Source organism: Dreissena polymorpha, chromosome 6, assembly GCF_020536995.1.
Source record: "Dreissena polymorpha isolate Duluth1 chromosome 6, UMN_Dpol_1.0, whole genome shotgun sequence".
Lineage (NCBI taxonomy): Eukaryota > Metazoa > Mollusca > Bivalvia > Myida > Dreissenidae > Dreissena > Dreissena polymorpha.
The window spans coordinates 85,409,975-85,466,839 of record NC_068360.1 but is presented as its reverse complement, the minus strand read 5'-3'; the positions used below and the strand labels follow the sequence as shown (position 1 = coordinate 85,466,839).

At 36.0% G+C, this 56,865-nt stretch overlaps 2 protein-coding genes and 1 long non-coding RNA gene across 3 annotated transcripts; all 3 read left to right on the top strand.

Annotated features, from left to right (window-relative positions):
• Positions 1-3,321: 3,321 nt before the first annotated feature.
• LOC127833302 (uncharacterized) lies at positions 3,322-16,985 on the top strand. Its single transcript, XM_052358482.1, has 4 exons — positions 3,322-4,104; positions 6,404-6,519; positions 13,979-14,189; positions 15,009-16,985. Exons 1-4 carry the CDS (start codon positions 4,029-4,031, stop codon positions 15,710-15,712), a joined length of 1,107 nt encoding a protein of 368 aa, XP_052214442.1. The 5' UTR covers positions 3,322-4,028; the 3' UTR covers positions 15,713-16,985.
• A 7,316-nt stretch (positions 16,986-24,301) lies between these two features.
• Positions 24,302-30,725, top strand: LOC127833312 (uncharacterized). The gene is made up of 3 exons (XR_008027337.1): positions 24,302-24,417; positions 27,495-27,882; positions 30,365-30,725. It is a non-coding gene; the product is annotated as an uncharacterized LOC127833312 (long non-coding RNA).
• Positions 30,726-36,871: 6,146 nt separating this feature from the next.
• On the top strand, positions 36,872-49,359 carry LOC127833295 (uncharacterized). Its single transcript, XM_052358473.1, has 13 exons — positions 36,872-37,038; positions 37,849-37,986; positions 38,766-38,930; positions 39,155-39,208; positions 39,977-40,184; positions 40,590-40,663; positions 41,072-41,220; positions 41,494-41,575; positions 42,564-42,617; positions 44,345-44,458; positions 45,667-45,752; positions 45,907-46,521; positions 46,726-49,359. Exons 3-13 carry the CDS (start codon positions 38,806-38,808, stop codon positions 46,752-46,754), a joined length of 1,590 nt encoding a protein of 529 aa, XP_052214433.1. The 5' UTR covers positions 36,872-37,038; positions 37,849-37,986; positions 38,766-38,805; the 3' UTR covers positions 46,755-49,359.
• Positions 49,360-56,865: the final 7,506 nt, after the last annotated feature.

Sequence of the window (56,865 nt, the reverse complement as noted above, 5' to 3'; positions counted from 1 at the left end):
TCACGTCGTATATCGAATCATTTCTGTCGTCAGTTGTCAAAACGAAATTACGGTTGATATTCAAATGCATCATTTTTCTCTTTCCGGGATATTGTTTAAGTATGTTGATGCCGCATTAACAAATATAAGTGTATATGAAGTGAAAACACCAAAAATAAACAACGGTTGCGATAGACACATAAACTGTAAGATGCCCATAATATCACTTTAATATTGTTTGTGGAGAAAATCTTTAAACTTCTTATTGGATTATAAGACAAAATGTAGAGCGTTATGAGCATACCGTTGGCTGTTTTGTAACATTGAAATCTCAAAAAAAGTATTATAATAGCGTTGTATATTTAAAAAATGTCGCTACAGGTATTGGTCAAGAAATAGGCGTGTTAGGTAAACATACAGCGTCTCTGTTTTAAAAAGAAAGTAGTTTTACTATTGTAACAAACACACACACACAAACACGACAAACAACGCATACTTTGCAGCAAACTCTAACTATTTACTGTAATAAATACATTATGTGTTCATACATGCAGTAATAATTTCTCAAAATTATTACTTCGTGTTTATTTTACCTGTTTTCGGAATTGTTGTACCTTCGAATAAACATTTCACACGTTGCGATAAATTGTTTTTAAAGAAATAAGCATGCGTGAAATTAGCCCTATTTTCTTCGCATAAAGTACTACGTTATTTGGGGTAAACCTGCCAATAAACAATGAAAAAAAAATAGTACCGAAACTGGAAAAAAAGTTTGCATTAGATTAATTTTATACTGCAAGCCATGTTGGAAGCGTGTTTATTTAATGATTTCAGTTTCGTTGTTTACTGGACAATAAACATCATGATCGGTTCGCTATTCACGTGGCGTGATTATTTGAACGTTGCGATAAATTGTTTTGAAAGGAACGTCCATGCGTAAAATGACCAAATTTTTCGCAGCATAAAGAATTAAATTATTTGGGGGAAACTTTCAAATAAACAATGCAAAAAAAGCTACGAAACATCGAATGCCTTGTTGGCACCGCATTTTTTGTGCTGTGTCGTTGTAAACCTGCCAATAAACACCCGTTCGTCGTTCTCATGGCTTGGTTATTGGACTAAAAACCCGTGAAATATTGTTTACGCATATAATATATGCTTGGTAAAACGATTGTTTAACATTCATTGTTTTAAATGAGTTAACTTTATATATATATATATATATATATATATATATATTCAGGCATTTCCCCAGGATTTTGGTCAAGCACAGCGGCAAGACATGGCGGAATGAGGGGTTGATTCAAAAGGGTGCCCAATAAGCTTTCTTTTTTTCAACATTTTCTTAATCACAATACACAATACTTAACTTAGGAGCTATTTAACCACCACCTTTTTCTGCATTTTCCTATATAAAATACACTCTAATTTGGAGCTATGAAAACATTAAAAAAAGTTTATTGTTTATTTATTTTTGAAATACAAACAAAATGTATAATTATTCTGAAATTAGAATGTTAAATCTCATTGACTTAACACTAAGAGATTCTTAAGCAAAAACTCATTTTTCGTTTGTTATTACGTATATTATTGACAGTCTAGTCAAGTACCCAAGGAGCAGTACCGATTTTTTTTCTGAACGCACTGATCTGCACATGTGAATAATACACTTAGAGCACAATAAACCTACAAAAGGGTGGATTATTTTTCAAACAACTGTTTTATTTTAAAGTCCAGTATATGTTTATAAAGTTACGTTAAGATATGCTTTTATATTAAAATGTTATCATCGGTAGTGTCTAATATTTGATTCAACACAATATCTGTCTGTTTTTAATAATTATTCACCGCGTGCGATTTCATTTTGCGTTGATTTCACTACATACTTACAAAAAGTTAAGATAAGTAAAGATATTCTTACCTCCTTCAACTTCTGTTTCCCATGGACAACATTGGACAATATTGCTGCCACTGACTCGCTGTTTGAGACTTTTGGTTCGTGGGTTGGAGGTCTCAGGATCACTAAAACGTCCTTGACACTTTCACTTATTTCACTCTCTGACAGCGATGATAATTAGTAGTACTGACAAAGAAATGTGCAATTGCAGATTTTCCAGACACAGGGACTAGTCGTATATTCGATCGTATCATTATTTCGTGCATTAAAACTAAAGAAAACTTTGTTGCAGATTTAGCGTTTTCCGTAAATATCTAATAAGCTATTTGATGTGAATTGCATGTTAAGTTGGTGATGTTAATTTAGTCGCGTTTGAGAAAATAGTGTGAAAACATTGTAAGTTTGCGGGAGAAATCAAGTTAGACTTTTGACTTTAATTAATTGTAAATATAACTTAAATAACGCTGAAATGTATACCGTGTTTTACTAAAATTATATGATTAACATGACATGAATCTTCTTAATCACGCTGTGTTTTGTTATACTGCAAGTAATAATAAAACACGTGTTATGTTCTGTTATTCAAGTACGCACTACCGCAACAAACAACGTTGACTGTTTATTTTGTAAATAGTCGTGTGCAATTAAAATGAAACAACAACAAAATCGAGCTACCTTCAATTGCTCGTACGTCACGTGTACCGGTAATAATCGATCATTATAGACCATTATTAGGGGATACACACCATAAGTGACCCCTATAAACGACCCATAAATCGTGCTCACGTCTTATAAAATCTATTATTATGAACATTAATCTTATAAGGATTGGTCGATGCCAGAATGCAGACAACATTCGGATCAGAGCTTGGAATCGCTTGTAAACATTTCAAGCATCGCGACGTCATTATCTGAAAATCAAGCGCCGCGGCGCAATGGATTTTGAAGTCCAGGCACCGCGGGCCCGCTGTGCTTAAACCGTCTGGGGAAATGCCTGAATATATATATATATATATATATATATATATATATATATATTATAACTTCAATAACTTTAGCAATCATAAACCGTAATAAATCCCTAGCCATTTACATGAATAAGTTATACGTCGATTGAAACAATTATAAATTGAAAAGTATTTAATTTCAATATTCAAGCAACACAACAATGTGCGACCGTCAGCATTAATTAACACATTAACATACCCTCATAACTTCAGCTAACAAACGTAACGAATCGTGTTGATGACGCACACAGTGCATTTACCTTGATAGCCCGTGACGCTTAAGATAAACATCTACTTCTCGGACGTTATATCAAAGCTTAAGTCTGACACACCGACAAAAATTGAAACTTCAGAGCTGGTTAAAACCGATTGAAACAATATTCAAAATTGAAACATCAGAACTGGTTAAAACCGATTGAAACAATATTTAAACGAAAATGTAGTACAGACTTTAGCCGATATGTTAAAACGTATCATATATTACATGAAGTAGTTTCTTACCGATAAACGAAGTACGTCATCAGGAAATAACAAAAGCGTGTTGAATATATACATAACGCATTCAACCACCGTGAAATTATTCATGTTTTGACAGTCAATATAAAATGGACATTATATATAGGCTTACGAGTAAAGCGGCGAGCATAATAAGTATTGTGCTACTGTGACGTGCTGATTTAACAATACGTATACAATAGATGTGCTAACTGTGACATAATGAATGAATGTACCTGTGAAATGTTCGCGATTATTGTGAGATAATAAGAGAGATTTCTACAATATCTTAAGTTATTCGGTTTAATTTAGTGTGTTTTTTTTTCAATGCACGAAGTAGAAGGAAGGACTGTTTAGCGAGCCTGACTCATACTGTTACTACAATTTAAACTGCGCGTTTCAAACCAATGAACCGTACATCATACCGCACATTTAATCAAGGTAACAGTGAGGCACGGTTGTATTTTGTGCATTGATATCAACGGGAGTGTCAACTATATAAATAATTAACATTTATTGAAATTCATGTCGCTGAGTTGTGGCTAAATCCAAAATCGGGAACACAGTTCGACGATTATTTATCAATAAACCGATACATATAATAATTAAATAATTAATAACAGAAGAAATCAAGTGGGCAAACAGCAGAAATGCATGGAACTTATCAACCTCAACGACGTGCATGCCTCTATTCGTTTGCGCTGGCGGCCTTCCTCGTCCAATATGGTATGGTAAAATCTGATTCTTCTGTACATGTTTTTTACAGTGATATTGTCGTTCATTACTGTGCACGATAATAAGCGTTTAAAGTTTCTTAAGAGATGGCTCTTAGTTTTGTCTGAACGTGTTTTTAATTCGTGTTTGTATAGTGTTCAACTGTATAAGCGCCTAGCGACCAGGAGGTCATGGACTCGATCCCCACCGTGGAAGCGTTCTTTAGATCTCTTATCTCTCTCAAAGACTCCGTGAACTGGAAATAGTCCCAGGAAACGGACTCAATAGTATTTCAAATAAGCCTTAGGCGTTCGATGCAGTCGAGCTGAAATACATAGGTTTAAACTAAATCTTAACTAAGGGTTACGTCCGGTGACCAAAGAGCTTAACGTTTCGTATTTATTTCTGCTAAGAATTATGCTGGTGATTGCAATATTAAACTATTCGTAGTTGAAGTTGCTTAGCGTAACGTCCGGTGATAAAGGTACAAAAAATGTCGTTTAAGAGTTTTGTGTTAGGTCCGATGAAAAACGTGCTAAAGTTATCGCATATGCTAGTGCAAATCGTAACATCCGGTAATTAAATTGTTATGCTTATAGTAGTAGCTACATTCGCTAACCGTATTGTGTTTGTATTGTCGCTCTTGTCGGTTTCTTAACAGGCTTAATACTTCTGTTTGTATTTTATGATATGCGTATTTGATAAGCGTTCGTCAGGTGTATGCTATTTTTTAACTTGTTTAGAGTCTCATTACCTATAATGTGTCCGATATGTTATATAAAAAGTGGAGGTTTTCGTGAAATAAACTAGGACAATGATTTAAGGTTTGAAAAGCTGCTGTGTTTAATTGCTTGTTGATATTCTGATAACCTTCAGGAAATCAGATAGACGTTTTCCTCTTTTTTGAAGAGAGTGGACAAGGAAGATCTGTTATCGCCACTGCATATAACCTGGTTTTTGTTGACCGTTCGATGGTTTTGACGATACAGATAACGTGAACTCACCATTTATTATGTAGTGCACTACGCATGTGACAAACACGTAATGTCCTAAAGGAAGTGAAACTATTACAAGAAAACTAATAGCAGCAAAAGAAACATTTATCGCAGAAGTGGTAGTTAAAGTGATATTATGCGCATCTAACAGTATATGCTATGTTTATAGGTGTCTATCGCAACCGTTGTTTATTTTTTGGTGTTTTAACTTCATATACACGTATATTTGTTAATGCAGTATCCACATACTAAAACAATATCTCGGAAAGAGAAAAATAATGCATTTGAATATCAACCATACTTTCGTTTTGACAACTGACAACAGAAATGTTTCGATATACAATGTGGGTCTAAATTTAGTTTTAGTGCAGATTCGATTATACGACACACGAACACTAACTCCGATCCTAATAAAGTACAATTCCGCTCGGCTTAGAGGACTGTACAGTCATGTAAAATATCGAATATAATATATATATATATATATTTAATGAATAACTAGTAGCAAGATGAGCTGCAGGTAATTGGTCATATACCACATTTTGACTAGCTCTTTTGATCTGTTAATTCTTTTAAGCTCAATCAACAGTGAAAAATGCGCATAATATCACTTTAAAGGGACCGTCAACCGCAATTGACGAAAAAACAAAAGTTCTAAAATACCGTTTTTTACAATTATTAGTTTATATTGATTAAAATATCACGACTAGTAAATTACATTACTTGGAAAAAATTGTTAAGTTTTCATATTTTCAGTATATTCGGTAATAAATTTTACTGGGTACAGGTACCAGGTAACTTCCAATTAAATTTAAATAACGCTTGTGGATTGATCATTATCGTCACATGGTAAACCCAGGAATGCAAATTGTGCATGAGTTGTGAAGTGTATATATTATATATATAAAATGATCAATCTGCTTGCGTTATTTATAGTTTATAATTTTATTACCGAATATACTGATAATATTAACTTTTTTCAAATAATGTAATATACCAGTCGTTCTATTTTAATCAATATAAACTAATAATTGTAAAAAAAATCGGTATTTTAGAACTTTTCTTTTTTCGTCAATCGCGGTTGACGGTCCCTTTAATGTTAACGTGGTGGTAATGGTGCTGGCGATAGGGATGAGGATGGTTGTGGTATTAGTTGAAGTCTTTTAAAGCAACATAATATATACATAATGCAGTAGTTATAGAAGCAACAGCACAATTAACAATATTTGCTTCACCAGCTGAACAGCGATATTCATAGTATCAGCAGCAACATTTATTGAGTATTTTGTTGAGATTTTTGTTGTCCTTGTTTACAGTTAATGCAGCGGAAGAAGCGACGCGCATTCGCACGTGGACGTGGACAGCCTGGTACAACACGGACAAGCCCACTTCCGGCGAGCAGGACGACGAGAGAGTCAACTCCATTCGCAGGGTAGGTAGAGGGAAAATATGGTGTTAATGTTAGATATTGGCATGGTTATCTATCGTGGTGTCAGTGCATGGACTTGGTATTTAAAGGGGGGGGGGGGTTGTTGGGCGTACCATCTTTGTGCACCATCTTAATATCACAATGTAGGTGACGTTAAATAGCAGAGATCGATGCAAAAGTGCAATGGTCAGTAAAGAATTGCACGAATCTTCGATTATAATGATCTGCCAATTCTAACGTTGCAAATGTTTGAGAAATAGCAACATTAAAACAAATCGTGCTCATTCTTATACTAAACGTAGCTGAATTATTCAACACTCAAAACTAACATCTTTCCTTCACTTACACCTCTTTGAACCGCTCTGTGTTTGGCCTTTTTGCACCGATACTCTTACTTGAACCTTTTTTCACATCAACGTCCTAGCCTCAAACTGTATTTTTTCAACCGCTACCACTGTTTATCGAAACTACCCGGTACACTCTTGTCGGTTTTCTTAATATAACTCCCACTCCGGGGCTCTTTGGCTCGGGCTCGTATTCATCAACTCATTCTTCGACTTGACTACAAATAATTGTACGTTAACCCTTTGCATGCTGGGTAATTTGTCATCTGCTAAAATGTCGTCTGCTGAATTTCTAAAATTAGCATTTTCTTCGATTTTTTTCAAAGAATACTATCAGAATAGCAAACAGTTTGGATCCAGATGAGACGCCACGTTCTGTGGCGTCTCATCTGTAGTGCGTTCAGTTACAGCGAACGTTCGCCAATGATCGTTCGTTTCCGATTCGGTCTTATTGAACGATAAGTTCGGCGCGAACGTTTCAAGATGGCGGCTCCCAGAAATTTGTAGCGATTTTGATGGCGGAAATCGCTAATAACACAGAAAGTACTTAACTAACAGATATTTCCACACAAAAAAACCCTATAATAATTTGATTATAATTATAAGTGGTGTGGATGCGATAGTGTTATTTTTCATTAGCGATCGAAATTTAGTGTAAGAGGTGCATTGAATCAGTTATAAAACAAAGCCCTAAATAGCGCAATACATTATAATCTTTAAATGTAGTTGTAATTTTCTTTTACATTGAATGAATTTTCGTTTCGTTTACATTTAATGAAAATATTAATAAATTTTAGCATTCTCGTGGAAAAAAACAACACCTGCATATTTTGCGAATTAAACTGTCTTTGAATGCACATGTATATTGAAAACTCTAATGTAGTGATTATGAGCGATACAAATCTGGCATTTTATTATACCATAAATCTATACATTTATTTCACCCAAGTTTTTTATATCGATATTATGATCAAACGCGATTGCTTGTTTTCACGATGCTGTTTCGAACACTGCAAAAACGCACGATCTTTACACGTTATTATATCGGTTTACATTTGCAGGTACCCGTTAAATACGATAATTGTGTAGCAGTAACTTTCTACACTATTTTAAATGTATTGTCATTATAAAACACTTAAGTGTTATGTTTAAACTGGCTTATATACTTAATAGTTCCTGTTAATCCATTTCGAACAAATGTACGTCTATTTTTTAAATATGTTCAAATGTTTTATTTAAGCAACTGTTAAGTTTTTGGCTTAATATGCCCAGAGATGACACGGAGGTATCATAAATTGTGTTTAATGACCAGACACATGTGGTTAATGACCCCATACTGAGTCATACAAATATGGGTCCCTGGGTTTATGACACCCTGTTTTCTTAGTTATTGTCTGGACAGTATCCGATCATATCGAGATAATCGGTTTGTGATGAGCAAATGGGGCAATTAAACAATGGGTGGTTAAAAATGCTGAAATAAGGAGTGTCAAAATTGGTGTGAACAATTAAATACAAACATTTACATGTATCAAGAGGATTTAGTTAATCTGTAACAAGGTAAGTCTTTACGGACATATAGGTTGAAATAGTTTCTTGATGTTGATAACATAAAATCAACCAATTTGTTGTTTGTTTTCGTCCTTATTTGTGTTCATTCATTGGATTCTATTTAATATGGAAGAATTTCAATTTATGAATAATTTGTTGTTCTTAAAATGGGTCGCGAATATGATTGAAATCTTATCACGATGCGGATCATCAAACGCAAACGCAGAATGGCCGCAGTGTTGGCGGCCAAAATTTGAGAATGCGCAAACGTGACGTTATTATCGGAATCCCCAAAACCTCCTATACACTTTGTTTATTGTTCAATTCACTTTATGTACTACAAAAAAAAGGAAAAAATATCGAAGTAACACTAAACAAATACAACATATTTATTTGTCCGCCATCTTGGTTTCGCTAGCGAACTACCTCCCGAGAGGGTTCGCTTCGGTTCGCGAACGTTCGCGGCGAACCGAGCGTTCAATAGCGAACGTTCGCGACCGTTCGCGAACTATAGCGAACGTTCGCTGTAACTGAACGCACTACTGGATCCAAACTGTTTGCAAAAGCCTTCAAAATTCGGTTCCAGCACTGTAAGGGTTAACAAACTTTCCAGGCGCAAATCGTTCTTCAATAATCTGTCAAGAATATTCATTCTTAACAAATATTGTTAAAGTTAGAGTTGGCGTATAAGCGCACCAAGTCAAATTAATTTACATTCGTTTCATTCTTATGAAAATCAGTGGTCAGTGATCTTTCATGTATACCGTATTGTTTGTTGATAAATCTTTAGGGTATCATAAATAATCTCATAATTGGTTGATAATATTGGAACAGGTGCGTTGCAGTTCGATGCAGTATATCGCTTAGTTGTTAGATTGAAGGCTTTGTTTCCTCGCCCTATCGGTCATTTACCCACATCCGGGTGTGTGTAAGAAACATGCTTACAGAGGTCATTTACCACATGTTTAGTTCTGTTAGCTCACGAGTAACAATACAGCTAAGTCTTTAAGCTCTGTTAAATAGACGTTTCCCAAAATGAGTTAAAATGTGTTAGAAACCACTAGTTAGCTGTTACAAGCACATGTGGTCTATTTATAATCCTTCTATAATCGCATACAATGTCAATCGTTATTATTTGCATCAAATTGCAATTGGTTATACAAGTTGGCAAATGTTGTTTATACCGAGGATAAGTTGTTTTTCGATCTACTAGCACAATAAAAATTACGTATCGGTGTTGAAATGGTTGATATATAAATGTTTTTGTTAATCTTTTGTTGAGAACAAATTTTGGATTATCGTTCTTCTTCGTTGAATAACCAAATTTTTTAAGGGAGTTGTTCACAGATTTGGGCATGTTTTGAAGTGTGTCATTAAATTCTTTAAATTGTTTTTTTATCCATTTAATTTTGTAATGACTATTTTTATATATAAAAAAATCATTAATTATAAAATAATTAATATAAAAACTGATTTAAAATGTAAACATCGAAACTAAAAAGCTATAATACAAGAATAAAATATGGAAAGCAAAATGTCATCTACAACCGGGCTCGAACCACTGCCCAAAGTGTAGCGCTTAAACCACTCGGCCATCCGTGATAATATGATATTCAATTTATCGTATACTTTATGTAAACAATCCTCGTAATTTCACAAAATATATCAACATAATATCAACAGAAGTGTTGAAATTATTCAATCGTTTCGCGTTTGTTACGCTTTATAATTGAAAGGTCTTTAAATCGTTATAAGATGCATATTACTGACATTTGAGAGCACGGTAAATTTTCAGTATTACTGTTTAATCGCATATATAATTATTACAACGAAAATTTGCAAATCTGAAACCATTTGTTTTTCAATTTTGTCAGTTCACAAAAACGGGAATAGGTCCCTTTAATGGGGATAAAATATACCACGCGATCTTTAACCCAAGTTGTTAATTACACACGCATAAAATCACTCTGGATCAGCAGACGATTTATTCTATAAATCAATCCGAAGGAATCCGGAGATAGCCGATGTATCACGATTGGCATAAAAAAAAGGTTTCAATCGATCAGGAAGGATAATGTCAATATTTCGATTTTAATATACGATGATCAATAATTGTGCAGGATTAAAAAACATCAGGGGTTTTTTTAAGAAAAAGGGGAAGACGCTGGACGCTGGGTAAAAGGGGAAAATCGAGCGCGAAAGAGACATATTTGGGGAAAAAATAAAAACTGTTCATTTCAATGTCTATAACTGACCTACAGACTTCAGGTTTTTTTTTAGAAAAAGAGTCATGTCTCTGACCTTTTTGTTCTTAAACACATGAACAAGTATGATATTAAAGTCAAAGTCCTAATTAAAGTTGCAGGGGTAGATCTAATAATCATGGGAAATGTTTTCAACTTGGGCCGGGGAACGATGTCAATATTGTGATTTCAATTTCATGATGAATGGGTTGACGATCTAGATCTGCTACAGTATTGGAAGGGAAAGGTGCGGCAGCTGCCGATTGTCTACTTTCACTTTCACAATAATCCGACAGTATTGATCGATGTTGATTACATGTACCTCCGAATCCTGCTGGGTTTCAACGGTTTTTGATGATTCATTCTTAAAAAATACGTCAACGCAATTAATATTTTCCGAGTCCGAACGTTTTATTTTGTTTGTGTATGAACGCCAATTGTGAGACTTTTTCTGTTTTAACGTTTATATCTTGGCTTTCACATAACCCGGATGAAAATTCGACTGGTTTCCGGTAATTAATTGACGAAACACCCTTCTCGCGCAAGACCGGAATCCAGTAAAATAGTCACATGATTAATACGATTAGTTGCCCGGTTTCCATGACGTTATTTAAGAGCTATATATAGAATCACTGGGATTCCCAGATTTGAGTGTTCGTCGGGAGAGAGAGAGAGAGATCGTTGTACATGGTACAAATTGGATAAGCGTCAACTTCCCAAAAGAAAAAAAAAAATTCTTTGAGGGTAAAATATTATATTTTGGTGAAAAATTATATTTTTGGAGGGGAAATGGTATTTTTAGGGGAAAAATTCTGGTGGGGGAAGACGCCGAATATCGGCGTCACTTTCTTAGTAAAAAAAAACCCTGAACATATTTAACAATTCCGTTCTCCACTTTCACTAAAAAAAGGCTATGCTTCTTTATTTACCCTGGGCGATTAAACTATCAAAATTTCGTAGTCATTAATATATATTTCGCTTCTCGTAGGTTTCCGTGTACTATACTGTAACGAAATCAAACGACGCGTTTAAAAAAGTTACAATGCAGGCTGTATTCGACTTGTCATATGAACCGTAAAGCGTTGATGTTGTCACCTTTTATGATTAATTTTACGATGCTGGTCATTCTTTGTTTTAATGAAGATCGCGCAGGTTTGGTTAGAAAACCTATTTTCTTTTGTTCGAACCAAATATAAATGCATTAATAAAGATTTATGAAACGGCCATACTGCGTGTTCTTTTTCTTGTCTAACGTTTTATTGATTTAGGTGGATTTTAATTCTGAAAGCCTACACAATAACTACATTCTACCATCTCAGACCATTGATCAAGGAAAAATATTAATATGTTGGTTACTATCTGACGCTACTTTAATTAACAGTACATACCCAGATAATCAACACCGGATATTTGTTTATACGATATAATACTGATCGTATATTTTGTGTTTAATACGATTGATACAGAATTTCGGACCGGTATAACGCTTAATTTAAGACACTTAGCTTCAACCTACGGTATAGGCTGTATAGGGTTGTTAGTCTAATTTTCATAATTTTGTCGTTGCTTTGCCTTAACACGAAAAATATTATTAAACATCTGTTTTGTTCACGTATGTTGGTCGAGATCTAGTTCAATGTCAATACATCAGTCGACATATTCACTGTCAAGTCTAAATTCAAATACTTGTAATATGACTGATTCAGTTGCAATTTGACGTACATGCTAGGCCAAACAGTGCGCCTTACGACAGTATTTCTTTCGAAGGATGTCCTCACCATGTACCTCACCGAAGTTAAACGTACATTTATTAACATGCCCCGACATTGTGTCCTCGGATCAATCATACCTGTTTACGAGATTGCTTGAGACATTAATACACATATGCAATAAGTGTTCGGTTTGATGGACAGCTGAACGAAACCAGTATCAGTTTGAACATGCGTGGATGATATATCGCTTCAAGTGTTATGTCACTAAAAACATATGTGGTGTTTCAATTATTGTACTTTTTGCATACGGGGAACACGAAATCGTGAAACATTATAATGGAGCCACGTCGTCCGAACATAAATCTCGTGCCGCATATTGCCGAAATTCGTTTTCGCAAAACGCGGTTATTTTATCAAAACGCTGAAATATACAAAAAACAAAGTTATATCGAAGTAAGATTATATTGTAATTGCGATTATAAAATACAGTATGTTATTTATTATCACATTCTTACATCGTTTTCATGCCAACCTATAAACGACGTAGATGTCACACGTGTTTTAAAACACGTGTGTCAAAACACGTGTGTCACGAAAATGAACAGAACAACCTCATCCATATGCATATCAATAACAGGCTTATTGTTTCACCTCGAGATTGAATAAAAATGCAAATGTGAAGCGGTTATAATGAAGCGTGTTGTTTCAAGACAATTAATATTGAAGAGAAGGCAGATTTTGCCTGTTTTTATAATGTCATTCACTAATTAGCAAGATTGATATGCGAATTAAAACAAGCGGCTTTGTTTACGTTAATCGTTTATTGGAGACACGAAATGTGATAAATATAACTCGAGATTTCATAAGATTTATGTTTGTAGGAAAAACAGATTTGTTTAATATAGCTTGAGTAATTGGTATTGTGATTTATATGCAAGTCATGTACATATCGTGTTTTAACCCTACAACTGTTACTAGTAATTTTGTAATTGTTTATACGTACCACGTTTATAAAGCGAATGGGCATAATAATGTGTTATCCCCGATTTCAAATTGACACGGCGTGTAATAATGTCAAAACACTGCACTCCCCGGGCCATTTCTTGTGTCTCCTAAAATCAGTAACAAAAAATAAAAAATAATGGAAATTTTCTTCAACCGATGTCATATAATTATTCATTTTGAACAGGGATCAAACACGTCTTGTGTAGCAACATATCTATAAAGTTAACATTTCAATCGTATGTTATAATACCTCATTACTAAATCTAGTATAGTAATATCTACTGTCATCGTTTTTATGATAAATTCAAGGTATAGGACCGTGTCATGTTCTAAAATATATGTGTTTCTATTAATTCCCGCGACACCAACTCCGTTCACGAGCTTGAAGCTGAGCTAAGTAGGGCATGGACAATCATAAAAGACGAGCAAATGGCTACGTAAAATTATGAAACTTCGCTAGTCCCATCCCCTTTGTTTCCCCTTACCATGTAACCTTGTATAAAAATCTCCCGCACGTGTACATAATTCAATCAATTATTAAGTAACAGTTCAATGACAATAATAATTTCCGTATAACATGTATAAAGTTTTGTTTTCGCTATTTTAGCGCGGCTGGCAAATCTGCGGCGGGTACTCTCCAATCAACGCCGAATGTCGTGACGTCGACAATCACACGTTGACGTTTGACGCTCTCTCAAGTGACTTAGTAGCCGACATCCTAGATGAGCCATGTACCACTGCCGGTATCTTATGTAGGGACTCCGACCAGAGGAAACCCCGCAAGTGTGCTAACTATGCAATCCGGTTCGAATGCCTTTGTAAGTTACACCTTAATTAATGTATTAATAATATAGCGAACGACCGGTGCTGAATGTTTAGTAAACTAAGAAAGAAGGGAGTTTCGAGATGGAGGTTAGGACGACGGGACGGAGTGAAGGACGACGGGATGGAGGGAGGAAAGGACGACTGGACGGAGGGACGGATGGAGGAAATAAGGAAGGAAGGAAGGAAGGAAGGAAGGAAGGAAGGAAGGAAGGAAGGAAGGAAGGAAGGAAGGAAGGAAGGAAGGAAGGAAGGAAGGAAGGAAGGAAGGAAGGACTAGTTAATTATTTGTGTTGATTGTGGACAGCGATTCTACCCTAAAAAAATCAAGTATATGTGTGTTTGAAAACTCACAATAGTTATCAGTAACCATGAGTTTACTTTTTGAACGATTGCACACAGAACGACAACGAGTTGACTGGCGGATAAATCACGATAATAGAAAAACAATTTTTATTTTACGAGTATTGACACATGTATGTGCAACTAAAATGCAATCTTTCTTACACTATGTTTTGCTCATGTACGGGTATAATTTGTTGCATTGCTTATGAGTAGTTGAAAAGCGATACTTGTGTTCATTATTTTAATTGCCGCACGATCGTTAGATATCCTCTTATAATTTTTCTGAAGGTTGAAATTTAACTCGGGCTTACGACCTCGTGGTTAAATCCCTACACATAAGCACAACATACTGTTTTTCTTAACCATTACAACGCTTTATCGGAAACACTTTGTAATACGTTTGCTCTAATTGATATTTGACAGAAACTTTTGTATATGGCTAATCCAAAGTATGTTTTGTGTATTTCCAGCTGTCCCGGATAGCTCCCCACCCACAAATATCGGCGTCATAGGTATTGCTGCCGGTCTCTCCATTGTTATTCCCGTCATATGCATTGCCATCATGCATATTGCGCGTGTCGTCAAGCGACGGCGGAGGTCAGCTTCGAGGGCGCTGGTTTCCGGCACCAGCAGTAACGAGTCTTTCTCTCGGGCAGATTTGCCGCCGACGTATTCGTTTCTGTTCGGAGACACTGTAAGGAGTATTAGCGAAATAGAATTTCAATCGGAAAACGCGGATACCGGTCATTCTAATGCAAGTTTTAGTGCTTCTGTTACTCAATTGTCGGCAGGAACAGGATCTCAGACATATAGTAGCAGTCGCCGCGGGTCAACTACGCTAGGCATACCAGAAAGTCAGTCGGTTGTTTCCTTATCGCCAGACGGACTTCCGGCCGGACCGGAAGTACCTGAGCCTGGACCAAGAAGACCATCAGGAGCGTGGCGCTCTCGGTTTCCCAATATGCACGTCTCAATATTTGAAATATTTTCACGTTCGGAGACACGGGAACCTCGTGACGTCACACGTCCACCAACGCCAGATCTCAGCTATGAGCGCACTCCTCCACCGGAGTATAAAGACGCTGTAATATTTCTGGGCTCAAGGGAGATAAATCCTGAATTTGTACCAGAAGCAAAAGAAAAGGAAGCCAAAGAAAAGATAGAGTTACCTTAACCTGCTGCAAAACTTAAAAAATTATGTTTATATATAATTTGTTCATGAATTATCACCGATTCGTTGACTAAAACGTTTATAAAGCGGTTTGTTGTTAAACGGTTGTGTTTTTTTGTACCGGTTATGTAACTGTTTATTAGGAAAGGCATATTCCCCCCACGAGATGTTCTCAAGGCGAAATATGGTGCTATTCGTGATCATTCCTATGAATGAGTTTTGTTTCTGAATCTGTTTAATGACCTATGTCTAGCTTGACAAAATTAACCTGTTACTCCTTAACCATATGAGCATAATATATATACTGAGTATATCGAGTATATATTGGCCGTGCTCTGTGAAAAACGGGTTTGATTCATATGCGTATAGTGTCGTCCCAGATTAGCCTGTGCGGACTGCACAGACTTATCTCGGACGGCACTTTACGCACATGCATTAAACCCCCTGTTCACAGAGCACGGCCCATATCTCTTTTAAAGCATTCTTTTCGCAATGATATGGTGGATATTAGATATTTCACCGGTGCTCAACGATCACCTATTTCAAACATGTCATGTTTAGGTTATAACTCATGGTAAATTATTTTGATAATTATTTGTTTACTATTGGTGCAATATGAAAGACAAATAGTTATTGTTTATAGTGTGTGCTTTATACAAACACACATGTAGTAGTAAGTGTAGTATATAATAATAACATGAATGCTACTGTATATATTGTTTATATTTTTCATTCAGTGGTATTACTATCATATGAGCCTTGTTCTGAGAAAACTGGGCTTAATGCATGTGCGTAAAGTGTCGTCCCAGATTAGCCTGTGCAGTCCGCACAGGCTAATCAGGGACGACACTTTCCGCTTTAATGGTATTTTTCGTTTAAAGGAAGTCCCTTTTTACCGAAAATCTAGTTTAAGCGGGAAATGTCGTCCCTGATTAGCCTTTTCGGACTGCACAGGCTAATCTGGGACGACACTTTACGCAAATGCATTAAGCCCAGTTTTCTCAGAACAAGGCCTATATGTATTGACTGACATGTCTAACCACCCGAAGGGACGTCTTTTAAGAGATTCGTGTTATTGAAAAAAAACAAGAATTTGACGCCCTTTTCACAAACATTTTAATATCTGATCAAAATTATACAAACGACAAAAAGCTAAATTAAAACATTGTAATTCGCGAAGAGTCAAACACATAGAATAAGATGTGTTTGGTTAGAAAACCTAATTTCTTTTGTTCGAACCAAATATAAATGCATTAATAAAGATTTATGAAACGGCCATACTGCGTGTTCTTTTTATTGTCTAACGTTTTATTGATTTAGGTGGATTTTAATTCTGAAAGCCTACACAATAACTACATTCTACCATTTCAGACCATTGATCAAGGAAAAGTATTAATATGTTGGTTACTATCTGACGCTACTTTAATTAACAGTACATACCTAGATAATCAACACCAGATATTTGTTTATACGATATAATACTGATCGTATATTTTGTGTTAAATACCATTGATACAGAATTTCGGACCGGTATAACGCTTAATTTAAGACACTTGGCTTCAACCTACGGTATAGGCTCTATATGGCTGTGAGTCTAATTTTCATAATTTTGTTGTTGCTTTGCCTGAAGACAAAAATTATTATTAAACATCTGTTTTGTTCACGTATGTTGGTCAATCTCGTTCAATGTCAATACATCAGTCCACACATTCACTGTCAAGTCTAAATTCACATACTGGTAATATGACTGATTCAGTTGCAATTTGACGTACATGCAAGGCCAAACAGTGCGCCTTACGACAGTATTTCTTTCGAAGGATGTCTTCACCATGTTCCTCACCGAAGTTAACCGTACGTTTATTAAGATGCCCCGACATTGCGTTCTCGGATCAATCATTCTTGTTTACGAGATTGCTTGAGACATTAATACACATATGTTTTTGGTTTGATGGACAGCTGAACGAAACCAGTATCAGTTTGAACATGCGTGGATGATATATCGGTTATGCAACTAAAAAACATATGTGATGCATCAACTATCGTACTTTTTGCATTCGGGGAACACGAAATCGTGAAACATTATAATGGGGCAACGTCGTCCGAAAATAAGGAACATGCCGTATATTGCCGAAGATTTTTTTCGCAACACGCAGTTAATTAATAAAAACGTTGACATTTGCTGTAGAAAAGGTTACATCGAAGCAACATTATATCTAAATTACTTTGTAATTTATTATCTCATCCTTGCATAGTTTTCATAAACAACGTAGATGCCAAACGTGATTTTAAAACACGTGTGTCAAAACACGTGTGTCACGAAAATGAACAAAACAGCCTTATCCTTATGCATACCAATAACAGGATTATTGTGTCACGTCGTGATTGAATAAAAATGCAAATGTGACGCGGTTATAATGGAGTGTATTGTTTCAAGACACTTAATACAGAAGGGAAAACAGATTTAGCCTGTTTTAACATGTCATTCACTAATTAGCATGATTGATATACGAATTAAAACAAGCGGCTTTGTTTACGTTAATCGTTAATTGGAGACACGAAATGTGATAAATATAACTCGAGATTTCTTAAGAGTTATGTATGTAGGCAAAACAGATTTGTTGAAAATGGCTAGAGTTATTGTAAATTGCAATTTATATACAAGCTATGTACAGATCGTTTTTTGACCCTACAACTGTTTCTAGTTATTTTGTAAATGTTTATAAGTGCCACGTGTATAAGGCGAATGGACATAATAATTTGTTATCCCCGATTTCAAATTGATCGCACACGGTATGTTATCATGTCGAAGCACTGCCCTCTCCGGGCCATTTCGTGTGTCTCCTAAAATCAGTAAAAACTAGAAAAAAAATGTGGAAACTTTCTTCAACCGATTTCATATAATTACGCATTTTAAACAAGGATCAACCACGTCTTGTGAAGCAACAGATCTGTCTAGTTAACATTTCAATCGTATGTTATAATTCATCATTACTCAATATTGTCCCATTTGCCAAGCAGAATCGTACACATTTCATTTTGAAATATACTGCATATTTATTGAACTTGAATAGTATAGTAATATATACCGTCATCGTTTTTATGATAAATTCAAGTTATAGGACCGTGTCATGTTCTAAAAAATATGTGTTTAAATTAATTCCCACGACACCAACTCCGTTCACGAGCTTGGAGCTGAGCTAAGTAAGGCATGGACAATCATAACAGACGAGCCAATGGCTACATCACATAATGAAACCTCGCTTAGTTTAAACCTATTTATTTTAGCCCGATTTCATCGAAAGCCTCAGGCTTATTGAAACGCTCTTGAGACCGTTTCCTGAGAACCAGTACTTGGTGTCTTTTGGGGGAGATCTACAGAACGCTCCCACAGTAGGGATCGAACCCATGACCTACCGGTCGCTAGGCGAACACCATATCCATTACACCACGGCGACCTCAAACCTCGCTTGTCCCATCCCCTGTGTTACTCCTTGACCATGTACACTTGTATAAAATCCTCCACACATGTACATAATTCAATCAATTATCAAAAGTTTGTATTCGCGATTTCAGCGCGGCTGGCAAATCTGCGGCGGGTACTCTCCAATCAACGCCGAATGTCGTGACGTCGACAATCACACGTTGACGTTTGACGCTCTCTCAAGTGACTTAGTAGCCGACATCCTAGATGAGCCATGTACCACAGCTGGTATCTTATGTAGGGACTCCGACCAAAGGAAAACCCGCAAGTGTGCTAACTATGCAATCCGGTTCGAATGCCTGTTTAAGTCAAAAATTAATACATAAATGTATTACTAGTAATAGCGAACGACCGGTTCTTCTTAATGTTTAGTAAACTTAGAAATGAAGAGAGGAAAGGAGGGAAGGAAGGGAGGAAGGATGGAAGGACTAGTTAATACTTTATGTTGATTTTAGACAGTACTAATTACCAAAAACTCAAGTATATGTGTGTTCGAAAACTAATAGTAGTTATCAGTAACCATAAGTTTACTTTTTTAACAATTGCATCCAGAATGACAAAGAGTTGACTGGCGGATAAATAACGATAATAGAAAACCATTTTCATTTACCAAGTATTGATACATGTATGTGCAACTAAAATGAAAACTTTCTTTCCATATGTTTTGTTCATATACGGGTATAATTTGTTGCATGGCTTATGAATAGTTGAAAAGCGATACTTGTGTTCATTATTTTAATTTTCGCAAAGTCGTTAGATATCCGCTTATAATGTTTCTGACATGTAGTTATTGAAATTTAACTCGGGCTTACGACATCGTGGTTAAATCCCTACACACTACACACTACATTCTGTTTTTCTTGACCAATACAACGCTTTATCGAAAACACTTTATAATACGTTTGCTATAATTGATATTTGACAGAAACTTTTGCATAAGGCTAATTCAAAGTATGTTTTCTGTATTTCCAGCTGCCCCGGATAGCTCCCCGCCCACAAATTTCGGCGTCATAGGTATTGCCGCCGGTCTCTCCGTTGGCGTCCGCGTCATATGAATTGCTATCATGCACATTGCGCGAGTCGTGAAGCGACGGCGGAGGTCAGCGTCGGAGGCGCTGGTTTCCGGCACCAAAAGTAGCGAGTCATGTGCTCGGGCGGATTTGCCGCCGACGTATTCGTTTCTGTTCGGAGACACTGTTAGGAGTATTAGCGAAATAGAATTTCAATCGGAGAACGCGGGTACCGGCCATTCTAATGCAAGTTTTAGTGCGTATGTTACTCAATTAACGCCAGGAACAGGATCTCAAACATATAGTAGCAGTCGCCGCGGGTCAACTACGCTAGGCATACCAGAAAGTCAGTCGGTTGTTTCCTTATCGCCAGACGGACTTCCGGCCGGACCGAAAGTACCTGAGCCTGGACCGAGAAGACCATCAGGAGCGTGGCGCTCTCGATTTCCCAATATGCACGTCTCAATATTTGAAATATTTTCACGTTCTGAGACACGGGAACCTCGTGACGTCACACGTCCTCCAACGCCAGATCTCAGCTACGAGCGTACTCCTCCGCCGGAGTATAAAGACGCTGTAATATTTCTAGGCTCATGGGAGATAAATCCCGAATTTATACCAGAAGCCAAAGAAAAGATAGAGTTACCTTAACCTGCTGCCAAAGTTAAATAATTGTGCCCATATAGAATGGGTTTATGAATAATCACTGATTCGTTGACTAAAACGTTTATAAAGCGGTTTTTGTTTAACGGTTGTGTTTTTATGTACTGGTTATGTAACTGTTTATTAGGGAAGGCATATTCCCCCACGAGATGTACTCAATGCAAAATATGGTGCTATTCGTGATCATTCCTGTAAGTGAGTATTGCTTCTGAATCTGTTCAATGACTCATTTCTAGCTTGACAAAATTAACCTGACAATCCTTAATCGTATGAGCATAATTTATATATCGAGTATTTATCTCTTTTAAAGCAATATTTTCGCAATGATATGGTGGATATTAGATATTTCCCGGTGCCCAAACGATCACCTATTTCGAACATATCATGTTTAAAGGGGCCTTTTCATAGATTTTTGCATGTATTGAAGTTTGTAATTAAATGATTTATATTGATAAATGTAAACATTGGATCTAAAAAGCTCCAGTTAAAAAAAAATAAAGAAAGAAAAAAAGTAACCCTCATCTGGGCTCAAACCACTGACCCCTGGAGCAAAGGTCTATCGCATAGACCACTCGGCCATCCGTGCTCATAAAATGAGTGATGTATTTTATCCTCCATACAAGCAATCCTCGTAGTATCACACAATAAAACGACAACAACAGAACTCTCTAAATTAATGTTTCGCGTTGCAACGCTTTATAATTTCAGGATTTAAAATCGTCAAAAGATGCATTTAATGCATATTTTAGAGCATTGTACATGTTCAGTACAACTGTTTCCTCAGAAATATCATATCTACAACGAAATTTAGCGAATCTAAAACATTTTATTTTTATTTTGTCAATTTACCAAAACGTGAAAAGGCCCCTTTAAGATTTCGCTCATAGTAGGTTTATTTTGATATTTAATTGTTTATTATTGGTGCAATATGAAAAACAATTTATAGTCATTGTTTATAGCGTGTGTTTTATACAAAGTCACATTTAATAGTATGTGTAGTATATGATAATAAAATGAATGCTACATTATATATTTTTCATTCAGTGGTATTACTATCACATGTATTGACTGACATGTCTAACCACCAGAAGGGACGCCTTTTAAGGTGATCCGTGTTATTGAAAAAAAAATTGACGCCCTTTCCACAAAAATTTTAATATCTGATCAAAATTATACAAACGACAAAAAGCTAAATTAAAACATTGGAATTCGCGAAGAGCAAACACATATAATAAGATATACAATTATCAAAATGCTTTTGATGTATGTTTGCAAACTATCCACTATTCGTATGTTTACCTCGGTCACATGGGCGTTACATCGACCTGTGTACTCGAATTCATTCTTTTACATTGCATACACACCGTGACGTCACTACGTTCAAACCGTTGCTGTCATCTCAATACGGATACGTTAGCTCAATTCTCAAATGTAAATACACTATATAGAATTAATCCGCGGATGAATAAATTATTCATTTCGCAGTTATTTCGATGACCCCCCTCCCCCCTCACACACACATAAAATAACGGCCGGGCCAATATCTTAACTGATCAAAAAGAGCTTTTGATAAACAAGTCAATGATAACTCAAAATTAAAAATAAACTCATCAACGAGTCCTGGAGTGGTTGATTCCATTTTGAAAGTAGTTCTTACCCACCATACAATGCGCCCTAACGAACATGTAAGTTATGACGCGATTCCCGTGGACGCAATTCATCGTTTGATTGAACTACTCGTACTTCTTAAGACAAGCCAGCGTAATATACGAAGACACAATCATAGCTTATTAGAGTCGCGCAAATGTTTGCGGGTCTTCAATAATAGTGCCATTATATTCCATGTGAATTTCCCGCGATGATCTGAACATTTACGAGCGAACGCGAGATTGGCTTCGGGCAGCTCATGAGAACTGCGTCGTACTTTCGACGCTGTCCGAAGCCAATCTCGCCTTCGCTCGGAAATGTTCCGATACCATCGCGGGAAATTCACACGAAAATAAATGCGAGAAATAAAAACGAGCATTTTGTATCTCGTTAAACCTATGTTACCATACCACATCTAGAGATAAAACGTGGCTATTGCTATAAAGAACACTAATTTGTATGGCTTAACTTTGTTTAGGTTATATTTTACGAAATATTCGTTGATTTTGCGTGTTTATTGGGCTTTAAAATATAAACGACAGTAAACACAATAAGAACGATACGTCTGATTTAAAAATGGTTACCAATCTATTTAGAAAAACAAACACATGTTGCATTTGTCTGGTGTGGTTTCTCGAATAAGCCAATTCACTGTTATGTTTTATTGAGTTGGGTCTAGTAATTAATTAATTCTTATGGTTACTGTCAAGGTTGAAACATGGGTTAGACACGTACGTCGAACAATAAAAAAATGGATGAAGAGTTTTTCGATGTGCTCGCTATTTGAATATGTATTTTAGTATAGAAATGCGTATTCTGCATTGAAAACATACGTACGACTAACCAACCCCCGCGCAATGATTTCACCCGAACCAGCATAGCTCGATAAAATCCCTGTTGTTAAACCAACAGTGTGGTGATAGCCGAACAACGCGGTACAATAATTTGTCCGTTGTTATCCCCCCGCCTATGGCGGAGTGATATTGTTTTGTCGTTGTCCGTCCGTCCTTTCGTCCGTCCGTCCGGAGCCATATCTTGGAAGTGCTTTGGCGGGGGATATCAATTCAACGAATTTGCTTGTTATTTTTACTTTTTTAAATTTAGGTATTTTTTTATTCTCAACATTAACTTATACACTATTTTCAAAATAAAAACGAACATAATACTTACCAAAAAAAGTCTTGACGATTAACACCAAAAACAAACTACCGAATGTGGCTTGATCTAGTCACTACCCCCCCCCCCCCCTCCTCTTAATTACAAGTTTAATTTCCTAAAGGTATTTTTTATTCGACATTGGTATTCGACCATGTCAGGCGGGGATAGATTTTAGTCATGGAATAGCCAATATTAGTATCACTTCGTTGGAACGTCCTTTTTACCGTCCACAAAGATAGTGTTGTTGTTTTTTATTATTATAAACTTCAAAGCGTCTAAGCCATGAACTATTAAGGTGTACAAAATGTATTAAGTATACCACACTTTAAGAGTTAATTACCTTTGTAAATATACACATTTTTTAAAGCAAATCGTCGTTTTTATTAACTATTGTATGAGGAGGCTTCGGACACGTTTCTGTCTAATTAATGACAGATGGACATAGATGCTTTGAAGAGACAGAAAAGAGCAAGTGACTGCGGAAATGAAGCAAGAATGCAACCGGCACTGGCATTCAATCAACATCTGAACCATGCTCAAATATGCAGACAAGTGTATGCAAAGACATCGACATTCTATACACAGATGTTGACGTCACTACGTTATTGTCAGTAAGACCGGTGTGTACACAACGACGACATCGAAGGTTGTCATTAAGTGTTTTTCAACCACCTTTTTTATGAAATGCGACTGTTACGTAAATAATATTTTGTGGCTACAAAGAAATACGCATTCGTTTTAAGCCTCAGGTAGGAACAATTTTACACAATCAGTTAATGTATTAACTAAATAACCCTTGATTTAGCTTGCACTCCATAGATACTCGTTTATCAGCTCTAACTTAGACGACCTAGAACACACTAAGATACATTTAACTACATATATGCACATGAATAATGTGTTGATGTAAATATTCAAGTTTAGGGTTAAATGCTTGTGCAAACCTGATTTGATCATTTTATTTTTATTTTATTTTTTGCAAACTCATTATATTTTGGAAACTGTAGAATATGAAATGTTGTATCATAGTGGTATATATGTCATGTATCCGATGTTGATTACGTACTATATAAAAATAGAATGTTTGGGATTCCAAATAACATTTTCCATATGTGTCATTTCAAACTAAATGTAGGTACAGTACTTAAGGTTTACACACGTACAACGTGCATTTTCCTCCAACTACTATGCTTAAACAGCAGTAAATCCAATGTATGCTTGTAATTGATGCATCAGAGAACGCGACATTAATGGACGATGTTAACACAATAATTGTTATTCGGAACACTCCAGTCTGGGTTTTCCCGATATTTGAGCACGCGCGGTAGGTACAAACAAAAGCTGACTAGCATATTTTAAAAGAGAGTGAATCAATAATTTCTCTTATCGCTGAATAGTAAACACCACTTTTTCTGCTCAAACGTTCGTTGATAAAAATACCATGATTTAGTAATTTTTCTTTAGATGAACTAATCTCGATCGTGTTTAATTGGTAAGAATACTATTTAACACGATATAATGCTGCATGTAGAGGTAAACAGCTTCGGTCACGTAACTATGTAATTGCATATACTGTGCGTAGGCCTGGGCATACAGTTTTAATGGAAGTTTGTAAACGAAACTACCAAGACTTTGGCTCCATCGTATATATATTATACTATTCAAATATATTTAAAATCATACAGACAAGTACCAAACAACAAAAACCTTACTATCCCCAGTCCATTCGTAGTACTTGAACTAATATATCGTACCATATCAGTTGGATATTTATATGTCTATTGATATAGCTCTATTGTGATGCTTTTCTTTAATCTAATCTGAAAAGTAAAGAAAACTATTAGCTAAAGACTAAGACCTTAAGATTAGAAGGCACATCACTAGCGAGCTTTACCATACATAACTTTTATTTACTATATCTATAAAGCATGCCGAAAGAAACAAGAACACGAATAATGTTTTTAAGAAGAAATATTGCATTTGTCAAGCCGTTTGTTTATGTTTCTTCATTACCATACAGCTGACAAAGTCTGTTTTCAAGTCTTTTAAGACTGTTAGCTACTGGACCCATTCGTACAGGCGGCTGTACGTTTAAACAGTGCATTTAGACTTTAATCATGTATTAAACGTATGACATACATGCATATCAGTGTGAGGTTTGTTATGTGTAATTAATAATAATTATAGTAATAGTAATATCAACAAAATACTTGAATTTTGACATTTCCTAAAAGAAACACTCCTGTCGTTTAAATACTTATTTATATCCACAACTGAATGGGAAGCAAATCGGATATCGACGTTACTGGTCATTACTGTATTAATGACAATGTTTGTACCTCCCGCGCGCGCTCAGAAATCGGAAAAACCCACAGCGCGCGAGTTCCGAATTAAATCTATTGAAATTTCTTAAATCCAGAATTTCATTAACAAAGACATTACAGAACGAACGAAAAACGTAAATAAAGAAAAATCTGCATATGCATCAGCAAGAGATAAATCTTATTATCGCTTAAAGGTCCTTAATTTATATAAAATTACGAATAACACAAGCATTAGACATGGGAAAATAGTAGTTGCGATAATTCAACTCTCAGCTTTATAACCTAAAGGGTTGCTGAGAGTTGCCATGCGCCGTCTATTGTCCAAAGGTGCAAAATTTTAGCACCACTGCAAAGACTAAGGAACACTGATGCTGAAAAAACGTATCAACGTTTACCTGTCTAAAGCACAAACTCATGTAAATGGTACCAATAAAGCAAGAAATATTTGCTGTTTATTCACTTTGTTATTCTTTAGTACGCTCTATCCACCATATTGGGAACTGTTGTAATGTTGCCGACAAAGTGTCACTATCAGTTAGGTTGCAGTACACCAATGTTTTGCACATCGTGATACTTGATGTAAACTAAGTCGATAAAGATGTCGAACAGTCGTCGAATATTTACACTGTTCCAAATTTCAAAATGAACATGTCAGCAATAATAGTGTGTTGAATTTGAAATATCGTCGTGTTTTTTAGGTTGCATACAAAGGATAATGTCCTTAGGCTGCCATTCAGGTAAATTGAATGTGTTTTTCAATTTTATTCATGGCTTTCTTTAATTGGTAACCAGCAACGTCTGTAAAGTGATGAGCACGAAATCTTTGCGCAAAACTCCGATTGTGTGTATGAATGGGTGCATATGTACTCACAGAGCTACCATAGCAAAAAGTATGAAAGGCTCTGGGAGTACGTTTATATGGACTAAGGCAAATAGCAACCGATAAACAAAAATGCATTCAACTATGGTCAACGCCATGGAACATTCCATGCCAATGATATTATTTGGTGTTTAAACCTCTCGCACTTAACCTGTGCTCACAGTAGGAGCTATGAACTTAAACGGCACATTTGCACAGTTGACAAATGGAAAATCGAAACGATAATCCAACAATCCAAAAGTGAACAAATCTGGAATCACCCTCTTTGAACGGTTAATGCAAAAAAACAATTGAGGCTTACGTCAGTTTTATGGCGGCCCAAACCTCACGCTTGATCTGTATCAATTCGCTAAATATATGTGTAAATAAAAGTAATCCCACACAATTCAAATTAAATAGTAATAAACGATAATGCTTTTTTCAGTTTAATTACCACTCAACTATTCAAATATGCCATAAATAGCACTCTGAACTGAAAAATATCAACTACATTTAAATTTAAAATCTTAAAACATGTCGTGTTAGAGTTAAACTTAAAAGTTCGTGGCAAACGTTTTCATAAATGTTTAGTCATAGTTTTGCTTTTAAACTATCTTTATACAAACTGTTATTATACATTCAGGTGGAAATGCAAACTAAAGGACTTATATTGAATGTCAATGTTGTGGGATTGACGGGGAATGGAAAGGTCAATGGAGTCGGCAAGTCGTGCTTTTGTAATCGTGCGGTTCGACCCAGGCAGGACGATTATCACGAAAACCATAGTTCCATAGTGAGCACGAACGACTTTTGTGGGCAAATCATTAACAATCAGCATTTCTTATATTGGGGTGAACGGAGATTGTCTGACGAGAAAACTCGATTAAGAATTCTTGAACAGACCGTTTTTGCCAATGATGAAACATTCGAAGTTTTTGAGACCAACATGGGGAAGAACTATTTGCGCAGGTGCAAAACGCTTAAACTCTTCTCACCTGGAAAAGCGATGTACATTTGCCGGGAGCAGATGGGTATGATTTTTTTTAAATATAAATGTACGGTCAATATTTTGTTAAGATTTCAGGGACAACACAGTTACATATATGTTTTACTTACGGGCACATTTAAAAAATGGCAAAAATTTTCATACTGGAGGTTGAACATTAAGTTTAATAGTTCTTTTTTCTGATGATGTCAGTTAATTATTGAAGAATGTAAATCTCAGTTTTTCTGACAAAAAAACATTCATTTTTTATCAAACTTTTAATAAACACAGTGTATGAAAAAATACAGTTAAACACATTCAAGGAAAGTCCATCATATGTCACAATTTTTTTTCTACCATTCTTTTTCGTTACTTTTGTTTATAGTAATAAATAACTTTATCAAAAACTAGCCTTTTCACTTAAAATCTGGATTTTTTTTTATATGTCAAATTTTTCAATGAAAAATCAGCCATTTTATTTGGAACATCAAGCAAAATGTTTCTGTATTTATACTATACTATCTCAAATATAGAACAAACCAAGCTTAAATGAAACTTTAGTATTGTGCTTACAAAATTACAAAAACTTGTAATCATAAAAATATGACAGCGTTCTAAAATGTATGTCTTTTTGAGATCATATTTTTTAAATGAAATCTTACACTCTTGACATCATATCTTCATATATACATATACATCTTCATACACGTCCATTGATGCACTTTTATATGGTTTAGCTAATTAAATGTTGAACTATACACCAATCTTTGTTCCAGTAATTAAGAAAAAACAAATAACTAGCAACACATGTCAGTAATATGCATTTTTTTAATCTTTCGTGACATATTATATTTAATGCTACAATATGCAATAATTTTAACTATTTCAATATCACGAATGATGTGGAGTTGTTAAACACGACTAGTGTAATTAGTAAACAGACTACTAATACATTTAGTTGAAATCCTATGCTCAATTAACCACACTTGAAAATTCTTACACTCCTGACATATTTAAAGGCACTCGCTTTTCTGATCAATTGTGATAACTATACATTTGTAAATTGAAACACGGGTTGAAGTGTGAATGCACATTTAGTAGTAGCAAACATAAGTTTTATTATTCTTTGTGCTAAATAGTAGTAAATTTGTGTTGTGTCCATGTTTTATCCAAAACTTTCTCAAGTCCAATAGTGATGAATATTTCGCATGTATACAAACTGTAAACTGCAATTGGATACATTGCATTATTGTGATAATGGTAACATGTTGACATACACTTTAGTAACATCTTAATATACATTTTCAAACTTAATAAAATACCTTAACTTTATAATAAACTTTCAAAACTTAATAACAGTTTCTAGTAGGTCCATGACCATCGTTAATTTCATCTTTTGCATTTTGTCACTCAGGTCACGCACAAACTTAATTGGTAAGAAGAAATCATAATATGTACTTCTTTGAAAATACTATTTCTTTAGTAAAAGTGAAGGAGAAGTACTAGTAATAATGTAACTATTCTAAAGGTAACCCGAACAAAACATTTTAACAGTTGCTGACGCTTTCAATTTGAATTCTTATTTGATTATGTTTTACACTTATTGAACTCGATCAATCTGCACACTAAAGAGCTGTAAGCGTTTTGTGCTCTTTGATTCATCAATAACTGGACAGTGCAGTTGCTTGACAATACTGTAGATGGATTCCTGTGATGTGTCTTGTTGAGATGGCCATTTTTTCATAATGTTTCGACAAACTATATTTTGCCAGCATACTGTAAGCACATTGTGTAAACTTAAATGACCTTACATGGCATGTGTCTGATTGGCTTTACATAAACATGAGCAAAACAGTCTATTGATACCATTCATTTAAAAATAATCGACGATTTGGCAAAAATCTTACACTCCTGACAATTTTAGTTTGCCGTTATAAATCACCATATTTCTTAAAGTAACGAGTGTTTATGCTCAATGCTCATTCCCGTTTTATTCAATATACTTATTCCTGCAATACTCTCACAAAGAAGTCCTAAACATGCGGTTGATAAATTATGATATCAAGTTCAAGTTGAATTATACCGTATTTTAAACTTTTTTAGGATGTATGTCTTCAGGTGACCACAAGATATGTAAAATCGAAAATAAAAAGAATAATGTGTTGATTATATAGAAGCCACGTGTCCAAGCTTCGTTATGGACAATTGTTTTAAATTGCCTGGTTCCAAAAATATTTGTACTGCTGCATGGAAATGCAACACAATTTTAAAATGGCACACTTTTTCCTTACACTTTTAGCCACTTTAATTGCGATAACTTTTGCAATTTCGCATATTTTTAAACCAAATCAGGACACAACTTGAAGTTAACCTAGATACGTTATCATAAATTCAAGTATTTCACATTGAAGACAGAATAAAAAATGCTCAGCCCATCTTAACAATTAGCCATTTTTTGCATGTGCCCTAACGCTATTGGAGTCTTACATGATTTGGATAAGTGATATGAGATATTGTATGCATTACAGGTACTGAAATACAATTTGACGACAAATTGGTCTTAAATAGAGAATTCCAGGTGAATGGTATTCTGTGTCTGATTGACGTCAGTATTGAATGTCAGATAAACCTTGAGGCACAGTTGTTATTTACCCTAGAAGTAATACAGTTTGCATTGAAAGCCAAAATCCCAGTTCTGGTTGTGACAACCAAAAATGACAAAGCTGACACCATTTGTAAAAATAGTCTTGAGTCGTTTTTATCTGAACATAAACTGAAGCCCAACGTACCAGTTGTAGAAACTTCTTCTCAATGCAATATTAACATCGAAGCAGCGCTAGAACTGTTGACAGTACTAATGCTCGAACCAACAAAATCTGTTGCAAGTACACGGACACTATCGTATGACGAAAGCACATCGATACGAGAGAAACGTATTGAAAATGCAAAAACGGAGATGGGTCATGTCGTCAAAAAGGCATTGAATGATCGGATATTAGAGACGCATACACTTGGACTTTTGTATACGTTTTGTAGAAACAAATGCGCGTTCCTTAGCAATTTGTATGGCGATCATAAAGCTAAATTGATACTGCAACAAATAGTACTACAGTACTATATTGACAGACAGCGGCAAAATGACTTTCAAAATTTACGTCGAGTTCTGCGCCAGTAAGGAATAACTGCCAGATAGTCAATGATGAACTGGTTTATTTAACTCTCAAGTGGATACAACAATTTGGTGAAAAACGCAGTTTCAATGGCAAACTTCCAACCAAGGGGAGTAACTCATGGGAATATACCATGATAACATAACAGTGGTGTAAGGGAGAGAACTCGTACTAATTATGTACTGGCGGAACCTCTTTTCCTTCAAATGAACACAACTCATACTTCATATAATAACACATACAAAATCAGTACAGGATTAGAAAATTAAACCCAATAGATTAAAAATGTCTAATGATAGAAACACAATATTTAACTTCTACAACTATTAAGTACATAACATGTATCTTGCATATTTAGAATTTGCATCATAAAACCAAGGATAAGAAATCATTGAACAAGTCAGTCATATATACTAAGAGAACCAAACACTATTGAACATGACAAACAAACTTGCACCACTCTAATCATTCTAATACATAATCATCAAGATATTTTGGAGGCTGTCGTGAGCGTTGAGGTCTTTGCGCTGGCTCAGTGTAACCGGGCGAGGTCATACTCATAGAACTTGTTTCTGGAGACACGTGTACTTGGGGGGGGGGGTTCACAAAATGATGACGTCATATCCGGCTCATACACAATAATTGGAACTGGTTCTACACTTTCTGGCGTAGTCAATGTTGCAGGAATGCTTGAAGGTGCTGGGGGACCACTATCAGTTGGTGAATGAACACATTCGTCATCAGACTCATGGTCTGGGTCGGAGTACACTAAAGGCCTTTCGCAACACATTTTATCATACGGAACACGGTAACACTCGCTTCGTTTAACTTTATAGGATGAAGCCCGTAACTGATTTCCCGAGAACTTTTTAACAAAGCACCACTCTTCATCGCACGACACAACTAGATACCTATTGCGAGCTTTGAATTTGCTTTTATCTGAGATAAGATACACTAAATCACCGACACTTACATCACCAACACGTACCGGAACACTAGCCTTGGACTTAGATTTTTCACTGTGGGGGTGATTTTTCATACGTGAATCATGCCGCTGGAGGATCACATCACGGTCAGACACAGGGAGTTGAACATGAGTGAACTGAGAGCGTTGGGTCCACAATTCACGGGAAGACAGGCCCGTATGGCGTAGACGTGAATTCAACCTTGCGACTACAATAGCAAGGCCCATGCAAGTAACGGGGCCTCCACCTGGTTCATACCGCAACAACTCATTTTCTAGCTCTTGTATAGCCTTTTCAGCCACAGGATTCTTGTTTATGTTCTTAACACGGCCGATCTCCAACACGATGTTGAGACGTTTCAAGGCTTCGTCGCTTTGCAAAGATGCAAAACCCGGGGCGGGATCTACACGAATAACTGCAGGGGGACCGTCTAATGGATGGAGCTCAGTACACAAACACACTAAAGCATCTCTTAAAGTGTCCCTTTTTTCGTCAGGAATAAGACAGGCTTTAGTATAAGAGGTAACACTCTCACGCACGACTAGAATAGTTTGTTGATTACGTTTCAGTACATCTGCGGCGAACGACATGCCAACAACTTCTGGAGGGTCTTCGCTTGTATGCTTTATAGCGGATTCTGGTAATGACTGTAATGAAGCACACAAGTGGCACTGCCGAGTTACAGTTTCAATAGAGCTACTCAAGTCCAACGCGTAAAAGTGACGCTTCATCACAAGTTCAAGCTGGTGCTTAGATGGATGGTCTAACTTAATGTGTAGAGCGCTGACCAATCCGTCTAAAACGGCACGAGGAACAACTATCAACTCAGATGGTGGCAATTAAGGGTCACTGCGTTTTACCACCAGTAAATTATCTCTGGCGATTGATGCGACTTGAAGGTAACGTTTAACATCTTTGATCTTTGTTAGTTTTTTAGAGGGACGAGTACCTTGTTGGAGATGCGCGTGTGTACGTCGCAGATCTGGACACTCGGATTGAATTTGAAGCCACGAGGATCTGGTAGCAAACGGCAAACGCGATGTTCCATTCACAATACTGTCAATGCAGACGTTACGAACCACAGAGTCTTCAGTATTACAGATAAATGTACAGATTTGACAGGTTGGCACAGAACACTCGGGGGCATTCCTACTTGCAAAGTCTGACGGCACATTGGCAGAGCCAGCAAGATGTCTGACGCTTATCTGGAAACGACTCACAGTTGACAAAAATGACGTCACTCTCGGACTAGCGGAAAACTCACCGCGACATAGCTTCTCTACAGCCTGTACGCAAGGCTGACTGTCAGTAAGTACACAAGCCGACACAGTAGACTGTATTATGTAAGGGCCAAAGTGTTTAACAGCGGACGCGATGCTCAGAGCTTCGATTTCACACGGAAGCCAAGTGACTTGATGTTTCCGCAGCTTGGCACTGAAAAAGCCTGCCAAGTGCAACTTGTCATTTCTCATCACATACAGGGTTGCTCCTATACCACGCTGAGACACGGAACCATCGGTAACTATCCACAAATGATCTGTGGGTCTCGGTATGACAATCGACTTATGATTATGCAGTGCTGCCTGTGCATCTTTGAATGATTTTAAAAAGGAGTCCGTCCAACCCACCTTGTCATGCGACTGTTTACCAGCGGCTAGGTCGTCTAGTGGGCTAACATATCGTGAACAGTTTGGCAACACACGCCCGAGAACCTTGTACGCACCGATGAACGAACGCAACCCTTTCACAGTATCTGGAGGTGTACACAAAGACAACGGGGCAATACGGTGAGGACTTGCAGATAACTGGCCAGCAGACCAAATCCATCCAAGAATTGTAGTGGACTTCGGACAGATTACAGTCTTGGATGGTGCTAGACGCAACCCACATCGAGACAAGGCGTCTAAAACACGCTCCCACTTGATCAATAGATCATCGACAGAGTTAGCGCCACAATAAAGGTCATCGGCAAGTTTTGCGACAAACCCTTCTTGAACGAAATCTCCGAGTACACGGCACATCAGTTCTTCAAGAGCTGTTTCTGATCCGGGCATTCCCATAGCACAACGAGTGTATACTCTAACACCGCGAAATGGAGTTGCTACACCACAATATTTCATTGACTGCTTTGACAGTGGTATCTGATAAAACGCATTTGTTAAGTCCGACTGTATTATATACCTCCATTGTCCTATTGTGCGTAGAGTGGAATCAACATCGGGCATCAGACTAGGTTGAGGCTTGCTGTATCGTCCAACATCGGAAAACGCAGTGACTAGTCTGTATCCGCCCTGTGGTTTTTTCACTAAGAAGGACGGGTTTAGGTATTCAGCCGTCACACCTACATCTTCTGGGCGACTGAAAACTCCTTGACTCTCTAACTCATCAAATTTCTGTTGGAGTTCGACAAGCTTGTCCTTCGCGTATTGTGGCACCCGTCCTTTACGCTGGGGAGGTTGTACAGGGCCCATGTTGATAACGGCTTTAAAGTCACCAACGGCACCGTTGTACCCGGATATATCCGACGCAAACACATCGTCATACTTATCACCCAATGTCAAAAACTTCATGCGTTGTTCATCTGTCAACACTTTATCAGGGTCAGTTGAGATGCATGTTGTATTAGACATGTGTAATTTGGGAACTGATTGATGGCTAAGCTGTGTTCCTGTAATGGGTGTAAGAACCCCAACTTTCATTGTCTCTGTATTCCTTATGAAACCAACATGTTCATGCCTTAACACTCGCTGTGGTTCCTGTGTCTCGTTGGCGATTCTGATGCAACCGCCAACTGATTCGATAACCTGCGGTTTTATCCAGGAAATACCAGAGTCATGTTTGGGCTCAATCGCCACAGTGTCCTCAGGTCCAATATCAGACGGCACATTCAACTCAATGAAGGAACCTGGCCATACGACAGATGACGTAGACTGAGCTCGTAAGACAAAGGCTTGGGTGCGTCGTACGCGGTTACTTGGCGAGTCAGATTTGGAGGAGCCATAATTAACATGTTCAATGCCGCCGATCAGTATTTCATGTTTAGCAGGTCGAATTGAAATGTCATTGGTACACATAAATGGTATCCCCGCTAGAACATCGACATCTAAGTCATTCACTACTAGAGCCTCTAATTTCAGATCAGTGTCACCTCTCGAGACATAGAAATGTGTCTCCCCAATGATTTGTAATGGAGTGACACCATCAGCCTGGAGCGCGCTCTGGTTTGTTTTCATCACCGGAGCTCCAATGTACTGCACGACTGAGCTTTTTATCATGCTAACCTCAGCCCCACTGTCCAATGTCAACAATATGGGAAACTGTCTATAGAACGTTTTCAAGACTGGTGACTGTTTGGTGCTGACGCGTCGCGAACAGTGAGTTACAACTGGTTGCAAACTATGGGTTTCAGAGTCCAATGTATCATCATGACCAATATCCTCGTTTTCGTCAGAGTATGTAGTGAAGCGGATTTTTTCAGATGATTTCATATACTTTCTATCTTCCTCTGGTAAGTATGTACACTTACTCAAAAAATGCTGGAAATTCGGTCTTTTTGCTTGCTTGCATATTGGGCAAGTTGGTCGCTTAGGTGGTAATTTCCGTTGGAAAGATGACCTGAGTACCTTCGCATCAGCAAGAGAATGAACTTCATCGAGTAGGCTAGAGATCGCCAACGATATTTCGGGTTTAAGGGATGCAAGCGTTCTAGATCTAAGATCTGTTGCGTACTTTTGTTTCACTAATGCCGGTAGATTTGGATGAATCAATCGTAACCATGTCAAGACTATCATATTCTCGACAGTAGGGGTCAGTTCCTCATCTTGATCTGGGACTTCGCCGTGGTGAGTTATCAATCCACCCCCTTTCATAAGGTTGTCGTCCACAAAGCTAGACAACCTCTGGTATAGATCCTCAGGACGTTCGTTGGGCTCTAAATGGATCTGATCTAGGTCTAAAAAATGTCCGCCTGTAGATTGGAAACCAAAATGTAATCGAATTGACTGCCATATGTTGTTAATGCTGACTGAATTTCGCACTTTAGTGTTTCTTGCAATAATAGGGCAGTAATTGGCTATTTGACCCAACATAAGCTCAAGTTGCGCCACTTTTTGAGCAGCAGTACGACCTCCCTCTCCGCCATCATCTGTGAAACCGCGTAGGGGATTAGCTGCTGTTTTACGACCCCAAGTAGTTCCATCTACCAAGAATGTTGCAAAATTAGGATCTAGAGACAATGTGTATTGTAGATTTTGGCGCCATGCCTCTAAGGTAGTAATACTTTCAGTTCTTGTTAACTGCCACTGTTTAGGGGCACGGTTGGTATGGGCCATGGTGAAATGCGAAAACACAAACTGTCAGAGTTCACAATAGAGGGTGTTAAACTGTTCCAAGTTCACATTTGATGTACAGTGACTTTTACTGCTCTATCTGTTTATGATTTGCAATGTTCCTTTCCGATTAGATGTTTTGTAGATGACCGTAGGTTTGTATACAGTGCTGCCACCACGCCAGTAAGGAATAACTGCCAGATAGTCAATGATGAACTGGTTTATTTAACTCTCAAGTGGATACAACAATTTGGTGAAAAACGCAGTTTCAATGGCAAACTTCCAACCAAGGGGAGTAACTCATGGGAATATACCATGATAACATAACAGTGGTGTAAGGGAGAGAACTCGTACTAATTATGTACTGGCGCTGGAGATCACACTTGATGAACGTATAAAGGAATCAATGAGGTAGGTAGTATTGCTATATATTTCGTTATTTTAGTCACATATTAAGAACATTTTAGCAGAAAAAATGAAGTTTTGTTGGTTTAACTTCTTCGTAGTTTTTGCTTTTTCTGTTTATTTACTTGATGACTGCTTTTCTCAGCAACTTACGACTTAGTACTGGAAAAGAATGCATGGATCAATTTCCATTGCTAAATGAGAATCCGCGACTTCTAGAAGAAATAGGATTTACAAACGGGGATCAACGTCGCTTGTTGCTTTCTAATTTCTTGCAATCATCCGAAGCAAAATCGGAAGTGAAAGCATACAGACAAAAACTCGTCTTAGAAAGGTAGGAACAACATGTAAACGCCCCATTATTTAGTTGTTTTGTATGTCAAGCACAGTTTCTTTAAGACAATAAAAACATATAACGATGCATTCGGGTAATGGAAAACGTATGTGTGTGTGTTTTGTATTGCTTTTCTCCATTCTGTGGCTGTTGCATCTATACCATAGATATATTTACATTTAAATAATTAACAAAATATATATTTATATTGTTCAAGAACAATGGAAGATATCCTAACGGAGCTGTGTCAATATCACTGTCTTGTTATGGTGGTGATGGTTGCACCAATGTTTACCTGCTTACATATATACCTTCGATCAAAGAGTTCATCGTTATGATAACAACCCTCCGTCAGTTCAAATGGACAAAAAAATATACAGGATCGTTGATTGCGAATGTACCAAATTACTTTCTGTCAGTTTCATCAAAATGAACACGATTTTAGTACTTACTGAATCGGATAAACATGGATGGTTTCATAATCAAAGCATATACTGTTACATAGAACGAACGTTAATAAATATTTTTTATGATACAATTAGGATGTGTATATATTATGTGACGCATGCAACTTAACCCGATCTACTTTTCTTTTGATGATTTTCGCAGCTCTATTGCGTAGGGGCGAGAAACCATCCTCAAAGTATGTCTATCAAAATAAAATATAAAATGCCTCCGCCTGGGCACAAACACACTAACATTTGCGCGCTTGAACGCGTTGCGGGTAACTGTTTCGAATGATTAATACATAAAATTAAATATTTTATTTGTCATAGTTGTATGCTTAGTATAAAACATCATGTGTTACAGGAAGAAAGGAGGTTTTCGGGAACTTTGCTTGGAAATGCAGGACTCGTTCCTAAAATGCATACATGAACATAAACATCTGAAGACTTTACAACACGGTCACATTTTGAAACTGAGTGAATGTATGATGTCTTAAGAAAGGTAAATTGACTGTATTTGACAAGTAAACATTGATACTTAATTACAATGTCGAGCTTGTGACATTACATATGAGAAAATGTACAAAACAACGACTTTAAGTACAAAGTAATAAGAGTTCAATACATAAGTAAATGTTTTACCTTGTTATAGACCTCTGCTTAAAAGACAGTTGACAGCAACAAATCTTGGATTCGTTATTGATAATGTCGTCAAAAATGAAGAATGTGTAGACCATGTTTACTTGCTATATAATGCAATTTGCATTAACAAAAACAAACATAAACACGTTCAAGCAAAAAATTTCTTCTTTTCGGTTTCTTATACAGCTATGCAGATAGAGAGGAATTTATTTAAATTGACAAAACAGTCAAAGAAATAAACTTTTTCATAAAAATTAAATATCATTACAATTTATGACATTCAATTTTTTATTTAATGACAGCATGTTTATAAAGAAGCACCCGTCCTATGAAGATGTAAGGGACTCTAATAGCCGATCATTCAATGCCTTTCAGATGTCAAGCAACTAAACGTATTCAAATGGTTATAATAATGAAGTTAACGAAACCAGCAAATAGCTTTCTGTGTAAACTTTTTAATCGAATGTGCAGAAAAATGGATGTTGTCGTTTACCATCTATCACAATGTGTTAACCAAGTTTTAACGGAGGTGGAAAAAGTGCACAAGAACAGTTAATTGCAAAATCGCATTTACTTTGTCACTTTATTATAGTTTGTTTATTTATATTTTCACTATTACTAATCGAGTCATCGTTTCAGATATAAAGCTCTGGATGCTCACTCTGATATACGAACAGCAATGATATTGAACATCCTTGTTTTCTTCGAAAAACCATGTATTGAAAGATGTCCCTTTCACCAACCAAACCGCAGTGAATGTGTCGATTATGCCGTTTCTCGTTTATTAACATCACAAGACAGAAGGTAGACAAACAAAATAAAAATATATTTTGGTTTGGTTGATGTTTTTTGTTCATGTGTTGCTGTTTTTGGTTGATATTGTTGTTGTTGTTGTTGCTACCGCATTTCCGATATTCAATTATGTACAACTGATTTAACCTTAAATTCAAAAGTAAAACAAATACAATTTTAAGTTTAAAACAAATCTAAAGTACGTAGTTTTCTAAGTTATATTTTAACACATTTAGGAATCGACAAGACCATCTCAGTACTACAGAGAGGCCAACATTATACAGCATAAGGTAATACGTTTTTCTTTTTACACATACACAACGTAAAACTTCAGTTGCACTTGCAGGAAAACCCCATTATTATAACATGGACTTCTTCATTAAGGCAGGGAACCAATTGCCAAACAGTGAGCCACAAAACAATGTTACAATACAAAACACAAGAGCATGGATAAAACTGAGGTCACCACATTGGATCGGTCAATTCGGATATTGTTTGGGAATTTGAACCGGTTATAATGAGCTAGAAACCTCAAAATTGACTCAGAATTATTCACAAAACGTTTAAGTGTACATACAAATTAACAGTAAAGCATCATTATTTAGTTATTTGCTGTGTATTGAAAAAAGTATAAATATGTATTGCACGCTAAACATAATTTTTATTGGTCACTTGTCTTAAATAAAAGACTGACAAATAGTTACTAAAGTGTCCCTCATGTGGATGTCTCTAGTGTTTCATTAATCAAATGTTAAGCACATGAAACATGAGACAATATCGCAAGACAAATTTGTGTTAATCTCGTCCAGGCTTTTATTTAAAGCCAGTGACTAGTAGCCTTTTAAATACAAGACAAATCGTACAACACAACAGACTGAATCACAAAACACACTCTGAACTCATTAGGCCTCGCAATTCAAATTTAAAGATTATCAACGAAAATTATATTCGATTTGCAAATATAACACAATACAACTTTAATTACAACATTGCTTGATATAAACCAGGACAACAACTGTCTGACGCACACTGCACACTAATCTCTTTTCACTGTTTAGGTTGCTTATAACAATGGTTTGTGGTGATCTGTACAACGTAGAAGACGTGTTGTCACTATTCCTGGATGAGCCAACCTTCAAAACGCAACCCAAGGGTTTCGTCCCTCAGTATGGGTTCAATTCGTTTTCATTTACGCACAAAATGGATGATGGGAGATCTTTTAAAGTTTTCTTCACTGTTGCATCCTACCATGAAGCAAAAAGCATGGTATGTTATGCAAAATCATAGGGATCCTCCTGTACCCAGTTTGTTTAACGGACCCGTTTCCTTGAATAATTATTGTTCAAACTCTTTTTATTAACTAAATGTTTTATCCATGGACATATAAAGACATAACACTTTAATCTTTTTTTATATTTTGTACCACACCCTCAAACTTGCTAAATGAAGACAAATTGTCTTTAAATCACTTTTTCCAAATAATTCAAAATTGTCTTTCTGTTCAAAATATATTGACAACAGAACGTTATCATTACAGTTTGGGACACAGTGCGTGTTTAAATGGGTCTCGTTAAAGATATACGCTAAATTCAGTTTTCAGACATTATTAACCCGACCTATATGTAACTAATAATATGTATTAATTAAGGGAACCTGTTTAATTTTTTGCAGATCAACCAAATACCGTTTGACAGATGCGTCTTTGTTTATCACAAATTTCGACGGTCGTCAATTACGTCGCTGCGGTAAAGAAAATTCATACATGTATAGGTTAAATTGTAAAAGTATTGGCTATGTATTTGTTTCGTGAACATTCGTTAACATCCTACTCTGAAATAAAGTGTCTATGTTGGATGATGATACCTAAATATTTATGAATTTATAATAGTTAAACTAGATACCAAACAATATTGATTGCACGTGAACAAAAGATCAAGCTAAAATGTGGGGTTGGTTTGGTCTTCAATAACTAAATTTAACTTCTAAGAAATATATATTTCGAAAATTGTATTATATGTAATACAACCTAATGAATCAGAAAAAAAGATTTTTTAATGTCATTGCAAGATTTTCTTTATTCATACATCTGTTCTATATTGAAAGGGAAAGCATTGCGCCGCGTTTTCATGTTTTTTTATATTTCATATTCACAGAAGAGTGATTCAAAGTGCGGCCTGTCCAAAGATGTTAATTGAGGTGCAGTACTGCAACTCGGGTACTTCGTCAGCACATCAATCGCTACCATTAGAGGAAGGCTTACGCCCCGTCGCTGTCCAAGTACCGGAATACTTCAAATCTCCAGGTTTTCTTTTATTTGCTCAATGTTTTATTGTTTGATCTTTTTATTTATCGACTAAATGTTCTAAATATTATTTTTCCCGGCATGTTTCTGCTTCAATTACCCTTTGGTTTTTAAATCATTTGTTCCGATCGTTTGTAGTCAATATGTTGGTATAGAAAATAGTGTAGCCGCGTTGTTTAAATGGTTTGTTGATTGTGACATTAGTGCTATACTTGTGTTATGCTTTATACACCTTTTGAGTTATATCATTATCACCTTGATTATCTTTTTCAGCCTATAGACAAATGCTTATGTCGTTCGTTATTTTTGCCGACACGAACTTGTCAATCATTGGCGATTTACAGCTTCATTGCATGTAAGCAATATCATCAAAATAAGTTTGTTTTTAATAACGCTTGGTCGAAGTTGATCGAATCTCAAAGTTCTGCATGTAACTGTAGCTTTCAAAATATATCTTATCCTTTCTGTTATTTTGTAAATAAAATCCGATGATTTGCTCGAAAACTCATAATTAACAATAAACCATCTTTACATGGTTATACAAGAGGAATCAGATGAATAAATAGGATAGAAACTATCGTTACTGTGCAATAGTGCAAAGACATTTACCAGTTGCCAATACCAATCTCAACAACAATCAAATTTACTCTTCAGAATTTTTTTAGGTGCACGTTGCTGTGTCGATGCAAATTAGGAATGATTTTGGTCAACTATTCACGATATGTAACTCATAGAGTGATTCGCTGTATTTCTTTTTCTTAATCTAGTGGATGATTCTCTATGGTACCTTGATCCCTAAATCGTATTTGACTTGCTTACGCCCAATCCTATTGCACGCCAAAAATAATTGTCTTGCATAGCCCTCAAGGGCAATTTGTGTGTATCAAAAAAAGATTCATGTTGCCATTTTTTAAGAACATTGATTTCAATTAAGGACATTGATTAAAATAATTAACAAAATACTTATTCGGCTTGCTTTTCAAATAAGTATATGGTTATAAACACAGTGTCTGTTTTATTGTTCAGCTTTGTTTTCACATTGTGTACATACAATCCACATGCACCAAAAAGGAAACATATTTTTTCCTGCACACATATATTAATCTCATTTTAGCATTTCTACGAATGCACATGGTTTTCTTGATGTGTTTGATCATTTGCATTATTTTTATATGAAGAAGTCAGTTATAAAGTTTATCGAATTATATAATGCTAATGTAGTGTATTGAATCAAAATGCTCATTTCGTACTTTATAATTATCATTCATTAATTTGAAATGTATTTTCCTTAGACGAACTTCTCGCTATTCAACCGTTATCCACACATGTTATTTTTGTTACAGAGATGAAACTACAAGTCGGTCATCATCGCCGAAGAGCGATCAATCGGAACAGAGGTAAATTCAATTTCAGAAAAAAAACATAAATACATTCGGAGATTTATTTCAAATCAAAATAAGCTATCAATAGCTTTGAACACCGACCTGTACATATCATTGAAATACTTGAATATTCAAAATAAGTTAAAAATATTATTTCGTTTATAGAGTGAATTGGACAGAAAAACACAATCGCAAATTTGAAAGCTCGAGTAGCATATGCATATTTGTATAGAAATAGATGCAAAACCATGTATACCATTAATAATTAGTACACATTCATAGTACTGATTTGCAAGCAGGGCAAATCAACTTAAAGAAGATATACAAAGTAATCGTACAACAGCTTCATAACCAAACGGGACAATTTAAACGAAGAGAATCTTCTGATGCATATGCTAATAACAAAATGTGTGACTGTTTCACTCCGAAGTCAATCATCCGTATTAAAACAATGCCGTCATAATCAATCTAGGTTAATGATGGGCTTGCTAAACTTGTCTTTTGTGGGAGAGGGGTATAAGAAATAGTTTTATTGATGTGTAAAATATATAATATTTTATGTTTACCTTTATTTCAATTAAAGCCCACAAATGTTGTAGTGTTATTTACAACGTAAATTGTTATCTGCACGTTGGGTCATTAACATTTTTTTTCAGAATAAAAATATTAACATCATAGTTGGGTACCTGATACGTGACTTATAAGCTATAATGCAAAGTTACCATTTATACTGTACATCATTTAGATTGCAAAGCAATAGTTCTGATTCCCATATATGTCAGTATTCGTTACGTCATTAAACATTTGTAAACAATTATTTATAGTGTTAAATAATTGGGGGTAAACGTAGTCATATCCGTTTTAGGTTAATATGAGATGTTCAAACGGCTCCGTGAACGTTAAATAGTAAAGTACCACAAAATACCAGCATTGTTGTGGTTATTCAGCAGCTATTTAACTCAATTTTGGGAATCAGCGAGCGGCGGCATTTTCTTACAGTTAACATACATTAAAAGACCAGTATCTTTTAAGTGTAATATATTTTTAACCTTCATTATGAGTTGCTTATTAATGTCGGAATTATGGCTCTGTACCGAAAAAATGTTTATGTTATATTTTAACTTTTGAGCAAATAAGGAGATCTTAATAAAATTAAAAACCTATCCAATGAAAAAATCTTTTCAACGATATCGTGTACATGAAACTGTGACGCGTATGTGGAAAAGCTTGACGTTAATGGCCATTTCAGCTGAGGCAGTTGGAGCGAAACCCACACATCAGTAACACAAAATGTTTCGAGACTTATCTGACATATTTGCTTGATATTACGTAATATATTCCTAGCGTTTCTGTCAAACTTGGTCTTCTTCGATTTGTTGAACACAATTATTTTCATTAAAAAACTGTAGTTTTTTTCAAGTCTGAACTTCAAAGCTGTTTTCTAGTGTTAAAGGGGCATGTATGCCATAACATTCCTAAATTGCTGTTTCAAACGCGTCTGTGGCTATATTTGGTTACTCTTCCTGAGTAATAAATTCAAAATCAAAATTTCAAGATCACTATAAAAAGCGTCCAAGATACAATATTGACCTTCTAGGTGATACAGTGGAGTCTAAATAAGCATGTATTAATAACTGCTCACTTATAATTATTTAACTTACTATTGCAGTACCTTTTCTCATGTATAACGATAAATAACTAGCTTGCTTAGGTATGGTCATTTTGTTTTATGTTACTATCAGTTCAAGTGATGATCCAAGTTTTGATAGTAAAAGAAGTTCAACACTGTCCGAAAATAATTTTGCTGATACAGACAGCAGCGTAACTTCATCAGAGAAAATATTCTGCAAACAAAGGTAAAGAATATGTATTGCAATGTACAGTACATGTTGTATATTACTAGTATTTTTGAATTTATGTATTGAATTATTAGATACATGTTGCCTACGTTGTTATTCTGTATTGCATATTTTACCTACGCACACATACATACATGTTGTAGACCATTTTTGTTTAATTAAGTTTACACATTAGAATTAGTTCATTTCGGCCCATAATATCCTAAAGATTATAAATAGAATATACAATTAGCTATGGGATAAATGAATGCACCTGCAAACATAAATTCTAAAAATAAGTGTTCAAGAATAATAGTATTTCTTATAACTTTGTTTATAATTTATTACTTAACAATAATATAAATATGTTTTATTATATATTTATTTATTATTTAATTTAAAATACACTATTTTAATAAAGATCCTTCTTCGCACAATTATGCAATTTATACAATTATGTATAAATGTTGTAAGACATAATGCGTAATGGAATAGAGAGAAAAACAGTATGTCTGTGAAAATATTTATATATGCTTAAAAGATCTGGAAGAACAATTTCATTTTGTAAGCATTACGTAAAAACATAAATTTAATTAACCAAATACTTAAATATTTTGTTGCATCCACAACAATTAAAAATCAGAAGATTACATTTAAGATTATATAAAGGTCAATGGTACATGTGCTACATCGGTAAGTATTATTAGTGTTGTACAAACTTGATTTCAGTTTGCCTCTGTAAACATAAAAATACATCGGTGACATTACTATTAATGTCAAATGTTTAACTTCCTAAGTACTTTTGATTCTTCTGTCATGCACCTCTCCGTTCGTTGCAATGAATTATTAACAAAGCTTTCGCATTTCCTATACTTGCTATGTACTAATGCAAACAATAAAGTTAGTCATAAAAAGGGGCCTTATTTATATAGTGATTTATCAGAATGCTGGATTCAACGCACTTTTGGTTACGCTCGCTTTTTGGAGCTTTCATTTGGACATAAAAACGCATTTAACAATTAAATCTGACTTTTTTGTCAAATAATTATCGAAAATTGAATGCGATAAATCACTGTGTTGATATATATTGTATATCCGAGAAGCAACAAAACCGATATTCCTGTTGCCGTGTATTTTTATGGTAATTGAAAATGCGTTATGGCCATATACGGATATGTAATTACTTGACAATTTAAGATAAAATATCAATTGTATATACCTTTCAGAGACGTTTCGAAGGCCATGCCAACCCACAAAGCCATCGATTTGGACATAGCGCGCAATAGTACAGGAGCCCACATGGTCCTTGACGGTAAAATACATCTGTAACTGCTGTTTCTTCTAGAAGATTGCAATTCATAATATCATAAATATTCAGATCATTTGTTTGTACGACAAAGATTAATTTCACTCTTGATTAATATTGTAATTTATACATAGAAACGCAGAAGTGCGTATTTTTACAGAGAGACAGGACAGCTCTACTAGATACAATGAAAATTGCTGCGATTTTGACAAAGAATCGATTAACTTGTCCGAAATACGCGATGGTGATCAAACAAACTGTAAAACAACATACCACATTCAAAACGCTCTACGGCAAAACCATGACATGGAACAAACCTCAGCTAAATGTGTCAAAACCGAAAATGAAGACACGACCTGTACAATACTCGAAGTTCTTACCGGTCGCAAAGAAAAACGTGATGCAGAACAAACACGAATTAAATCTATTGAAAGCCGTGAGGTTCAAACATATGTAAAGACAACATTCTCAAATTGTGACGTTAGTTTCGCCGATGCTCCGACAACTTTAATAAATGAAACTGAACAGCTGTTGAACACATCGAATTGTAGACCAACTTATTTTCGCTGCGCGTCAAATGAACCACCTAACTTAATAGGTGTGGACATGGAAGGGATCTACATAGAACTAAAACAATGTCTTACTGACGACGCATTTGCGTTACTTAAAGGGACAAAAAAGGAAATGGCTTATGATATTCGTAGAGTGAAGAAGGCTGCAAAAAAGGCGAGGCGAGCGCAAAGAAACTGCGAAGAGATGATTGAGAAAAACCGAAGTATGGGTATGATTCAATATGCGGAGTTTATATTTGATATTTATCATACACCAGTATTCTTATTAAATATGTCTTACTTTGTCCCCAATAATAACATTTATTATAGAAAGAGTATAATCATAGTAATTTGATGACGATAATGATGATGCTTATGCTGCTGATTATTATTATTATTATTTATTATTATTATTATTATTATTTCAGAAACTGGATGTTTTTGCAATATATGTTAATATGTAAGCCTCGACCTGGACAGTGGATGCTCGGTTAAAAATGTTAACCCTGCCAAACGTATGTTTTATCAACAACATCACGCATGATTCAACTACCGGTACCGATATCCTAGTCACTGCACTGTTAATAGAAGGTGTATGCTGGAACAGCGCTTTATAATGAGATATCAGACCGACGGGCGTAACGCCACAAATGAGATAACACCCCAAAAGAAACCGCAATACCATACCACGTGATTCTGATCGATTCGGATATTATTTTTTATTTGATTTTGAATCATCACATTTTCTTTGACTTTTTTAAAGCTTTAATCAATATATAAAATGGTCATTTTGGTTTAACGTTGCCCTGATTTTCATTCAATTAGATGCAGTTAAAGCAGATCATCCGTCCACTTCCAGAAGTGGAATGATTGTTCTTGTAACTGTAGTGGCTATCATTAATCCATAGAGGAGGTATCCACTGCGAGGAACTCATAGAACTGTATGTGTGTGTATTACCTTCATGTACCATATTGTCATTTCATAATGTTTTGTAAACAAATGTTTTTCTTGTGTCGCTGAGGTATGCACTTGATCTACTTTTGCAACATTGTCCTGTGAGAAAGGAGTTAAAATCGATACGTATCTCTTGTTTATGTATAGAACATTTTATCAATATGTTTGACGAGATGTAGCTCAGAAGTTTTAAACGGACAAGATCACACTGTCTTTGGAATATTTGTAGTTTACGTAAGCCTTTGTACATTTATATAATTTGCATCAGCAATATTTGGTTTGTTGATTGATATTTGTATTGAATTATTTTTAAGCAATCACATAAATAACCAAGCTTTGTAATATGGAACTTTTACACCCAATATTGCTACTTCTTCCTGTATGTGAACGATGATGATCTGAAATATTAACTATATCATGCTATATTTTTTAACCCTTTTTGTAAAAAGAAGGGATGTATGTAGGATAGGTCACTCTGTGTTACTGCATGTGTCTATGTCTCTGTACAAGTGTTTATGCCCCTTGTCTTGTAAGTGTCCATTTGCTTCTCTTGTGAGATTAAGTCCCTTGTCCTGTGTGCGTCCAACCATGTACCGTGATGTCATATATGTTTTGTCCAGTGAGAATGAGAGAATTCAAAGAAACAAGATTCTTATTGGTCAGTTCCAAAACCCTTTGTGAAATTCAGAGAAAATTACTGACCATGCTTTCTTTTGCTCTCTAGCTGTCGCAAGACAAACTTGTATTGCAACTTTTATTATATTTTACCAACCTGGTGAGTTTGAAGTTATTTGTATTTGCATTTATTTACTTATCTGCAATGAAAATGAATTTAATATTATTTTGAAATAATGTATTTATGTTTGGAAGGTTGTGAAATGTGTTAATTGTTTTTTTTATGTTTCTTTGTTCTGTTATATGTATAAATACATATATACGAGAATTCCGATATACATTCGGACAGTCACATAAATATCGAACCTTGAGCGGCGTTTCTATTTATTTAAACCCCTACCCTACTATATTTGGCTCCCCGACGCAAAACGACTAGAAACCAGGTTGGAGATATTTCCACCACCACGTGCGGACCACTGACGGAGCAGTGTAGGTTAAGGACCCCCCGGAAGCCCACAGAGGTTGAGGAACTCTTGCCGGCGCCATGGACTGTTTCGTGTAGTGCCTCCGAGACCGAGTGGATAAGATTTTTTTTTGTCCTCTGTTGAAAGTTCTTCAACGAACTTATTAACTCTAAAGTGCATTGTGTTAAGACCAGAAAATTCGTCAATTGTGATTGAAGTTCTTCAACGAACTTGCTAACTCTAAAATTGTATTATTTCTTTATTTTCTTCGCGAGAAGACCCGAACATTGCAACCCGTGCTGTTTACGTGTGTTTCGTTACCTCACGCGACGAAGTGACCTGTGACCTTGTCAGTTTCCTGACGAAGAGGATTGTATTGTGACATTGTGCTAAAAATTCTTATTGTGTAAATTATTTTATGTGGATTTGTGGATGGAAACGTAAGTTGCTACAATTATCGTTCTTTTTTTACTTTGTTTCTTGCACTATTTTATTGTTGACGGTTTACGCTAACTTTATGTGCATTGATACGTAAAAAGTTCCTTTCCGGTGACACATACAAACAAACCTAACGTAAGCAATTTATGTATCTCAGATCGCTGTAATTGGGGGTATAAATTGTAAGTTTCAATTCAAATTTTTGTTTAAAACTGCTTTTTATTTTATTGTTATACCTATATCGTAATTTTATTGATTATATTAACTAAAACTCTAGAGTTGTCACATAATTTCGCGACCCGGAAATATTTGTCATTGCAAGGTTAGAAATTCTTCCGAGTGATTTGTGATTTTAAAACTGTGTCAACTGCATTATTTTAGAGGTATTCAACATATATCGTGTTGTAGAAAGACATTTTAAAAATTCCTATTCTGTATTAATGTGTGTTTTTCCTGTAAATATTGATTGAAATTCTTCAGTTACCTTCAAATTAGAATATCAGCTTCTGAAAACTTTACAACAGCAATCTTAACGGCTATTTGCAAGCCAGTTTAGTATAAAATTCTGAAATTCTCAAACGATAAATTGTATTGTTTTGAACCATTTGTTGTGTTTAAAATATTTTCAATTTTTTGGGCACCGTGTGAGAGTGTTGTGATTTGTCATAGTTCAGTGTTGTGTTGTCCATTTTCATTGTTCAGTGATTACGTTTAGTAGCTGTGTTGTTTTGTGATATATTGTGTTGATATATTCTGCAAGTCCCGTATTTGTTTATAGAGTTTTGTATTATAAACCAGTTCGCATTTGTAAATATAAGGACATTCAACTGTTTCTGGTAAAAAAGTGAAATTAAATTGTTCACATTCTATTTAACATTTAGAAAGCGTGTCTCCCAAACTGTTTTTTTTAAATATACAGTGTCACATAAGATTTTGTTAATAGCGTTTAGTTATTTTGTTTTTATGACATTTTCACTTATCTAAGGGCAAGTTCATGCATTTTAATTTGATATTTGTATTGTATAACTATTTCATTTTATTTACAGCTCAAGAGTTGATGTGCCAAAATGTAATAGTCATTCTTTTCAGCTATTATTAATTTAGGTCGCAGTTGAGGACCTGAGTGCCACAAAGTTCATTATTTGGGATTTAAAATTTGACTTGATTTTATATAAATTTGTACATTGCCCTTGTACCTAAAGTATTTTTTTCATTTCTGTCTATTGTTTTTTATTTTTATTTGAATATGAATCATTCCATAGTGGATATGGAAGAACAGCAATGTGCTGTGGGGGGAAGACCAACTGAGGAAGAAATGTTGGAAATACTATCCAATAAATACGAATTTCATCCAAAGGGGACCCCTTATGCTGCAAAGCAAGTAGGAACAAAACCAAAAAAATTGCCATTTGTTACTACACCAATCCAACCCCCTTCCTCCCCTTCTGGAAACCAACCTGTTCTCTTGTCAAGTGGCCACATTCCTAAAATACCCTTTTTTTCAGGGGAAGATCCGGTTCCTAGGAATGAGATAACGTTCTACGAATGGCGTCACGAAGTGAGGTGTCTGATGCAAGATAGTACTTACACTTCGTCACAAGTTCTTCAGGCCATCAGAAATTCTTTGAGGGGAACGGCCCGAAAACTTGTTGTTTCTTTGGGTGACTCAGCCTCTGTTGATCTGATTTTTCAAAAATTAGATGTTAATTTTGCTGAGCCAGCCCGTAAGGGTATCACCATGAAGGATTTTTTCAATGCCTCCCAAAAGCTTGAAGAAACAGTTACTTCATTTGCATGTAGGTTGGAGGCCATTCTGGAGCAGGCGTTCGAAGGTGGTCACCTTCCTCGCTCAGCAAAGAATGAGCTTATGTGCGAGCGCTTGTGGTCAGGCCTTCACTCAGAGGCATTAAAGAGCAGCACTCGGCATAAGCTCGATTCTTCCCAACACTATGACCAGCTTCTTAAGGATATCCGGCAGGTTAAAAGAGAATTAAAGTTGTCCAACCCTCCAAAAACTAGGGCCCATTCACATGTTCAAATTCAACCTCCGGATATGCAAAAACAACTCAAGGGTTTAGACTTAAACTTCAATTCTCTGGTTTCAGGGATTCAATCCAATGTGGACCAGCGGTTTGATGATATTATGAAGAGACTGGATTCTATGTCTATACAACCTTCTTTTTCACAGCGGCCTCGGGTCCAGCAATCTGTGTACCCTCCATTTCCTACCTCGCAGCAGAATAATCAACAACCCAACAATGTTCGCGGGCGAGGAAATGGCTACCGAGGTAGGGGAGGAATCAGGTACCCAAAAGTTTAACCACCTCTGTTAGCGGCCGCCCAGAGGTAGGTGAATATCAAGGCCATTCCAATGTTTCATATGTTTCTCAAACAAGTTCTTCTGTTGCAGATCGTTTGGTCGGTGAGTCTAATCAAACCAATAGTGTTTTTCATTCAGTTCCTGCTGTTGCTTTACTTGATACTGGTTCCATGGTTTCTACTGTATCAAATTCATTTTACCAGTCTCTTCCAAATAAACCTCCTCTCTGTGATATATCCAAATTGGGTATTGATTTGAATGTTTCTGTTGCAAATGGAAACCAGTTAAAAATACTTGGTTATATTGAAACCTCCATTTCTACTCCCCTGTTGAATTTTGATTTAGCTTTGCCTGTTTTAGTTGTTCCAGACACCCAGTCTAGTTCATTTTGTCCTGTTATTTTGGGCACTAATATCATCCGTCGATGTAAGTCAGTCTCAGCTGAACTAGAGCTACCTGATGCTTGGCAGATGGCCTTTGACACTTTGGTTTGTAAACCAGCAACTGTTTTTTCCACCAAGGAACACACGGTTGAAGTGAAACCTTATAAGTCTATCTCATTTAGTGGAAGTTTGAGAGGGATTAGACACACCATTCAGAAAGTTGAAATCTTTCAGATGATAGTCCATTGATTGTCAGACCTCATGTGGTAAAACTTCCACAACATGGCAAGTATGCCAAAATTCCCGTTAGAGTGTGTAACATGACCGCAAAACCAGTTTTCATTAAGCCAAAGACTCCTATTTGTGTTGTTAATGAAGTCACTGTGGTTGATGACATTACTTCTTCCCCTTTTTCTCCTTCAGTAAATCAGCCTTCACAGGTTTCCAAAACTCTGGATGAATTGGGTATCAAAATTGATGCTTCTAATTTGACACCTGAACAGATTCTTAGAGCTCGGCAAGTCCTTGAAATTGGAAACATGTTTTTTCGACAGGCCCTTCTGATATTGGCCACTGTAATTTGGTTAAACATCATATAACTCTTGACAACCATGTCCCTTTCAAGCAGCCATACCGCAGGATTCCTCCTGGCATGTATGAGGAAGTGCGTCAACATATTAAGGAGATGCTTGAATCTTTTCTATAAAGAAGGAATGTAGTTGACAATTGTTAATAGTTTTATTTGATCGTTCGTCAAAAAGTTGTAATTCTGTTACTCTTGTATCTTCAATGCAATTGAGTAATTAAATAGTAATTAAATTGAATGCGTTTTAATTCCCTTTTATTATTGTTTAATTTGAGTTACAATGCTATTACGTTAAATTTTATTTACACTTGAATGTATTATGAATATTGCTGGGCCAAGTGTGAGGTTGAGCGCTCTATAACCAGGTTTAAACCCCCAATGCTTTGCATTGACCGTTCCAAGGCGGTGACCCCAGCTTTATTCATATTTTGTGTTTATGTTGGTTTGTATTGTGCTGTATTGTGCTGTTTTGTACTGTTTGGGCAATCGGTCACTTGCCTTAAATAAAGGACCAACTAATTGTTTTTAATGAAAATTCAATACTGCTCCAGCAGCTGGAGTTTCACTTCTTTATATTGAATGTGGAGCAATCCGTGAAAGCAACTCTCCTTATTCATAAATAAATTGGCTCACAAATGGGAGAGAGAACCCTACATTGTTCTAGATATCCCATATGAAGGCCAGCCTGTGTACAGAGTACAGAGAGATGTCTGCCTTGCAGATTGACTTGTCTAACAAGTACTAGATCATTAATGCAGATCTGATTCTGTTTAACTTTACTGTCATACAGAGCTTTGTTTTGTGCTGCACGCTTTTTGGCGCAATCACCAGCAACTCTGTATGCGAATTGAGGCGTTCCTGCAATTTTGAAATGTATGCAGAATGACATGCCTCTCCTTCATTTCCTGGGGTTGTGCCAAGATATGCATCAACCGGTAATCTTGGGTGCCACCCGAACATTAAGAAATGTGGGGAATACCCAGTGGAGTTGCTCTTTGTAGCATTGTATGCCTTTACCAATGAAGAGATGTAGTCTTTCCAATTTGACTTCTTCTCATCACACAGAGTACCCAACATGCGGAGCAAGGTACGGTTAAACCGCTCTGCTGATGGATTACCCATGGGATGAAAAGGTGTGGTCCGGGTCTTCCGAACATTTGCAAGGTTGCAAAGTTCTTTGATGATCTTACTCTCAAAATGTCTGCCTTGATCAGAATGGAGTTTCTCAGGAAATAAATATTGGGCAATAAAATGATCAAACAAGGCTTTGGCAGTTGTGGTCGCCTTCTGATTTCGACAAGGGATTTCCTTGGCATAACGGGTAAAATGGTCCGTTATAACCAACACATCCTAAAAACCACCTTTACATTGATCAACTTTGAGAAAATCAATGCAAACAAGTTGCATTGGCCTGGAGGTCTCTATTGGAACAAGATTCGCAGAAGGAACAATTGGTGTTTTCCTGCAAATACAACTCCTACAGTTAGAAACATGGCTGTTAATGCACTGTTCCATGCCTGGCCAATAAAAACGCTGTCGAGCAAGCCATAGAGACATGTCGCGCCCTGGTTGGCCAACATCATCATGCACACCTCAACATGCTATTAAGCGATACGAGTATGGCACCACGAGTTGTCTGACTTGTTCACCATCTAATATGGAATTGCGATCAAAATCTCTAATCAATGTTTTGACACTGACTGATAGATCCTTAAACTCTTTAGGTTTTGTACCACTATGAACCATGTCAATGACTTGTGAAATGTCACGGTCACCTGACTGTTCTTTTGACCAATCAATTTGGTTTACTATACTAGCCGAAGGTATTGCATCCACAGTAACCATCTGTGAAGCAGACATACCTGCCAGACGTTCTACGGCTGGAAGCTGAAAAGAAACAGACTCACAAATAGCATCAAGGAACAACTGTGGTCTCCGGCTAAGACCATCGCAATCTGAATTGAGTTTACCAGCTTTGTAGGTAATGTCAAAATTGTACATTGATAAAGCAGCGACCCATCGCTGACCGGTACCATCAAGCTTTGCTGTTGACATGACATATGTTAAAGGGTTACTGTCAGTTGTAACAGTAAATGTGGTGGCATACAAAAAGTCATGAAATTTGTCTGTTATAGCCCATTTCAGTGCAAGGAACTCCAATTGGCTGACAAATGGGAGAGAGAATCCTACATTGTTCTAGATATCTCATATGAAGGCCAGCCTGTGTACAGAGTACAGAGAGAGAACCGCAATGGACATTTTCGAACTCTGCACAGGAACATGTTACTACCATTTGTCTCCAATCCAGAACCTGAACAGGAAATACAGACTGTCCGCAAGGTCAGAACGTATTCAAAGCCTAGTCAAAATTCTGGTAGTGATAGTGACAGTAGCTTCTGATTCTGTTGTACAAATATATAGGATTCCACAGAGAAGGAATACTAACACTCGTACTGCTGTAATTCCAGGCCCAGTTAATATGGGAATTGTTCATCTGAATTGTATGAAATCCATATTATGTTGTTATAAACTTTTGTCGGTTTGTGCATCAGATTAAAGTTTTTATAATTTTTAAACATTTTCTAAATTTTGTCTTTTCATTTGTTACATTTTCTTTGTGAATTAAGGTCATGTTACAAGGGAGGCAACTCTTATAAAGATTGCATTTAAGTTTAACATTAGTTACTCCCCTTTGACTATTATGTTTTTCATAATAGTACTGCGTACTTATGTGTATCATTTATGTGTTAAGTGTTATTCGAGGTTCGATGTTGTTTTTCAGTTAGGCCTGCCCTATTTATCTTTCACTAAGTTCGTGCCATCTATTAAATCGTAATTGTTGTAATGGTGGTAATTACAAAAAAACGTCCTGTTCTGGGAATCAGTTATTTTAAAGTTTAAATGTCTGGAGACATTTTGAAGAAGGGAGGGACTGAGTAGGATAGGTCACTATGTGTTACTGCATGTGTCTATGTCTCTGTACTAGTGTTTATGCCCCTTGTCTTTTAAGTGTCCATTTGCTTCTCTTGTGAGATTCAGTCCCTTGTCCTGTGTGCGTCCAACCATGTACCGGGATGTCATATATGTTTTGTCCAGTGAGAATGAGAGAATTCAAAGAAACAAGATTCTTATTGGTCAGTTCCAAAACCCTTTGTGAAATTCAGAGAAAATTACTGACCATACTTCTTTTTGCTCTCTAGCTGTCGCAAGACAAACTTGTATTGCAACTTTTATTATATTTTACCAACCTGGTGAGTTTTAAGTTATTTGTATTTGCATTTATTTACTTATCTGCAATGAAAATGAATTTAATATTATTTTGAAATAATGTATTTATGTTTGGAAGGTTGTGAAATGTGTTAATTGTGTTTTTTTATGTTTCTTTGTTCTGTTATATGTTTAAATACATATATATACGAGAATTCCGATATACATTCGGACAGTCACATAAATATCGAACCTTGGGCGGCGTTTCTAGTTATTTGAACCCCTACCCCACTACATGTAGTTGACACTTGTTCATAATTTCATTTCATCGTTCCTCAAAAAGTTGTAACTCTGTTGCACTGGTCTTCTTCCTACCATTGATTAATTAAATGGTAATTAAATTCGAATGCGTACTAATTCGCGTTTATTAGTCCCCTACCGGTTTGCGCTCTGTGTGTCTGTCAGTCTGTCACACATTTCTGGATCCTGTAATAACTTTAAAAGTTCTTCATATTTGTTCATGAAACTTGAAACATGGACAGATGGCAATATGGAGATTATGCACGTCATTTCATTGTGTTCCTTCGTCAAGAATTCTGGTTGCTATGGCAACAAATAGACTACAAATATTGCTGAAAATGTTAAATCCTGCGATAACTTTAAAAGTTCTTTATATGTTTTCATGAAACTTGAAATATTGATGAATGGCAATATGGAGATTATGCACGTCATTTCATTTAGTTCTTACGTCACGAATTCTGCTTGCTTTTGCAACAAATAAACTACAAATATTGATGAAAATGGTGGATCCTGCGTAGGTAGGGGACTTTTATTGCTTGGCAATTTTCTTGTTATTGTTGAATTTGAGTTGCAATGCTACGAGGTTAAATTTTATTTACACTTATGTGTATCATGAATATTGCTGGGCCAAGTGTGAGGTTGAGCGCTCTTAAACTGGTTTAAACCCCCAGTGCTATCCATTGACCGTTTCAGGGCGGTGACCCCAGCTTTATTCTTCTATGTCTGTATGCTGTTTCGAATTGTGCTTTTCGTCCTGATTTTGCAATTGGTCACTTGCCTTAAATAAAGAACCGCAAAATTGTATATTTTGAATGCAATACTGATCCAGCAGCTGGAGTTCCACCTCTTTATATTATTGAAAATTGCTTTTAACAAATACGCTCATTCTCTGATAGATACGTTTGTAAATACCATAAACACAAGCTTTATTTACTGTCGAATATTGCATTTATAAAATACAATTCGGATATTCGCCGTTAGCATGATCGTAGTAAAAGGTAGAAAAAGTCAAGTAGTGTTAAAACACAAACAAGATACGCTCATTATCTGATACATATGTTTGTAAATACTATAAACACAAGCTTTATTCACTGTCGAATATTGCGTTTATAAGATTATATTCTGATATTCGCCGTTAGCATGATCGTAGTAAAAGGTAGAAAATGTCAAGTAGTGTTAAAACACAAACAAGAAACTAAAACTGTTTAATATAATTAAATGTATATACATTCTATTTCGTATGCAGTGTTAACTAATAATGCATCTGTATATTTGTTAAATCAACATAAGGTTGTTGAGG

Bases quoted from the DNA above. Each gene is read 5' to 3' on its own strand.
- LOC127833302 (XM_052358482.1), top strand. From the start codon at position 4,029: ATGCATGGAACTTATCAACCTCAACGACGTGCATGCCTCTATTCGTTT. The intron at 4,105-6,403 runs GTATGGTAAAAT...CCTTGTTTACAG, and splicing joins GGCCTTCCTCGTCCAATATG to TTAATGCAGCGGAAGAAGCG. The intron at 6,520-13,978 runs GTAGGTAGAGGG...TCGCTATTTTAG, and splicing joins GAGTCAACTCCATTCGCAGG to CGCGGCTGGCAAATCTGCGG.
- LOC127833295 (XM_052358473.1), top strand. From the start codon at position 38,806: ATGATATTGAACATCCTTGTTTTCTTCGAAAAACCATGTATTGAAAGA. The intron at 38,931-39,154 runs GTAGACAAACAA...TAACACATTTAG, and splicing joins TTAACATCACAAGACAGAAG to GAATCGACAAGACCATCTCA. The intron at 39,209-39,976 runs GTAATACGTTTT...TTCACTGTTTAG, and splicing joins CCAACATTATACAGCATAAG to GTTGCTTATAACAATGGTTT.